The sequence below is a fragment of the Hemibagrus wyckioides genome, linkage group LG10 (assembly GCF_019097595.1).
Source record: "Hemibagrus wyckioides isolate EC202008001 linkage group LG10, SWU_Hwy_1.0, whole genome shotgun sequence".
Lineage (NCBI taxonomy): Eukaryota > Metazoa > Chordata > Actinopteri > Siluriformes > Bagridae > Hemibagrus > Hemibagrus wyckioides.
Genome location: NC_080719.1, coordinates 5,636,810 through 5,708,898, shown reverse-complemented (window position 1 = coordinate 5,708,898; position 72,089 = coordinate 5,636,810). Strand labels below are relative to the sequence as shown.

At 41.4% G+C, this 72,089-nt stretch overlaps 2 protein-coding genes across 9 annotated transcripts in view; both read right to left on the bottom strand.

The window, feature by feature from the left end:
* Positions 1-35,286: 35,286 nt before the first annotated feature.
* Positions 35,287-43,666, bottom strand: scamp2l (secretory carrier membrane protein 2, like). Its single transcript, XM_058400985.1, has 9 exons — positions 43,507-43,666; positions 42,950-43,024; positions 39,699-39,776; positions 38,781-38,895; positions 38,546-38,674; positions 37,251-37,410; positions 36,881-36,982; positions 36,395-36,512; positions 35,287-35,700 (listed from the first exon to the last, which is right to left on the bottom strand). Exons 1-9 carry the CDS (start codon positions 43,561-43,563, stop codon positions 35,560-35,562), a joined length of 975 nt encoding a protein of 324 aa, XP_058256968.1. The 5' UTR covers positions 43,564-43,666; the 3' UTR covers positions 35,287-35,559.
* A 2,376-nt stretch (positions 43,667-46,042) lies between these two features.
* myo9aa (myosin IXAa) overlaps positions 46,043-72,089 on the bottom strand; it is a 109,581-nt gene continuing 83,534 nt past the window's right edge. For 4 of the 8 annotated variants that reach the window (XM_058400290.1, XM_058400292.1, XM_058400293.1 and 1 more), the window contains 31 exons: positions 71,382-71,501; positions 69,204-69,273; positions 65,457-65,585; positions 65,240-65,279; positions 65,036-65,158; positions 64,064-64,144; positions 63,870-63,980; positions 62,327-62,449; positions 61,971-62,120; positions 60,369-60,682; positions 58,562-60,031; positions 58,371-58,470; positions 57,949-58,146; positions 55,176-55,279; positions 54,947-55,077; positions 54,660-54,862; positions 54,456-54,572; positions 53,562-53,750; positions 52,560-52,607; positions 52,351-52,462; positions 52,038-52,099; positions 51,721-51,913; positions 51,483-51,611; positions 50,773-50,878; positions 50,516-50,647; positions 50,258-50,381; positions 50,075-50,128; positions 49,755-49,772; positions 48,235-48,434; positions 48,013-48,155; positions 46,043-46,894 (listed from right to left, as the gene is read on the bottom strand). In XM_058400290.1, coding sequence (XP_058256273.1) covers positions 46,500-46,894; positions 48,013-48,155; positions 48,235-48,434; positions 49,755-49,772; positions 50,075-50,128; positions 50,258-50,381; positions 50,516-50,647; positions 50,773-50,878; positions 51,483-51,611; positions 51,721-51,913; positions 52,038-52,099; positions 52,351-52,462; positions 52,560-52,607; positions 53,562-53,750; positions 54,456-54,572; positions 54,660-54,862; positions 54,947-55,077; positions 55,176-55,279; positions 57,949-58,146; positions 58,371-58,470; positions 58,562-60,031; positions 60,369-60,682; positions 61,971-62,120; positions 62,327-62,449; positions 63,870-63,980; positions 64,064-64,144; positions 65,036-65,158; positions 65,240-65,279; positions 65,457-65,585; positions 69,204-69,273; positions 71,382-71,501 — 5,489 coding nt within the window. In that variant the 3' untranslated portion in view covers positions 46,043-46,499. The remainder of the gene's footprint in view (positions 46,895-48,012; positions 48,156-48,234; positions 48,435-49,754; positions 49,773-50,074; positions 50,129-50,257; positions 50,382-50,515; positions 50,648-50,772; positions 50,879-51,482; positions 51,612-51,720; positions 51,914-52,037; positions 52,100-52,350; positions 52,463-52,559; positions 52,608-53,561; positions 53,751-54,455; positions 54,573-54,659; positions 54,863-54,946; positions 55,078-55,175; positions 55,280-57,948; positions 58,147-58,370; positions 58,471-58,561; positions 60,032-60,368; positions 60,683-61,970; positions 62,121-62,326; positions 62,450-63,869; positions 63,981-64,063; positions 64,145-65,035; positions 65,159-65,239; positions 65,280-65,456; positions 65,586-69,203; positions 69,274-71,381; positions 71,502-72,089) is intronic. The other 4 variants (XM_058400295.1, XM_058400298.1, XM_058400297.1 and 1 more) reach the window with 3 other exon arrangements.

The window sequence follows — 72,089 nt, the reverse complement described above, 5'->3', positions numbered from 1 at the left end:
AACTACAAATTCCTGAGAGATTACTTTCATATGAGCTTCATATTAACCACCGCTGACATGACAAAAGACATTCATCTGAACATGGACACAAAGAAACAGGAGCAAACTCCATTTTTTTGGTCTCTAGGAAAACGAGTTAACAAGCACACTGTCTGTGTCTGATTAAAGATCGAAAACCTTCAGGTTAAGTGCGATTTCCTGACATGGTGAACGCCGATCCGGTTTGTAATTAGATAACGAGCGTCAAAAACGTCTTCGATGCTCCTGTGTCATCACGTCATCATCAAACCCACACTCGCAGAGCTCCCACACACACAGTTCTGAGTGCTGACTGAACAGAGCGAGTGAAAGAATCGGTAATTATCTCCTCAACAATGTTAGCGAGAACAGAGATCAGTCTAGTGAAAAGACGATGATGAGGCTTTACAAAATTAGTGTCAGCTGAGTGTGAACCTCAGTAATTATCAAAAACATGCTGAGATTTGTAAACAATATGGCCGCCACATTCTAATCAGCTCTAGTGAGGTCAGAGTCCAGCTTATTTAAACAGCTGCGTTTGGCACGAAACTCGAAAATCGTACACAGGACACTTCATTTTTGTTAAATGGACTCATTAGATTAAAAAACACTCTTTTTAAACGAATTTGGCACTTGTATGTATCTTTATTATGAGGAGTTATAACTGAATTGTCTAATGTAACAGCATTATTATTATTATAATGATTATTATTATTATTATTATTATATAAATATACCATGTTATTTTAAATGTATATAGCACAGTTTAAAATTAAAACTGTTTTTGTTTGTTTGTTTGGAAGAAAATTAATATTCTATGCCCTGAATCTTTGGAAATGTTGCTGGAAGCTTCTTTTGGCATAAACATGACAATATATATTTTAATAAATTGTTATAATATTATTATAATATTTTGTTCATTATTATTATTATTATTATTATTATTATTATTATTATTATTATTATATAGTTTTGAACACTATCTGTTTCTTTCTTATTTATTTATTTATTTATTTATTTATAACGTGTTTTCTAAGATTGCTCTCTCAAGCTCTCAAGCTTCTGCTTCACTATGGGCTTTTTTTGTTTGTTTTTTATGTGTGGAAACTCAGTCCTCAGCATTCAGCAGTTCTCCTTTATACAGTCTCAAACTTACCATAGAAGATTTCTAGCACTAGTTTCCGTTTTAAAGTCAGTTTAGAGTCATCCGCTGTTTGTGACCTGAACTGCAATAAAAAACAAAAACAAAAAAACACTAATAACTCTTTAATCCTTAACACAGAGAGTTACTAGAGAGCTTAGTGACTTAGATAGTAGAGAAATAACTAGAAAGAAAAAATCCATTATTTGATTCTGGTGACCTCGTGTTGTGTTCAGTGTTTTTTGGTGTTTATTTTACTGTCTTCCTCTGGAATATCGGTCCTGCAGAAACATTTTAGAAAACAAAACGTTCCAGAAATATCTTTTAAGTCACTATAGAAAGTAATATATTATTTCATAGACCACTTTTACAGACAAGATAAAAAATGTTGGCTGTCATATAGAATAGAAACAAGTGTGATGATCCAGCTGTCCAGAAGATCTGTGGAAGATTCTTCAAGATGACATTACCAGTGAATATTTGCGAATAATTGTACGACTACTGCATTTTTAAAAAGGAAAGAAAGAAAAACAATGGCCATATGCCAAATATCTTCACCTATATTTAGGAGAAGTTGTCAGGTCAAAGAGAACACGCTTGACTCCAGCCATTTGACAAAAAAAGACACATAAGCAATAATTTTTCTCCTTTTTTCCCCCCAGAGGTTTACTGTATAAACGTGTAGACAAGGCATGTGAACATCCCTGCACGAGCAGCAGAATCTTATCATGTCAAGATTACTTAATGTACATGGTGACTGCCTCGGGCACAGCGAGTGCTGTGATGAATTGAACTAATGTGTATTTGCAATTGTGTTCATCAACAAATTGTTATTAATTTTATTATTACTTTTAATTTATTAGTATTTATGTAAATTTATTATTATTAAACACAGTATGACTTGTGAAACGTGAAATCCTTTTTTTGTCCTTGTTACAAGAGAGAAGAAAAATAGAAGAAATAACTATTAATAATATAATAGTTAAATAATAATAATTTAAATATAATAAATAAATAATATATTAATATTATATTATATTATTAAATAAAGTATTATTATTATTATTATTATTATTTATCATAAAATTTTATTTATTTATTTATTTATTTATACAAAAATGAAAATGTTTCCTCAGATTGATCTCTGAAGTTCTTCTGCTATATTGTGTGTGTGTGTTTTCTAACTATGTGAGGAGACTCAGACCACAGCATTCAGCACTTCTGATCACAGTCTACAAAGCCGGCAGCGTACATGGCAGCTGCCTCGGGCTGAGTGAGTGCTGTGATAAATTGAACTAATGCGTATTTGCAAATGTCTCCTCCTTCAATCATCAAGCTCGTTCTCCTGTAAACAAAATGTCATGCCTTTTCGTTGACCTCCATCCATCAAGTCTGTGAGTCTCCTTACCCGATGTGCAGCAAATGCACTTTCAGTGACCAATTTATTACTGTGCTGTAGAAGTACAAATACAAACCAAAGCCCATCTGTTGTAAAGCACAGCGGGTCACAGCCCCTTTATCCTCTCTGTGTATTAATGCAGCAGGACCACCGCTGAGCACATATTATTAAAATGGTGGACCAGCAATATGGTAGTGACAAGTTTATCAAACATGACAGTAATGTCTGGCTTTTAAACACTTACTGCATTGTATTACACACTTACCTGCCTGTTTACCTGCTTGGTCACCTTTGAAGATGCACAGTCCTGTTATAAAATGAGTCAGGGCTCTGTTGCGTGTGTTTTGACTTCTGTTGAATAACCTTACACAGACTTTTAGTGGTTGGATGCTTATGAACAAGCCCTCGGGGCATCTCAGAGGTCCCAGAAATAGAATTAAATATAAATAAAATAATAAGAGTGCACCGTAAAATATGTACAGTTGGGATGGTTAGTGTCTGAGGTTAGGCATCGTTCACACTACACACACGGTCTATTGTGGAAAAATACAAACTAAAGCAGACGCTGATGTTTCCTGAGTGTAAAGTATCCATCATTCCACATTCAACTTCCACCATTCATCAAAGTAATGCACACTACAGTACATCTCATTAGATTTACCAGTATAAATACACACACGAGTTAGTGTACAGTATGAAACTATGCAATGAGAGACCTGTCTTTGATTCCCCACAAATGTTGGATAAAACAAGACAAGACAAGACAAAACAAGATATAAGATAAGATAAGATAAGATAAGATAAGATAAGATAAGATAAGATAAGATAAGATAAGATAAGATAAGATAAGATAAGATAAGATAAGATAAGATAAGACGGAAGATAAGATACGATACGATACGATAAGATAGAAGATAAGACACGACACGACACGACAAGACAAGACAAGACAAGACAAGACAAGACAAGACAAGACAAGACAAGACAAGACAAGACAAGACAAGATTTCCTGAAGGTAATTCTCTTGCCATAGAAAAAAACTTAATGACAAAGATTTAAATATAAACGAAATATGCTATATATACAAAAAGGTGCTTAAGAATTTAGATAATATTGCACATGATATGATCATAAGGTTGTGAGTTTAAATCCCAGGATCACCAAGCTGCCACTGCTGGGCTCTTAAAAGCAAGGCCCTTAAAGCTCAGCTGTATAAAGTGAGATAAACGTAAGCCGCTCTGTATAAGGTTGGCTGCTAAATGTAGCATGTTACTATTTTCGGCATTAGCTGTCTGTGGATAATCTTATTCCATACACACACGGGAGAATTTGGCTTCTGGAAAAGTGTGATAGTAACACTACATACCATTATCACACGCTTTTGTCACTGTCAGCGTCAGTAATAACACCTTATTACACATCTATCACTTACACCACTCTCATGTCTTACTGCCATGCTGCATGAACAGAAAAGGAGCTTGATGTCTGTGATGCACTCTGGGTATATCATGTCTATAAAAGCAAGACATTTAGACCATGCTTTCATTTAAAAGGCTCTTTCAATATATTTAATAGACACCAAACTAACTAAAACACCAAAGTACCAGTTCCCATTTAGTGTGCAAAATGCTCTACATAAAGTTAAACACACACACAAAGACTCATCCCACACTAACATTCTCAAACCTGATCAGCATCTCTGTTACAGTTTCAGCTCTAATCATTTCTATTCATTTGCATGGCATCATTTCTATAGTAACTAACTAATTAAGTAATAACTAATTACTACTAACTAACACCGAGAAACGTCTAGCAGAGGTGCTGAATAAATATGTTAAATATGTTTAATAAAAATGTTATTTAACAGAGAATAATTGTTGATATGATAAAGTAAAGGGACACCCTTAATGCGCCTGGAAGGAGTCTCTATTATTAAGGATTAATAATTATTAAATATTATTAAGCAAGATTCATTTTTCTGCATTATTTTAAAGGGGGGGGGTGAAAGGGAGAGAGAGAGAGAGAGAGAGAGAGAGAGAGAGTAAAAGAAAAAGAAGTAGGAGGGAGAGAGAAGAAGAAGAAAAAGAAGGAGAGAGAGAAAGTGTGTGTGTGGGGGGGGTGAAAGAAAAAAAAGAAGAAGGAGAGAGACAGAAGAAAAAAGGAGAGAGAGAGAATGAGTGTGTGTGAGAGAGAGAGCAAAAAGAAGTAGGAGGGAGAGAGAAGAAGAAGAAAAAGAAGGAGAGAGGAAAGTAAAGAAGGAATAAAACACTTCTGCTGCAAAAAGAATCAACTCCATGGAGGTAACAGTAACTCGGCTTTACACAAGGCCTCGTCACACCTAAACCGCTAAACAACCACTAAGCTTCCACATCGCCATTTACTTTTACTTTCTCTCACGTCTCCTCACACACGGCTGAGATAAAACCCAGCTATAAGGCTTCCCTGCCTCTGAGAATACAACATGGTGTCTCCCAGAGGGCTCATCTATTCAATTCACCCCTTTTCTCCCAAGAGTGTAAGCTTTTTAAATTGTTAGAACATTGTATATGCAGTGTGTGTGTGTGTGTGTGTGTGTGGAGAATGAGCAAGTAATGAGTGATTGCATACACTTCTGTGTGGTTTATAGACTTATGTGCTGCTTCTCCTCCTCATTAGATGGCCAGACACCAGAGAGAGAGAGAGAGAGAGAGAGAGAGAGAGAGAGAGAGAGCCTACAAACATGGCTACTGTAGACTATACTTCCAGAACACAAGAGCTGTGTCCCAAATGATGTACCACACACTATACACTCACACTGTGCACTATGTACTCTACAGTCAAGCACAAGTATAGTAAGACGTCTCGTTCACCGGTGTGTCTGTAAGACGTCTCGTTCACCGGGGTGTCTGTAAGACGTCTCGTTCACCGGGGTGTCTGTAAGACGTCTCGTTCACCGGGGTGTCTGTAAGACGTCTCGTTCACCGGGGTGTCTGTAAGACGTCTCGTTCACCGGGGTGTCTGTAAGACGTCTCGTTCACCGGTGTGTCTGTAAGACGTCTCGTTCACCGGTGTGTCTGTAAGACGTCTCGTTCACCGGTGTGTCTGTAAGACGTCTCGTTCACCTGTGTGTCTGTAAGACGTCTCGTTCACCTGTGTGTCTGTAAGACGTCTCGTTCACCGGTGTGTCTGTAAGACGTCTCGTTCACCGGTGTGTCTGTAAGACGTCTCGTTCACCGGTGTGTCTGTAAGACGTCTCGTTCACCGGTGTGTCTGTAAGACGTCTCGTTCACCTGTGTGACTGTAAGACGTCTCGTTCACCGGTGTGTCTCTAAGACGTCTCGTTCACCGGTGTGTCTGTAAGACGTCTCGTTCACCTGTGTGACTGTAAGACGTCTCGTTCACCGGTGTGTCTGTAAGACGTCTCGTTCACCTGTGTGACTGTAAGACGTCTCGTTCACCGGTGTGTCTGTAAGACGTCTCGTTCACCGGTGTGTCTGTAAGACGTCTCGTTCACCGGTGTGTCTGTAAGACGTCTCGTTCACCGGTGTGTCTGTAAGACATCTCGTTCACCTGTGTGACTGTAAGACGTCTCGTTCACCGGTGTGTCTCTAAGACGTCTCGTTCACCTGTGTGACTGTAAGACGTCTCGTTCACCGGTGTGTCTCTAAGACGTCTCGTTCACCGGTGTGTCTGTAAGACGTCTTGGTCACCGGTGTGTTTGTAAGACGTCTCGATATGGTGTAAGACGTCTCATTATGGATTCCTATCACCTTTGACTGGGCTTGTCACCGTAATAAACCTGTAGTATGTGAAATAGTATGCAAAAAAACTGTCAGAAGATTCGGATTTCTTTAAAGTAGACCTGGAGGATCATTCTGTAGACAATCGTTCTAATATAGGACGTATTGTAGTAGCTCATTTCCCTACATCCATTGCTTTAAGTACTATAACTTGAAGACAAAATGAAGGTGGCCAAGAGCTACTCGTGCTATATTATTAATAATATATTTACATAGCTTATTGCCATAAACCAAACCAGTTGAATAAGCCATTTTTGTGTGAAATGGATTCTGTTATTTTGCAGCAAATTGTTACTTACATGTCTCCTGGCACATACCCTGATGTCCTCAGCAAGACTGAAAAATACTCATTTCATAAAAAAGAGAACACCTCTGATACCAAAGATAATATTAATTTTGTAAAAAGAAATCTGAAATTGATTAAATAATAGTATTTTTATGGCGTTCACATGCATGTGCAATGGGAAATATTAAACAGTACTTCACTAAAAAACACTAATAAAAAAATGTCCACAGCTCACTCGTCCTGCATCTTCCTGCAGCAGGATAGATTCATTCACCGCTTTTACTCTGGCGGCATCGTCGCTTTATTCCTAACGTTGTCGCTTCCAATTCGAGTGAATCTGCTGTGTGTTTTCCTTATCCTTTATCCAAACTACTTCAGTTTGTGCTCACAGAGTTAAGTTTATATAACGCTTCCAGGTACGTTCTTGGTGCTAGCTGTTTGTAAAACTGAGTGATGAACAGCTGTATTAATCTTTGTGATGCATGTGCAGGAGCATGAGCCTAAGCCTAACCCTAAACCTAACCCTAGAATTCTGGGCAGGATAACTCCAGTTACTGAGTTAATGTGAATTTTGTACACGTTCTATATATACATTTCATACTCAGAAATGAGCGACATGTTGGAGACCCCTGGTCTAAAGATGAGATGATATTTTTCCATGACAATGTAAAAGTATTCCAATGGAAAATACCTCCTTGGTCTCGACAGATCTCTAAGCTTCGCCGTGCGTGAGAGGAGCGGATGCTGTCAGGAAGGATGAGGTGTGTTGTAGTGCGATTGGCATCTGCGTGGCATATGGGACTCCTCTGGTGAAGACCTTCTCAGTTCCACTGAACAGGTGTAACAGCAATTTACTGGAGGGGACAACTTCAATAATCCGATGAGCACCAACTGGCAGAGCTCCTCGCCATCTCGCCAGGCCCCTGCACACGGTGCCAGATATGTGCCATGTTGGCAGCCAAGGCGCAGTGCTACAGTGCGATGACGTGTGCCAAACATCTCACAAATTCAGTTGTACACCTTCACACACTCACAAAAATAAATAAAATAGAAATACAGTTTCTGTGGCTAAATAACAGTATAGTTATTATTAGAGTCACGGAATATATGTAGTCTGGGTTTCTAATGTTTGAGCGCTAAAAAATGTAGGATAGATTTGGAGTTCAGTCATTATTTGATCGAAAAAATAAATAAATAAAAAATAATGTGGATGTTAATAAATTATGGCCTGGTAATTTGTAATTAAGGAAATGCAAGAATCAATTTATGAATATGAGAAAATTATTTAATAGTAATTATTTGTATTATTCTCGTATAATTATTGAATTGTTTATTTTATTATTTATATAAAATTGCTTTTTTTTTTTAAAGGTATTTGTACCATTACTATTCTATCTAGTTGTGATTTGTGTTCTGATCAACCTTCCGTATTGTTTATGCACTAGAAATTGAAATTGACATGAAATTGGTTTGTCAGAACCTGGGCCATTCAAGCACTTGTATAAATTGGCATTGTCTCTTGTTTTCCAGGTTAGAAATCCGTGCAGATTTGCTAGATGCTTGTATCATAATACTTCTGCTACACAAACACTAAAGAGGTGTGATTGTTTGGGATGTGCCAAGTTCAACACTTCAACATAGGCCATGATGTTCATTTCAGCCATATTGGATTTTCAGGCATTTCATTTTTAGCATTTTCCTCTACAAATTTTGTCCTATCAACATTAAATGTGCATCACAGCTCCATGAGAATCAACTGGAACAAAACTATTTTTTCAGAAAAGTTTTTAAATTTTTATTTAAATTTAGTATCGCTTTGTGTCAAGGGTCCATGTGGATTTTGGTCTACTTCCCTTAGCATCAGGTGGGGCAGAAAGTGCTTGGCCCCCTAATCACTGCTTTCAGATATATTAATTTATCTATACATTTACTCATCAGTCCATCCATCCATTAATCCTTCCATCCATCCATATATTCATCCATTAATCCATCCATCCATCCATTCATCCATCCATCCATCAATTCATCAATCCATCCATCCATTTATCCATCAATCCATCCATCTATTCATCCATCAATCCATTCATCCATCCATCAGTCCATTCATCCATTTATCAATCCATTCATCCATCCATCCATTTATTTATTTCTGTACATATGTATGTATGTATGTATCTATTGTTCCACTTAAATGTATTGCGCTTCATGATTAGCCACCAGTCTCCTGCAGACCAAATGATTTCCCATTCGTTCTCCACAAAACAGAATTTTAGAAACATTAGAAACTGGCGCAGCTGTTTCACAGCTGGTTAAAATTCAGTTGTGTCTGAATAAACCAGCACTCAGATAGCGTTGAATCTCTCTTCTCACAGGTATATGCAGTGATATTTTCGAGGTCTTCTAAATAACAAGACCCTCTGCAAAGGTCTCCGCTCACATTTTCTTTGTCCAATTTTATTCTGCACATGAAGCCTCTGCACGTGTTCCACATACAGGACGAGGAACACTATTAAAGACAGACACGTTCATGTAGCACAGGCTGAGGCGCTGAGTGTGGCTGCAGGAGAGGAGAATCACCATAATGTGTTATTCATCACCTCAGCTAGAGCTCTCACACACACACACACACACACACACACACAAACACACACACAGATGACACATGCAGGAATTTGCTCCTTCTAACATAAATCTTTAAAAAATATTGTTAACCAAACAACAAATTCAGTGCTGTTTATTTTAACAGAGAGGATTTGGCATCATTAGATTTACAAAGGCTTATAAAATAATTAGGAAATCATGTGTGATACCTTAGCTCATACTTTGGGCCTAAAATATTAATAACTCTCCATAATTTTTTCTCTGTCTACAAAATTCACTACGCTCTCTGTTACTAGTTTGCAGAATCTCGTTGCTTTACTCAGTTACTCAGCTTGAAAGGTAAAAGCATCACAGTGTAATATGGAACACACGATCTGATCATTTTTACTCAAACATAGCAAGTTACCTATCTGAAATATTTGAGAGGAATACATATTTTTTTACTGTCCGGTGTCGCCCAAATGAGGATGAGGTTCCCTTCTGAGCCTGGTTCCTCTCAAGGTTTCTTCTTCCTCATATCATCTCAGGGAGTTTTCCTCACCACCGTCACCTCAGGCTTGCTCAATAGGGATAAAACAGGGATACAATTCTAACTTAACTTTTTAACTGTTTCTGTACTGTAAAGCTGCTTTGAGACAATGTCCATTGTTAAGAGTGCTATACAAATAAATTGAATTATTTTGTTGCTCTACTCCAAGTTGATAGCAAAAGTTTGTGCCCCCCTAATTTTTTGTTAATGGAAAATTGGAAAAGTATTTTTACGTGAAATCGTGTTGTTTGTGGGGAAAAATATGCATCAAGTTTATTTTTTTTGTACTCAAAAATGTCAGAATATGGATCAAGCGGAAAAGATTTAGAAAACAAAGAGGAAAAAATATCCTGAAATGATCCACATGCAACAAAAAAATGTGGCAAAGAAGGACGGGTTTGTGTAGATTTGCAAAGGAAAATAAATTAATTATATTTTATTCTTATTTAAAAGAATCTATTCTTATCTATAATATCCTTATTTTATTTTATTCTATTTTTTTATTTTATTTCTCATTATTAAAACACTATATATATATATATATAGTTTTAGTTTAATAATGAGAAATAAATTAGAGTAAAAAATAGAATATATTATTATTTAAATATATATTATATATTATTATTTAAATATATTTAAAATATTAAATATTTTTTTTTAACCTTTTATATCTTGCATTTGACATTTGTCTTCCTTATTGTCACATTATTTTGTAAAATCTTTTTTGACCTCTGTTCTGTATCATCAAGCTGCTGTAACGTGAACTTCCCCAGTGTGGGATCAATAAAGTCTTATCTTTATCTCTTATCTTCACCATTTTGTGTCAGTTCTGTCTAAGATACCAAGAAACAATTTTTTTTGTATATCTTTTTGCATATGCAAACTTTTGCATTCGAAGCCATTGCTTATAAGTATTCAGAATCTTCCCTGCAAACTGAAGTGCTCCATTAAACACCATATTCATCAGAAAGCAGACGTGTCCGTCGAGAACGTGTGCTGCGTTTTCCAGCACGCAGGTCTTCCTCTAGCTTAATGTAAGTGGAAAAGCTCCAAACGCAAAACAAACCTTCCTCAGGCTCATTATATGAGTAATGAGGTGCTACGCTGCAGCCCTGACCCCACTCGCTGCTCTGTTTTCTACAACGTCGCAGTCGCACGCTTTCGCACTCGAGTCTGACATGCAGTGCATTATCTGCCAAACTCTGTGCTCAGTGCTCTGCTTATCCAACTGTCTGCACTCACAGTGTTGTTTCTCAAATCGGCAGTGATGGAGCGGAGAGAGGATTTCTCAGTGAAACATGAATCTTCGATATCTGCCCGGGGACGACACAGTCGCTGGAGAGATGCCGCTTTAGACAAGAAAACAAAGTGTGCGTTTGTAGGACTAATGAGGAATCTTATCAGTGACAGCAGCATCCTGTTTTATGGAGTCTGTTTATACCGAATCTAAACTTATAAACATGCCCAGAAAACACATTTGGACAATGATTCATTCAACCCTTTTTTTTTTTTTCCAAAACACTGGCGTTTCTTTCTTCCAGGAAAGGAAACCGACTTATCAGACATTTTATATCAGTGTAAACAAATGAATTTTACCACAAGTCTGATATACACCGATCATGCATAACATTATGACCACCTGCCTAATATTGTGTTGGTTTCCCTTTTGCTGCCAAAACAGCCCTGACCCGTCCTGCACTGTGTATCCTGACACCTTTCTATCAGAGCCAGCATTAACTTCTCCAGCAATTTGAGCAACAGTAGTGGATCAGATCACACAGGCCAGCCTTCGCTCCCCATGTGCATCAATAAGCCTTGGTCATCCATGACCCTGTTGCCGGTTCACCACTGTTCCTTCCTTCTGAAAAGTTACTGAGTTACTGACCACCGCAGACCGGGAACACCCCACAAGAGCTGCAGTTTTGGAGATGCTCTGATCCAGTGGTCTAGCCATCACAATTTGGCCCTTCGTCAAACTCGCTCAAATCCTTACGCTTGTCCATTTTTCCTGCTTCTAACACATCAACTTTGAGGACTAAAATGTTCACCTGCTGCCAAATATATCCCACCCACTAACAGGTGCCATGATGAGGAGATCATCAGTCTTATTCACTTCACCTGTCAGTGCTCATAATGTTATGCCTGATTGGTGTAAAATTGTCGGCTTTCAGTGAAATGTTTTTTAACCTCTGTTTGGGTAACCTTACACAGAATCTTGGTGCACCAAATGATGGCAGTAGTGGATAAGGCTTTGAATTTCTGATCAAATGGTTGGGGGTTCAAGCCCCAGAATTGCCAAGCTGCCACTACTGGGCCCTTGAATAAGTACTGTATCACCCCACCTTCCTAACAAACTAAAAGAAGCCTTTATGTGTCACCTACACAATGAAAGCTTTGTATTTGAATATCCCAGCACAGGGTCAGCCGTGAGACATGGCCCCTGGAGCAGAGAGGGTTGAAGGCCTTGCTCAAGGACCCAGCCATGGCAGCTTGGCTGGGGCTTAAACCATCAACCTTCTGATCAGTAATCCAAAATTTTAACTGTTTGAGTTCAGTGGTTAAAGTGTTGGACTACTGATCAGAAGGTTGTTAGTTTGAATCCCAGGTCCACCAAGCTCGCACTGCTGGGCCCTTGAGTAAGGCCCTTAACCCTCAACTGCTCAGTAGTATGATAAATGTAAGCCTGTCTGGAAAAGGGCGTCCACAAAATGACAAATATAAATACAGTAATCACTCTCTATATCACGGTCCTGATATATCGTGGATTTCCAGGGGCTGAACCTCACTGGGGGTAACCATCTCCTTGATCCTGGTCTTGCCCTTGCCAGGTTTCTATATAGATGGATGACATTAAACTCACAAGACAGCTACAAATACAGTTGTGTGAATAGAAAGCATGCTAAAGGTCGAAAAATAGCCTTATTTCCTCAACCACAGGAATATTTGTCTTTATACAGCGCCGTTTCGTGCACAAGCCCGGATCTCTCTGATTGATGAAGCAAGCACAATGTTTACGCTGAAGGCCTGTAGTAAAGTTAGTTAAAGGATCTTCCTGATCTAATCTGACGTGAAGAACATGTTATCGTATAGTCTGTTACAGATCTCACCCGAGTCTTTTTCCGGCATGAAGTAATCTTTAAAGAGTGCTGAAATCTCTCAGTGTAAAACTGGCTCCAGGTGGTCATTAGTGAAGCGTTGCTATTTCTAGGCACTGGAGTTGCTTCACGATCTTCTTTCAATCCCCCTTCTTCTGGTTTCCTCTGTCTTTTGGCTGACCTTAATGAAAGCCTCTCATTCTTCCATTCACCTGGATTGAGTTACCCAGAATGACTCATTCCAGCTCTCCATCAGCAGAGAGAGAGAGAGAGCCAAAAGGAAAAGAGCCTGGAGGCTAACGTTTTAACAGCTAAAATAAATCAAAGAGCTAACCACTGATAAATGACTGTATTCTAAACTCATTAGGTCATGCACCAGATACCGTGGAGGGCAGCTGCTCTCGATTGCATCACTGCAATAACATTTCTGCCTTTAATCACAAGAACCTGCCGTAACCTTTTCCTGCTGACTTTGATGAACATCTTAAAACCCGTGGACTCTTTCCGAGAGTCTTTACGTAATGTGATTCAGGTGTAGATATTTTTCATGCGATTGAAAAACGAAGCCTCACACCGGCTTGGCTTTTCTAGTAGTTAATCTGCGCTCTATTCATTCAGCGCCGAGCGAGAGCGATCCGCAGCGACGCAGGAAAGCTGGCGTTTCTCTCTCAGCCACGGGGATTTGGCAGCCTCTCTGAGTGATGGACAGAAAATGATTAATGAGAGAACCGCATGCAATTAGGCCTGGATTCCAGCGAGTGTTTTCCCTCTGCTTTCCGTGGGGCTGTCAGAACGCCACGATCCTGCATCTGCATCCCTCAGAGCTCTCGCTCCTTTTTCCATCGGCAACAGGTGGCTGATTCCGAGAGATGAATGTCCGTAAGAGGGGAGGGAGAAAACGCTCGAGCTGAAAAGGTAAATTAATAACGGAGTTGAAAAGTAACCCCGCAGTGACGAGCCCTGTGTGATGAGTGCTGCGTTCTCTCCTTTCACGACTTCATCATCCTTCATCGCTAATGACTGCTAATTGCTAACCCTGCTGCTAATTCTGCTGTCGTACCGCCTCCTTGGATGTTAGCACTTCTGCTTCGAGAAATTAGATGCGATATTGTTTTTCTCCCATTAGATAATCTGTTTACAAATATGCTTACAATTGCAAATGCTATTCATTAGTCAACTTCGAATTAATTAGAACAACAAAAGAATGGAGCCGAATTTAAAAAAAAGCCTGAGGTTTGAGTTATCCTGGCTTGATCGAGGCCTGAAATATCGCCTCCCGTGGCTTTAAAGCACATTTCCTCAGTGTGAAGTGAATGGCTGAAATCGATAGCTAAGACTAATGACAAGGCAAAATGAGACCTTGATGTCATTACCCGGCAAGCCATTTTCATCTCCTGCTCATTTTATCGTCTCCCCAACACTCGATCCGTTTACATTTTAGCCCAACTTTTCCCATTATAAACGAGTGCCTTGAGGCTTTGCCCTTCCAGCAACTTCACATTTTCGGTTAGTGCTACACTTTCAATCACAAAGTCCTGTGGCCCTTTTAAACCTCTGGAAAATCTCCAAGCAGGTTTAATTTCAGCAGATAGTCTTTCCAATGCTGTACCAGTTTGCAACAACTTGGACCTCTTGTCTGCTTGATGAACGGTGTAGAGCTGTGTGCTTCTTAAAGTATAGCTAGTACAACCGGGGGGGGGCAGGTGGAGATTTTCTAATTTTATTAAAATGGTGGAAATCACAGACCATTATTAGTGAATTTATTAAGCATATAAATAATGTCAAGTGAAATCTACATTTACATTTTTGGCATTTGGTGCTGTTATCCAGAGCAGTGTACAAAAGTGCTTTGAATTCTATCAGTGAATACATTAACACTGGTTCAGGTCACAGACTTATTACCATCACCCTAAAAACCCTGTTAGGAGGAAAAAATTTATAGATACAACAATACATAAAACAAATAGGGAAACAGTTGGTGGTGTTTGTGTTGTTTGTGGTGGTTTGGATGTAGTTCTTGTTGGTTACGATGTTGGTGGTGAAGGTGTTGGTGGTGGTGGTGGTGAAGGTGCTGTTGTTGTTGGTGATGAAGGTGCTGTTGTTGGTGAAGGTGGTGAAGGTGCTGTTGTTAGTGGTGAAGATGTTGGCGGTGGTGAAGGTGCTGTTGTTGGTGAAGGTGTTGGTGGTGGTGAAGGTGCTGTTGGTGAAGGTGTTGGTGGTGGTGAAGGTGCTGTTGTTGGTGGTGGTGAAGGTGCTGTTGGTGAAGGTGTTGGTGGTGGTGAAGGTGCTGTTGTTGGTGGTGGTGAAGGTGCTGTTGGTGAAGGTGTTGGTGGTGGTGAAGGTGCTGTTGTTGGTGGTGGTGAAGGTGCTGTTGGTGAAGGTGTTGGTGGTGGTGAAGGTGCTGTTGGTGGTGGTGAAGGTGCTGTTGGTGAAGGTGCTGTTGTTGGTGGTGGTGAAGGTGCTGTTGTTGGTGAAGATGTTGTTGGCAGTGGTGAAGGTGTTGTTGGTGATGGTGGTGAAGGTGTTGGTGGTGAAGGTGCTGTTGTTGTTGGTGAAGGTGCTGTTGTTGGTGGTGGTGAAGGTGCTGTTGGTGAAGGTGTTGGTGGTGGTGAAGGTGCTGTTGGTGGTGGTGAAGGTGCTGTTGTTGTTGGTGAAGATGTTGGCAGTGGTGAAGGTGTTGTTGGTGATAGTGGTGAAGGTGTTGGTGGTGGTGGTGAAGGTGCTGTTGTTGGTGAAGGTGCTGTTGTTGGTGATGGTGAAGGTGCTGTTGTTGGTGATGGTGGTGAAGGTGGTGTTGTTGGTGATGGTGGTGAAGGTGTTGGTGGTGGTGGTGAAGGTGATGTTGTTGGTGAAGGTGATGTTGTTGTTGGTGAAGGTGATGTTGTTGTTGGTGAAGGTGTTGTTGGTGGTGAAGATGTTGTTGGCGGTGGTGAAGGTGCTGTTGTTGTTGGTGAAGGTGCTGTTGTTGGTGGTGGTGAAGGTGCTGTTGGTGAAGGTGTTGGTGGTGGTGAAGGTGCTGTTGTTGGTGGTGGTGAAGGTGCTGTTGTTGTTGGTGAAGATGTTGGCAGTGGTGAAGGTGTTGTTGGTGATAGTGGTGAAGGTGTTGGTGGTGGTGGTGAAGGTGCTGTTGTTGGTGAAGGTGCTGTTGTTGGTGATGGTGAAGGTGCTGTTGTTGGTGATGGTGGTGAAGGTGTTGTTGGTGATGGTGGTGAAGGTGTTGGTGGTGGTGGTGAAGGTGATGTTGTTGTTGGTGAAGGTGATGTTGTTGTTGGTGAAGGTGTTGTTGTTGGTGGTGAAGGTGCTGTTGGTGGTGGTGGTGAAGGTGCTGTTGTTGTTGGTGAAGATGTTGGCAGTGGTGAAGGTGTTGTTGGTGGTGGTGGTGAAGGTGTTGGTGGTGAAGTTGTTGGTGTTGGTGGTGAAGGTGCTTTTGTTGTTGGTGGTGAAGATGTTGGCGGTGGTGAAGGTGTTGGTGGTGGTGGTGAAGGTGCTGTTGTTGGTGGTGGTGGTGAAGGTGCTGTTGTTGGTGAAGGTGTTGGCAGTGGTGAAGGTGTTGGTGGTGGTGGTGAAGTTGTTGGTGTTGGTGGTGAAGGTGCTTTTGTTGTTGGTGGTGAAGATGTTGGTGGTGGTGGTGAAGATGTTGTTGGCGGTGGTGAAGGTGTTGGTGGTAAAGGTGCTGTTGTTGTTGGTGGTGAAGATGTTGTTGTTGGTGAAGGTATTGTTGTTGGTGGTGGTGAAGGTGTTGTTGTTGGTGGTGAAGGTGTTGTTGTTGGTGGTGAAGGTGTTGTTGTTGGTGGTGAAGGTGTTGGTGATGAAGGTGTTGTTGGTGATGGTGGTGAAGGTGTTGTTGGTGATGGTGGCGAAGGTGTTGTTGGTGATGGTGGCGAAGGTGTTGTTGGTGATGGTGGTGAAGGTGTTGGTGGTGATGGTGGTGAAGGTGTTGGTGGTGAAGATGTTGTTGGTGGTGGTGGTGAAGGTGCTGGTGTTGGTGGTGGTGGTGGTGAAGGTGCTGTTGTTGGCGGTGGTGAAGGTGCTGGTGGTGAAGATGTTGGCGTTGTTGGTGAAGGTGTTGATGGTGGTGAAGTTGTTGGCGTTGTTGGTGAAGGTGTTGATGGTGGTGAAGTTGTTGGTGTTGGTGGTGAAGGTATTGTTGTTGGTGGTGAAGGTGTTGGTGTTGGTGGTGAAGGTGCTGTTGGTGAAGGTGTTGGTGGTGGTGAAGGTGCTGTTGTTGGTGGTGGTGAAGGTGCTGTTGTTGGTGGTGGTGAAGGTGCTGTTGTTGTTGGTGAAGATGTTGGCAGTGGTGAAGGTGTTGTTGGTGATAGTGGTGAAGGTGTTGGTGGTGGTGGTGAAGGTGCTGTTGTTCGTGAAGGTGCTGTTGTTGGTGGTGGTGAAGGTGTTGTTGTTGGTGGTGGTGAAGGTGCTGTTGTTGGTGAAGGTGTTGTTGTTGGTGGTGGTGAAGGTGCTGTTGTTGGTGATGGTGGTGAAGGTGTTGTTGGTGATGGTGGTGAAGGTGTTGGTGGTGGTGGTGAAGGTGATGTTGTTGTTGGTGAAGGTGCTGTTGGTGGTGGTGGCGAAGGTGTTGTTGGTGATGGTGGCGAAGGTGTTGTTGGTGATGGTGGTGAAGGTGTTGGTGGTGATGGTGGTGAAGGTGTTGTTGGTGATGGTGGTGAAGGTGTTGGTGGTGGTGGTGAAGGTGATGTTGTTGTTGGTGAAGGTGCTGTTGGTGGTGGTGGTGAAGGTGCTGTTGTTGTTGGTGAAGATGTTGGCAGTGGTGAAGGTGTTGTTGGTGGTGGTGGTGAAGGTGTTGGTGGTGAAGTTGTTGGTGTTGGTGGTGAAGGTGCTTTTGTTGTTGGTGGTGAAGATGGTGGTGGTGGTGGTGAAGATGTTGTTGGCGGTGGTGAAGGTGTTGGTGGTAAAGGTGCTGTTGTTGGTGGTGGTGAAGATGTTGGTGATGGTGGTGAAGGTATTGTTGTTGTTGGTGGTGAAGGTGTTGGTGGTGAAGGTGTTGTTGGTGATGGTGGTGATGGTGGTGAAGGTGTTGTTGGTGGTGGTGAAGGTGTTGTTGGTGATGGTGGCGAAGGTGTTGTTGGTGATGGTGGTGAAGGTGTTGTTGGTGATGGTGGTGAAGGTGTTGGTGGTGAAGATGTTGTTGGTGGTGGTGGTGAAGGTGCTGGTGGTGGTGGTGGCGGTGGTGAAGGTGCTGGTGGTGAAGATGTTGTTGGCGTTGTTGGTGAAGGTGTTGATGGTGGTGAAGTTGTTGGTGTTGGTGAAGGTATTGTTGTTGGTGGTGAAGGTGTTGGTGGTGAAGGTGTTGGTGGTGAAAATGTTGTTGTTGTTGGTGGTGATGGTGAAGGTGTTGGTGGTGGAGGTGGTGTTGGTGGTTTGGTTGTCGTTGGTGGTGAAGGTGCTGTTGTTGCTGGTGGTGGAGGTGTTGTTGGTAGTGGAGATGGTCGTGGTGGAGGTGTTGTTGGTAGTGGTGATGGTGGTGGTTTGGTTGTCGTTGGTGGTTTTATTTTTAATTGCTTGGAATATTGTGTATAAATGCTAAATGCCTATGAAGCCCTTTATGCTGTTTTAGTAGCTATTAATATTTTATTAATAGTGATTAACAGGTATAGTCATGGAGTTTGAAAGTTCATCTTGTATAAAAACAATTCAACTTTATTCCACAGACAGGAAACCTGAAATTCAGATAATATTACAGCTTTTGGTTGAGCTAAAAATGGATCATTTTAATTATTCATATCTTAATAAAGGACAGGCTCAGAAAAAAAATCACTCACCTCCTACAGCACTCTGCTTAAAGAGGATTAATATGTTTTACATTTAGCCATTTTGTTGTTGTTGTTGTTGTTGTTGTTTGTAGGTCTGTGTGCTTCCAGCAGAGCTCAGAGCAGCAGTAACAGAAGTACTCGATGTCGGTATTTCCAGAAAATTCCCAGCCTTGGCAATCATTGCTGAGAAACACTACAGAGACTCTGTTACTCGTCAGAGTTGATTCAGAGTGGAGGATAAGTAAACACCCCGGGGTGGGGGTGAGGAGGGTAAATAACAGAGGGCCTTTACAAATACAAGTGCATTCACCCGAATCACAAATGCAACAAAATACTGCAGTAAACTATGTGAGTATTTTTGAGTTGGTCTTTGTAGCAGTTATACAGTATTTTTACCATAAAACTGTGATCCTTTAACCCTGGGTTATTATACAGTACCATAAAATTACATTACAAACCAAATACTCCATATAACTCCAAAAAAAAAACCACAAGAAAACGATCGAAACCCTCGACAGGTAAGAAACAGCAAGGTATATATTTGTGCACTCGTTAAAGGAATCAGAGGAAAATCAACCTGACACACAATCAGCATAGTAAAGGATAGTTATTGATCTTTCAGCTGTGATAGTGCTTATGGCACACTGGATTTGTTTGTCTGTTCAGTGCAGTTTAAAGGCCAAACCAGGAATCTACCACAGCACAAGAACAATAAATACACAACCAGTCTCTTCCTGCATTTGGTGTGTGTGTGTGTGTGTATGAGATAAAAAAAAACCAGCTTGCTGTTTGCTTACAAGAATGAAGAATCTAAATGAATATATCATAAATCAAACATGTACAGTATGTGGCAGTAGATAGGGGGAGGGGTGCGTGAGGGGTAAGAGGGATCACGAAAAGACCTGAGATGCCTCTTTAATCGCCTCAATTCAGACAGAAATGCCATTTTTGTGCAATCAAAGCCATAACAGTTTACCTTAAACACCCGGAAAACGAAGTCATCTATAAAAGAAAGAAGGAGACATGTTAAGATACTGATCTTATATTAGATTCTTTCAAAAAGATTCTACCATCATATTTCTATCATCCATACTGGAGATTTTTTTTAAAGAATAAATAATGTTAAGACCTTCAGCAAAGAAAAAAAGTCTTTAGTCATCATTTATATAGTGCATTTAAGGGCAAAGCAGCTTTATAGAGAAATAAAACCTTCCTATATCGCACTTTTTTAATATTTTCTTCTGACAATATGTCACAAATTGGTATGATTTTAAACAATTGGAACCAAATCAGATGTTATGTTTTGACTCTGGAGTTTATTTTTGTCAGACAACTGACTTACAAACATATATTCGCTCTTCACTGGGTGTTTTGAAAGCAGTTTTTGAACATCGTGTAAAATTTGTGTACACCTGCTGGAACAATGTATATATATATATATATATATATATATATATATATATATATATATATATATATATATATATATATATATATATATATATATATATATATATATATATACACACACACACACACACACACACACACACACTGATCAGGCATAACATTATGAGCACTGACAGGTGAAGTGAATAACACTGATCTCCTCATCATGGTTAGTTAGTTATCACCTGTTAGTGGGTGGGATATATTAGGCAGCAGGTGAACATTTTGTCCTCAAAGTTGATGTGTTAGAAGCAGGAAAAATGGACAAGAGTAAGGATTTGAGAGCGTTTAACTAAGGGCCAAATTGTGATGGCTAGACCACTGGATCAGAGCATCTCCAAAACTGCAGCTCTTTTGGGGTGTTCTCGGTCTGCAGTGGTCAGTATCTATGAAAAGTGGTCCAAGGAAGGAACAGTGGTGAACCGGCGACAGGGTCATGGGTGGCCAAGGCTCACTGATGCACGTGGGGAGAGAAGGCTGGGTGCTTGTGCATCGTTCACCTGGGGAACACATGGGAGGAAGGCAAGCCGGCGGGATAATGCGCCGTGCCCCAAAGCAAAAATGGTTCAGAAATGGTTTGATGAGCACAACAACTGAGGTGTTGACTTGGCCTCCAAATTCCCAGATCTCAATCCATTTGAGCATCTGTGGGATGTGTTGGACAAATAAGTCCAATCCATGTAGGCCTCACCTTGCAACTTAGAGGACTTAAAGGATCTGCTGCTAACATCTTGGTGCCAGATACCACAGCACACCTTCAGGGATCTAGTGGAGTCCATGCCTCAGGGCTGTTTTGGCAGCAAAATATTAGGCAGGTGGTCATAATGTTATGGCTATTTGGTGTATATAGTATATACAAATTCTGGACAAAATAAGGTAAAAAGATAGTATAACGATTTTGTTTCTTTTTGGGATCTGGCTTCATAAACCACCTCAATCCCAAACCCCACGTATTCAGCTCTACACGCAGCAGTAAATAATTCAGCGGATCGCGTCTGAAATCATTTGTTACACAAGCAACAACATTTCACACTCAGTCGTGTCGTTTTCACGCGGCGCGCCTGATATCCGTGAATGCGTCAAGCACTCTGAAATGACTCCAGATGACCGTGAAGGATTCACATTCTTCAGCCCATAAATCATTCATCACAGCCTTCGCTGAGTGAGACGTCGACTCCGTGCTTCCTCTGTGTCGTTTTTGTGTCTTTTGTTCACTCTCTGTCTCCCGAGCCAGGCATCTTAATCTAGCTAACAGCTCGGGAAGCCTGTTTGCTTTGCTATCGATGAGTTTATTTATCTCCTTCTGTCTTTATTGCATATGACAGACAGTCAAGAACGGCAGGCTTCAAGCGTGATTAAAGCTTTAAGGGTCATGACCCAGAGAAATGTCTGTTTCTTGGTTGCACGTGTGGGTCTTCAGAAATCAATATGAGGAATTGTAGCACTTTTCATAACACAGCAAAGAGGATGGCTTGTAGCTGTGTGGTTAGTATTAATCTGGAATATAATAAAATATTAATTAAAAGGTTTTTCAGTGCTACATAAGTGCTCAGGCTTATAACTAGCCTCGTTACAATGCAAGGGTTTAGCTTGAAGCACTGTAAATTTCATTATGAAGATATTTCATTACACTTGCACTCAACCTCAACCTTAATAATAACGCAGTTCTGTAGGGCTGTAAGACTTTACTGTGGTTTTATTGTGCGAGAGTGTAATGTGTTTATTTGTTTCAGCTGGTCGGGGAAACCTTTCAAATGGTTTATTTTGGCATTTTGTACTGCATACACGGTAGGTCTGATAGCTACAGACTTTCCTGAACTGAAACATGTTTCACTTTTGCTTGTATCCCAACCCCAAGTTTAAATTTCAGTTAAAGTATAAAAGAGAGAAAATTGCATTTACAGATTCCATTCTTCCGGCTGCACAGGGGTACTGCGAACATTTCGGCAGCCTCGGATATTTCCATTAGGCTCGTGTTCGCCGACTGGCCAGCAATTCAGGTCCTGCATGACATCTGGGCCGGGACACGAGCTGAGAAAATCTCTATGGATCCAACTCCAAACACAGCTAGGGAAATATCTGTTTCAGAAACTTCCCTTGAGTAAAAGGTACCGCTCTATTAGAACCGGTACCATACTGCACCTGAGCAGCTTTCTGGTTGCTCTTGGGGGCATGTTCGGGATTGAGGCTTTGATTCCCACATCTGCTCTGTTTGCTGGAGTTTGCATCAGAATCAGAGTCAGGTTTAGTTCCCAAGTATGTTTTGCACAAACTAGGAATTTGGTACCGGCTGCAAAAGTAAACTCATAAATAACAATTCTACGCATTCAGATTACAGATTAAATAAAGACCACAATATACAGACTATGTGATTAAGGCTCTGGGTTGTTGATCTGAAGACCGGGGTTCAAGCCTTCAAGCACTGCCAAGCCCTTAACCCCCCGCTCCATGGGCAATGCATCATGGCTGACCCTGCGCTCTGACCCCAACCTCCAAGGATAGGATATGCAAAGAAAGAATTTCACTATGCAGTGATGTACAGTATATGTGGCAAATAACGGCTACTTAACAGTACAAGATGTGGGAGTAGTGCAAGCAGCACTAGTGTATGTGACATATAGGGATGAAGTGATGAGTTACTGCTCTTTCTGTACCGTATTTGTAGATGTGAAGTGGAGTGTAACAAGTTTGTTAAGAGCATGAGGGTGCAGAAAGGAACTGTTCCTGTGCCTGGTAGTTTTGGTATACTGCAGTAAGGTTGTGTAGCACCTGCCAGAAGGGATGGTTGTGTCCAGGGTGTGAGAGGTCTGTAATGATTTTTCCTGCCCGTTAACCTGCAGGTTATCCTTTGCTTAGTAAGACCCTGGTTTCTTCTCCAGTCCAAAGATATGCATCGTAGGCTGATTGTGTGAATGCTTGTGAGAGCTTATGTGATTGTGCCCTGTGATGGCTTGGAACCCCATGTAAGGTGTCCCCTAGGATAGAATACAAGTTCCAGTGACACTGTGTAGGATAAACAGTACAGAAAATGGAGAGATGGATGGACGGATGGATGAATAGGTGGATGGATGGATGGAAGGATGGATTGACAGACAAGATGAATGGATGTATGGATGGATGGATAGATAAATGGATGGATGGATGGGTGGATGGACGGACGGACGGACGAATGGAGAGACGAACAGATAGATGGATGGTTGGATAGATGGACGGATGCTTGGATGGATGAATGGACCGACAGATGGAGAGATGAATGGATAGACGGATGGATAGATGGATGGTTGGATAGATGGACGGATGCTTGGATGGATGAATAGACCGACAGATGGATGGATGCAACAAATAATCTACAACAAATAAGCAGAACTGACCATGACATCAGACCTAACGCTGGCTATTGTAATTAATTTGAATTGGATTTATATTTGTTTATTTCCTAAATAAAGACTAAACCCTCACAACTGGCCTCTTCAACAATATCCAAGTCCCACTGCGGTCTTTTATCCACCTCCTTGGTCCTTACTCTTGTCACTTTCATATGTTACATTAACTCGCATAACTCGGTCTTCAACTCTGCACCTTCTTACTTCAAACTGTGAGCGTTTACACTGATCCACTTTCACACATCCGGATCTATATACAGTTAATGTTTCTATTTTACTAATTTTCATTTATTTTTTAAAAATGTTTAAACTCATAGTTGTCTTAGCTAATAGTTGATCTATACGCTTCTTTCTTCATTATTATGCAGCAGTACAACCTGACAAATTCCTTGTACGTGTAAACCCATGGTTCTTGGCAATAAATGTGATTCGGATTCTGTCTTTAGCCGGTAATAATATTTAAAGCTTTGAGCATTAAATGTGTCAGAAATTCTCAATGTTAAATCAGAATAGAGTCTCCATCTGTGTTAATAATGCTATAAAAGCTGTAAATCAGTGGGAGAGATTAATAAACTGAACTACTGGCTCGCTCTATGTGTTAAAGCAAGCCCGGGGTTGTGTGTGTGTGTGTGTGTGTGTGATGTATTGGACACGATGTGTAACAGGTGTGAGGGCTTGAGAGGGAAGCGAGGAGTCCAGCTGTCCCTGCAGTTTCAGGTCACGTCCTCCCCCATCTGCCATCTCCTGCTCCCTCTGTGTCTCAACACCTGAAGTGTGTGTCAGCCAGGCGGTGTCCCCAGCCACGGGTCATAAGCTGAATCCCTCCTCCACCCTCCCTCCATCCTGCCTCTGTCCCTGTGCCACCTGCCCAGAGCGTCCTACTTCTGCTCGCTCGCAGGTGGAGGAAGGAGACGTGCAGCTCAGGAAATAATCCCTGGGGGACGCTACGTAATATTTATTTACTCTAAATAGTGTACTGTTTTCCTGTAGAGATCTATAAAGGTTCATGGAAAAAGGACCAGATGAAAGCTTTATGAAATGAGAATACAACAGTTCATTTTGAGGTGATATTAATATTAACACACAAATCCAAGCCATGGAATACAATTTTTTTAAATTGACCCCAGTAAAAGCCTCAGAAGTTCAGATTTGCATATTTTAAATTGCAGATTGTTGTGGCACATTGTCTATTTCATTCCAGAAATCTTACAGTAAAAAAAGACTGCAGTAATTTACTGATGCATCGTCTTGGGGAGTTTTTCCTCACCGCCATCTGCTTTGGCTCGTTCATTAGGAAAAAACTGATATTTTTTTATTTTAGTTTTATTTGAATTTAACCATTTTTGTAAAAGCTGCTGAGCAAATGATGAGCAATATATAAATAAAGTCGAATTGAATTCCATCCATCCATTTTCTATACCCGCTTTACTCCTAAATTAGGGTCACAGGGATCTGCTGGAGCCTACCCCAGCACACATTAGCCGAAAGGTAGAGGTACACCCTGGACAGGTCACCAGTCCATCACAGGGTCACACGTATAGACAGACAACCACACACACTCACACTCACTCCTATTACCAATCAACCTAATGTACGTGTTTTTGGACTGTGGGAGGAAACCGGAGTACCCGGAGTAAACCCACGCAGGCACGGGGAGAACATGCAAACTCCACACAGAAATGCCCATGCCTGTCGACCTTCTTGCTGTGAGGCAACAGTGCTAACGACTAAGCCACCATGCTGCATTGAATTGAATTGTTTTCCTTAAATACAACAGAAAATAGCAGCATATTCTAAAAGAATTGGATCAAGATTTTAAAGTAAGTAGTTGTTAAAAGGATGTCCTAAGTTGGGAGAATGTCAAATGTTATTTTTTAACCTATAAAAATGTAGAAATGGACCCAGTGCTGTTGATTGGCTTTGCCTACCCAGTGAGGCATGAGCTCCCTTTCCAGAACCTTCCACCTGCCTGCTCCCTCACTCGCTGGAATGAACTTCCAACCTCAATCCAGGCAGCAGAATCCGTCTTCAAAATTATCTTTCAAAAGACGGCCAAAGACCCGCCTCCTTCCTGAACGCTTAACTAAAAATAATTAAAAGTCTGCACTTGCTCTTGCACCTCGACTCTGTGCACTTTGCTCCTTTAGCACTCAATTAAAACTCGAGTAAGGAAGCACCACTCGTCTCCATACATCACTTTGCTTTAAATGTATTTCATCATCTGTAAGTCGCTCTGGATGAAAGTGTCTGCCAGATTAAAGCAGTCCTAGAGGAACGCTGTAGAGATGGTCGGAATGACAATAAAAGCTTCTTGACTTGAATAAATAAATAATTAGATGTCAATTACTGGTCAGAAGGCGATGTTTTATTTTTTATAACGTCTGTACTGATGATTTGGTCTGTAAGACAAATCACAGGTTTTTATTAATGCATATGGTATCATTTATATGGCAAAAACTTTGACTTAGAGTAAGAAGTCTTACATTGCAGTAGAGAAAAATACTTTTCTTTGCATGTCCCAGCTTTGGATATTGAGGTCAGAGTGCAGGGGCAGCTATGATACAGCCCCTTGGAGCTGAGAGGGTTAAGGACCTTGCTTAAGGACCCAACAGTGGCAGCTTGGCAGTGCAGGGGCTTGAACTCTGACCTTCCGATCAACAACCCAGAGCCTTAACCGTACGAGTCAAAACCGCCCTTTCGGCGTATAATTGTTAATATAGTTAAAGGACACTGGAAAGTGTTGAGGATAAAAGGATTGCTGCTTTCGCTCATTACAAAGCTGTGTTTTTCTGGTCTAATTAACTACAAGAGAGAGAAAATGAAAGGCTGAGGAAGGAACGAGTGAGTGCTTACAGGAACTAGTGCTAGGTTTACAGACATTCCACATTAAATGTAACTTTTATTTTTAGAAATAATGAATAAAAATTGTTGATAAATTGCTGTGGCCTAATTGGATGAGGTCATAAAGTCACGTTTATTGTAATTCACGGCTGCGATTTTTTAATTTTTTTCTGTCAAAATGTATACGAGGGAAAGCTTCGTTTCATTACTAGAGGTTTGCAGGTACTGCGCATTTTTTGCTCTTCCAGCAATAAACCGAGGCTGCAGTTGGTGGATCAATGCTTGTTGTCGTCTATTTGATTAGATCCAGCAGTGCGAAGACTCGCAGCGAGATCTGAAAACACCACGGATGCTCAGTAAATTAAAGGACGCTGTTTGTACTTCAAGTTTCTTCTAAAGCGTGTGGGTTTATTCCTAATCCATCCGCTAAATATTGCGGAAATAAAACTCTGCATCACTGTGTAAACAACAACGAAGGAAAACATTCCTAATAATACCGGGATTTTTATAACAAGAGAATACGCTTCATTAATAATCTTTTGTTCCCCCGAATTACATTCGTTATTGTCAGCTCGAGAAGCAGCCGGGGCAAACTGATAAATATTTCATCCGTTTTATCGTTCTTCCCTCGCCATCTCCCACTGCCACGAGCTTAATTCAAATTACACCAGTCTGAAAGAAATCGATCCGGAGAAGAAACATCATTTTGGAGTTCGCCATCAAGCTCCTCCTAGCAATGTAATTACGCTCTACGGGGCATTTGTTACTTGCTTGTAGATAGGCTCTCTTAAACACGGTAATTGCATTGCCTGGGTTTTGTGGCCAGGCATTTAAAACAGCGCAACGAGTGAACGGGGAGCTATTAGAGATGGGGCTGCAGTGTGATGGATAGCTTCTCGCAGTGACCCTCACCACAGCTGTGTCTGTAAAGCCAGCACGCATTACACACTCACCTGCTGTATAATAGATTCCAAGTCGCTCAAACTTTAACCATTAAGGAGTCGTAATACGTAAAAGTTCAGATTTTCTGCATGGGAAAAAAAATTACTGTAGTGAGAATCAAAGTCATTAGATTTATGTAGCGCTTTTAACAATGGATATTGTCTCTAAGCAGCTTCAGAGAGGTATAGAAAGAGAAAAAATGATAAAGTTTAACGTTAAGTCACTATTTATCCCTACCTGAGACAACAGTTGTAAGGAAAAACTCCCTGAGATAATATGAGGAAGGAACCTTGAGAGGAACCAGGCTCGGAAGGGAACCTCATCCTCATTTGGGCGACACCGGACAGTAAAGGTTGATAATGTCCTTTCTACAACAGTTTATAGTCATGAAGGATCGTGCAAGCAAGAGATCTTGAGGAACTAATAGGTCAGCATAGTTTCTGAGGTCATTATTGACTTCCTGCCGAAAGCTGACTGAGGCAACGGCGCGATAGTCTCCGAGTGGTTCTATCCACAGCAGTTCCCTGGGTCAGAGGCTGTTCACGCAGATCTATCCCCAGCAGCAGTGAGCAGCATCAAGTGACAAGACTCCAATCAGGGGTAGAGCGATTGGATTGATCAGGCAGGTCCAGAACACTGGGAGCTCAGGAGTGGGATTTACAGCTTGACAGAGATAGAGACGTTCATTTTCAGATCCTGATCTGGGTCATGGTGGATCAGGCATCTAATCCCAGGGCCACTGGGTGTGAGACAGGACTAGAGAGGCAGTAGCTCAGGTTAGTCAACCTGAGCCTAGAGTATATTGTTTATTTTATGCCCATGTTTTCCTACCTTCTGAGTCTAGCTCCCCTGTCATTTTTTGTCCTCATGTGTTGTCAGTAATCTCTTGTATGTGGATCATTAAAGTTATAATCTTGCCTTCTACCTCCTGTCCTGCCACCATCATTTGTGTCCAATCAACTTACTACATAAACCGCTCCTGCACTTTCCCTAGGACCTGGGAACAATCTGGAGAACATGGAGGACACTGACATGAAGATAACTAGAGAAGCTCAGAATCTAATTAGAGACTCTGGAGCTGTGAGATGCCACCAAACCATCCTGGAAAAAAAAAAAAAATCATACTGGAGTTGGAGAATGTGGAGAAGGTTCTATACACTCTTAGATAATAGGTTCTTCACAGGGTTCTTAACTTTCAACACAGATTCTACTTTGAAACCCTCTCTCATTAGGTGCCACTAAAATGGTTCCTCAAACAGACAACCAGAGACCCCTTAATGACTCCAGATTACATCTCCTTTCTAGAGTGCTTAAACCTCAAATACAAATTTCAAACCCTAGACCTTATTTTCCTCTCTAGCTCTTTACCTCTACCCGTTTTACCACTTCAATTTATTCACTTTTCCACAATCGTTCATCAATACTACAATCCCAAATAAAACTGAGAATTGTTTTGGAAATTAATGTTGGAGAAGCGATTGATAAAAACAACAAGGAACAATTCTGTGTGAATTAGATTCTATCATATCAGATATATGTCATATAGTCTGGTGTCTATAAGTAAGAAATAAAACACTTTATGATGTGATGGTAGAGGAAAATAATTCCAGTTACTGTACTGTAACCACTCTGAAGTTATAACAGCACATACTGTGGCACATGGCTTTCCATGTCTGGTTTCTCTCCAGGTTTCTTCCTCATGTCCACCGTCATCTTTGGCTTGCTCATGAGGGATAAAACATGTTTTTTACATTTTTATTCAGAATTTATATTCGTGTAAAGCTGTGTAATGTCCATTGTTTGAGCCGCTATATGTATAAAACTGAATTGAATGGAATTGATCGTCATTAGGACTCGTTAGGATTTTCTGAGACCATAAAGTCATTTGGGATAAAGTTTACATGTTAACAAGGATAGTGCGACGGTGTGAAATATTGTTAACCCTGTTACGTTCCAAGCCTGTCTTCTATTGCTGTCTTCTTTATCCTCTCACTGTGTATGATTTTGCCCATTTCTGGATTACTGCCTTTCTGTTTTTCTGTCTGATTTTGTGCCTTTGCCTTCTCTGATTGCTATTCCTGCTTTTTGGACTTTCTGCATTGTGATTGTTGCTTGCCGTTTTGGACTGTTTGCTCTGTTTGTGAATAAACTGCATATGGATTCTATACCATCGGCTTCCACGAATTCATTAGCATCGAATAATAAATGCAGGTACTAGTGTTAAGTGATGGGAATATATAAAAGATAAATGTATAAAGATATTAAATACCTTTTATAGACTCAAGAGTTTCAGCTAGTTTGTACAGGTGTGATCTAAATGTAGCTATTAATATTAGCTATTAATATAATAAGAGGTGCTAATTTGTTTCGGCCAGATCCGGAGGATTAGTTTGCTCAGCTCATCAGGGATAAACTGAGTTTATATATTCTAAAAGGCTGCTTTGTGACAATGTCCGTTGTTAAAAGAGCGACAGAAATAAAGCTGAACCCAGAACAAGACAAGAGGCATGCCAGCTCAGTGGTTAAGATGCTCTTTGGAAGGTTGTGAGCTCAAATCCCAGCACTGCCCCTGCTAAGGCCGGTCCTTGAGCTCAATTTTATAACTGAACGTCTGTCTGAATAAGGAGTTTCATAAACACAGGAATGAAACTCTACTTACAACAACAATAATTCACTTGTGCAACAAGATGCATAAACAGCCTCTGGCACTTTCAGTTATTCTCTCCTCCTCACAGAGACCGAGGGACCCGCTTTTGTCTCTGGCTATATGCATAATTAAAAAACAAGAGAGTCCTCCTTCCAGATCGCTTCAGATTCAGATCACGGATTGCGTCGAAAACCTGCCGCCTGCGATCCCTCGTGCAGACTAATGCTAAGCCGTGCGTTCGGCCCGCGTTTGCCGGAACGCGGCTTATTCTTATTCAGAGCTCTGTAGTGCTCACGGGATCCAAGGGCAGCTCGGTGCCACACACTTCATCAAGGCTAGAAAGCTCTTTCTAAACACCTAGAGTGTCTTTGGTGTGCCTGGCATAGTGCTGCATTAAATCAGGAGTACAATAATCATTCTGTGAATACTTAATGCACCGGGGCACCACGGAAATCCCAAGCATGGTAATCTGTACGATATTAAAGTTGAGCCTTGCATGATAAGCAGCTGATTCGATTGGTTTCAGCCTCAGATGGGAAGCGGAGGGAAAGGTGGAAGATACGGTGTGACACAGGACATGCAGCACGTTCAGACATTCGATACTCACCGATACGCTGCTGTGAGACATAAAAAGGACAGAGAGTCTGGAGAGAAGGACGTCCTTCCTTATCGGATTGTTTCTCTAGTATTCATACTTCTGTGTGTATGAGCCATACATTACTCTCAGTCTGATGGGTTTATGAGATACGGTGTGTTCCGTTTGTCCAGGTGAATAGAAATGCTGTTTAGAGGGTTTAGAGAAATTTCTAACTCTTAAAGCGAAAATTCATAAAGGAGGTCTTTCGTATGCCGAGGTTCCACTTGTAGACCTTGAAGTTCAACATCTATTTAGATTCATTTTTGTGTTTTGATCAGCACAATACTATTTCGTTAAACATTTTACACCGATAGTCGAAGAGCCCAGAGTCGAGTCGTGTTGGTGAACTGATTCAGTTGTTCTGACTCACTGAAAAGTTCAGATCTTCACAGAAGGCTGCAAAGTAAGAACAAGAAACTTCAGCATGATGGAAGCCTTTTAAACAGAAATCTTCCTGAGCTTCTCTTTGGGTTTGATCAGCTTTAAGATTGCTAAATGCAGGAGGACAGACTGATAATGAAAAGGTTAATTAGTTTTTTTTTTGTGGAAGACTTCATCACATTGAACAGTTTCATGGTTTCCTTCAGCTCTTACCATAGACTACATGCTTTTGAATTTTTTGGGGCATTTTTTAAAAGCTATCTGAGAGATTTTTAGCCAAAAAAAACAGGCCAGAGTCAGAGCTAGCGGTCGCCATGAAGCCGCAGTAGCCTATTTATTTTAGATGCAATCATTTCATTAAAGACACTCAAACCCTTTTAACACAAACGTGATGTGGGGGATTTTTTTTATGCTAAAATAAATGTTGCTCTTAAAGGGGAACATTTCCCAGACTGTTAGCTTTTTCCCTGCCAAAGTGTCTTTAAGTGACCCAGACACGGTTTAGAAAAACGGCATATACGTTAACCCTTTTTCCCAAAGGACAAGAAAATGGACTTTCCTCCTGTTTTTGTTATGTCCATGTTCAGATGAATGTCTCAGTCATGTCTCACTCCACAGCAGTGGTTAATATGAAGCTCATATGAAAGTAGACTTTAAGAATTTGCAGTGTTTCATAGTCATTTCTGTTTTTCCCTAGGGGAAACGGATATTTTATTTCCACACAGATGTTTCTATCTTCATAGTAACTCCCCATTTCTGCTCTCGGAGACGCTCCAAGTGCTTGTTCATAATCATCTAAAATTTAAAAGGTGTTTATCTTCAACCACTAAAAAGTTATCCAACTGAGGGAAAAACACACGTCTCACGCTGAAATCCTGACTCATGTATCAGACTCACAGCCAGAAAATCATTCATTTCTTTACAAAGAATATCTAAGATATCTGTTCCATCAGCAGTCGGAGCAGCAACGTGCTTGGTAATAAGGATTAAGTAAAGAATGAAGCAGGACAGGCCATGCTGTTACAGGAAACTAATCAACAATCAGGTGGCAGCATACAGACCGATGTGAAGTGTAGTTATTTGTGAACATTTTCCTAAAACAGCAGGTCCTACAGTGTTTTATTCATTCATTTACCACAGAAAACAACGTCTCGGCTTTTAGAGTAACGCGCTCCGTCTCTTATTTACATTAAAGCCAGCAAAACACTCACGGCTGCTGTTATAGAAGATTAATCATCACCTCCTGAATAATCAGAATCAAGAAGCCGGGGTTTATTAATACGTTCAATTATTAAATGAGTAAAGCCATTATTAAATAATGACAGGAAATTTATCAAGCTTCCCCAGCTCTCCACTCTGAGCGTCTGTTTTTAAGAGGAAATTAATTCTCTTCCTATTATAAAGAAATCCAGGTTTGACATCTCCGGGTATTTGATGTTATATTTTTGTAAAGCAGAGCAGGCTGATCGTAAGTCTGTATTTCTTGCTCTCGTTTTGTAAATAAACAAGCGAATAAATCATAAGAGGCTCGAACAGGTAGGAAACAGATGACACGAAGTTACTAATGGCTACATCTTTCATGGAGGAGGAGCTGTCAGCTTTGTGTGTTTCTCCCAGGTGAGATCACATCTTGCACAGAGAGAGAGAGAGAGAGAGAGAGAATACAGATCAGGGATAGGGGATAGATATCAGAGGTGTGGAGGAGAGCGAACATGAAGCTTTGAAAATATATAAAACCTTAATCAGCTTGGTGATGATTACAGAAATGATGAATGCTGGCATGATTAATCGTATTTGTCACAAATGTGTAGCAGATGTTGAGGAGTCACATGAACATCTACACGAAACATGAGGTTAGCGTGGACGACAGTACCAGGATTTGGAATGCAGTTGATACGAACAGTTCATCAACATGTTGCTTGACATTCTACATACATATATATAGTACACACTTAAAGAAAGGAAATGACCTTTACTCACACTCTCTGGTGTCACCCAGGTTCCTTTTGGAGTCTGGTTCCTCTCAAGGTTTCTTCCTCATATTGTCTCAAGTTTTTCCCTCACCACCGTCGCCTCAGGCTCGATCATAAGGGATAAATTTTCACATTTATAGCTGTAAACTTTATATCCTGAATGTACATACTCCTGTAAACTGTAATCTTTAATGTTCTACACAAATAACATCAAACTGAATTGAATAAACAGATTCTAAAAATCTATATGTTTTGTGACGAATTTTTGAAAGGAGTCTCCAGAAGTGATAACTGGATCACCTTCATGTCGCTTTTGTCCTCTTCATCTTCATCTGTCCTGTTTCAGAGAGCCTCCTGTAGTCAGCTGACAGGAGAGGAACTCAGTGTTGTAGCTCATCCTCCTGACGGTTTGATGCATCCTGAGATGATTTTCTTCTCACCACAGGTATAAAGAGAGGTTATTTGAGTCACTGTAGCCTTCCTGTTAACTCGAGGTTTTCACCTGATGTTTATCTTTTCCACGCCATTCTGTGTAAACTGTTGTGTGTGAAAATCCCAGATCAGCAGTTTCTGAGAACCCGAGCTCAGCCTGATTGCACCAACATCCACACGTCCTAGCTGAATTGACCAAAACAACTGAAACCATGACACTGCAGACACCTATGAAGGCTCTCCATCTCATCTCTTTAATCTATCTTAAAATCTAAATCAGTCTGAATAAATGGACGATACGGACGCTTGGGTTTTGAAGCTGTCATTGTTCCGGAGGTCTGCGAGTCGTATTTTAAGAGCAACGCTGCCCACTGCTGGTCAAATACAGCATTTCACTCTGACATTAAAACAATATGATTTCAAGAAATGCGTCATAAAATATAAACCGTTTTTATTTTACACCCAATTAATGTGATGATAAAATATATTTCACTACACATCCACTTAATGTGAAAAAAAAAACAAACGAGGATTTTTCAAATAGCTTAAATAATATCTGTACATAAAATATCCCATTCCAGTAAAATAAAGCACTACATGATAATAATTTGAGAACACTGAAAAAACGTTTGTGATTGGAAACAACACGATGACAGCAAAAGGGGAAAATGTAGCTAAAAAAACAAATCTAAATCAATAAATACGCCGCATTTGTTCAGCAAACTGCGAACTGTAACATTTCACTGACGAGAGGAAAAGAAGCTGGTTTGAATTGCATAGAAATAGAAGTAGCTTTACTTGTGCATCCTCCCCTGTTTCATCACTAATTCCCTTCACCATACATTCACAATGTTTCACCAATGTAGCAGCCGCATATTAAAATAAAGACGAAGAAGAATGCACTGTAACAGTGTGCACGGTTTGTTCGTTTTTGCCATTATGTTTCCAAAACTATTTTGATCAGCTTAAATAATCATTAAAAAAATTGCCCTATTCGGATAGGATTAGTGTCCCCGGATGACATTTTTATACAAAACAAATAATCAGCGACCTAGATGACGTAAAAGAGAAGGATCACCAGACGGTAAAATCGGCCTGGTTGGAAGAGGAAGGTGTGTTCTCGCTGTCAATCACACACACTATTCATCTGAGAGCTGGTGTATGTAGAAGAAGGCAAACAGCCAAGCTATCTTCTGAGTGCGTCACGCTGCAATGTGTGTGAATAGATGGCTTCATGTGTCTTCCTGCTTTCAGCTGTTGTGTGACAGAGGACATTTACATTTCTGGCGTTTGGCAGACGCCCTTATCCAGAGTGACGCACAATTTTATCTCATTTTATCCAACTGAGCTGTGAGCTTGCTCAGGGGCCCAGCGTTGGCGGCTAGATGACCCTGGTATTCAAACTCACAACCTTCTGATCAGTAACCCAACACCTTAACCACTAAGCTGACCAAATAGTGGACATCGGACCATGTGTTTTTTCAGGATCAGATCTACAGAACTGCATATACATTGAGGATGTATTTCTGACTAAAGAGTCTGATCAGTGCCGTGAATCTAAATGTCCTGTGATAAAGTGGACAAGTGTGAGCTCTTTTTTTTTTTACACTATTGGTACAGGAGCTGGACAATATGATGACATTATATCATAAATATGCACAATATTTCTAAGATATGGTTGACCATTCATTTATTTCTAATGATTATAATGTAAACAGAAGCTGCTTATTTGATGCATCTTCTACTTAATCTTTAAAACTGTAAAAGGTTTAGATTTGAGGTCAGTCTTAAATTTATTTTTTTCAAGTAAAGGAAATTATTAATTATTTTCCAATCTAAGAATTAAGAATAAATGTATTTTTGGAGACATTGTAAAAATGATACACTAGCGTCTAAGTCGTCGTTTGTTAGCAGAACTGTATATACCATGCATGTAGTGGATCGTAAAAATATTTTTGTGATATGATTTTTTTTAATATATCCAGCACTAATTGGTACCGTTGGTGGTGGAAAAAAATCTTTAAATCATTTAAAAGCTCTAACCAAGAAAATCAGGAAGTGTTCATGTGCATTAATTAAAAAAAATACATACACGTATAAGATCTGATGCAGGCTTTTCTCACGACTGACCTCTACAGTATCCCTACAGAACGATCCTTCAGTAACCGAACATTGCGTTCCTTCAGGAACCGAAGCAGACGAGGATCTTAAACACAGAGGAGAGGTGAGGGATGGACAGTTCAGAAGGCAGAGTGTTACTGAAAGGATCCTCGAGCGGCCGAGGAGGCGGCGGTGGCCGCGGCGGTCTGGAAGGTTCTGTTGGTCACGACGCCCTGAGAGAACTCCTGCTGTGCCTTCTGGAAACTCGCACCTGTTCTCCTGTACTTAGCATGGACCTGTGTGAGGAAATCCGACAGAAAATACAGCTGAGATCTTTCAGTGTGTTTGGATTTTTAGCACACGCCGATCAGGCATAACATTATGAACACTGACAGGTGAAGTGAATAAGACTGATGATCTCCTCATCATGGGACCTGTTAGTGGGATATATTAGGCAGCAAGTGAACATTTTGTCCTCAAAGCTGATGTGTTAGAAGCAGGAAAAATGGACAAGTGTAAGGATTTGAGTGAGTTTGATGAAGGGCCAAATTGTGATGGCTAGACCACTGGATCAGAGCATCTCCAAAACTGCAGCTCTTGTGGGGTGTTCCCGGTCTGCAGTGGTCAGTATCTATCAAAAGTATCCTTTAAGTCCTGTAAGTTGCGAGGTGCGGCCCTTAGAGGCCCCAACCTCGCAACTTACAGGACCTAAAAGGACCTGCTGTTAACATCTTGGTGCCAGAAACCACAGCACACCTTCAGGGATCTAGTGGAGTCCATACCTAAATGGGTCAGGGCTGTTCAGGCAGCAAAAGAGGGACCAACACAATATTAGGCAGGTGGTCATAATCTTATGCCTGATCGGTGTACATACAAAGACATTCTAGAAAATTCTGTGCAGATGTCTAAGCGCTGAGCTAACACTTACTCCAACTCTCCACACCTGAGGCTAATCTATGAGTGTGATCTACAGACCGCAGCATGACTCACCATCTTCAGTAAGATGACCGCGAGCGCCGCGTTGACCGTGAAGAAAGTGGCCACCACCATCATGAACACAGCGACTGCAAGTTGGACTCTGATCATGGAGATGGCGGTGATCCAACCGCTAGGATTCAGGAAGCATTTCAAATGATAGAATAAAGAATTATTGATTATTGATTATAAGTACTGATTTTCTGCAAGGCAAATCACAGCTTTATCAACGTGTGCATGTTAATGCAGGCTACAGACTCCATGAGACACGATTTCACAATGTCTCAGTGTTCATACGCTGAAGTTTAAACAGATTATTTAGCAATTAGTCAGTAACAAGTTACAGTTCTATTACTCTCTCTCTCTCTCTCTCTCTCTCTCTCACACTCCCGTTCTCTCTCTCTCTCTCTCTCTCACACTCCCGTTCTCTCTCTCACACACACACACACACACACACACACACAGGGCTCAGAGTAGTACTCTTATAGTATAGTCCCTCACCTGTTTCCCCATTTGGGGATGCCGACACTCTGGATGATGTAAACCGCCACTTGGAAGGCGAAGATGAAGAAGAAGAAGAAGAAACTGAAGGAGCTGTCGGATCTGTGAGGAACACGAGATTACACTCCTTCATTTCTGCTGCACTGGATCCACTGTTAGTTACTCCATTTACAACAGAAATACTAAATAAAGCTAAAACATTCATTCAGCACTGAACAGAATGGAAACCAAACCACAACCTTTACATGAAACCAGTGCTGGACGACGACGACAGATATAATGATGATGACTGATGATTATTAGTCGATAATTACAGTTTTATAATGAATAATGTTTATCTGTTCAGTGAGGTTTAATGCTGTAGACCAACCTGAAGGCTTTATAAACCGGCCGGTACCAGCACACGAAAGAGGCGGGGCTGAAGAGAACAAACCAGAGGATGGAGAGACCGAAGTCCACGCCGTTATCCAGACTCACGATGAAATAGCCCATACATGCCAACAGGTTCAAGAAGAGCGTCACACAGTGATCTACAGAGTGCCGAGATTCAGGAGAGAAATTTAATCAATACGACGGCAACTCCACAAATATAGCAGCTTTTAATAGAATAGGCAAAAAAATCACATTAAACACACAAATATTTAACATTTCAACTTAAACTTGCCTATATATATACACACACACACACACACACACACACGCACCTCTCAGGAGGTCAGAAGGACAGTCAAGAGGACGGTCAGGGAACGGGGCAAAAGGACAGTCAGGAGGACAGTCAGGGTGACGGGGCAAAAGGACAGCGAGGAGGACAGTCAGGGGAACATGGCAAAAGGACAGTTTGGAGGACAGTCAGGGGGACTGGGCAAAAGGACAGTCAGGAGGAAGGTCAGGGGGATGGTCAGAGAATGGGGCAAAAGGACAGTGAGGAGGACAGTCAGGGTGACAGGGCAAAAGGACAGTCAGGAGGACGAGGATCAGGGTGACAGAGGTGATGGAGCAAAAGGACAGTCAGGGGGACGGGGCAAAAGGACAGTCAGGAGGACAGTCAGGGTAACATGGCAAAAGGACAGTCAGGAGGAAGGTCAGAGAATGGGGCAAAAGGACAGTGAGGAGGACAGTTGGGGGACGGGGCAAAAGGACAGTCAGGGGGACAGGGCAAAGAGACAGTCAGGGGGACGGGGCAAAAGGACAGTCAGGAGGACAATCAGGGGGAGGATCAGGGTGACGGAGCAAAAGGACAGTCAGGAGGACAGTTAAGAGGACGGTCAGAGGATGGGGCAAGAGGACAATCAGGGGATGGGGCAAGAGGACAGTTGTGGAAGATCACAGACTCAGAAGCGCACGGTTTAGTTTCAGCTCTGTGTGTAAATTAATATGTCAATAATTATTTTGTAAGTCCATAAAGAGTGCCAATAACTCTAAAGCAGTCTCTAACTCATCACTAACTCATCTGAGGATATGTCTCTTAGATGATGTATTTTCTGTAACGTCATAACCGTGCAGGAAATGTTTAATAAAAGACTTTAAAAAAATAATAATAATAATAATAAAAAATGGATGAAACAGTAACACAGTGTTTGAGAGACAGACCACAGCAATGACTTCTTTATGACTATATGAGTGATGCAGTATGAGGAGCTGTGAGATATGAGGAGATCTACGTACACATCCAGAGGTAGTACATCATCTTGCAGATCCTCTGGTATTCCAGCGGGATTTCCTCTTCAAAATCCTGATAGAAACACGGCTTTACTGGGAAAAACCTCGGCAGCGGAGGCCAGTTGTTTTCTTTACCTGCAATCAAACAGGTCAAACATGACAATATCAAAATGACTGCTATAATTAAAGTGTATGTGTGTGTGTGTGTGTGTGTGTGTGTGTGTGTGTGTAGGTGTCTCACCCCTGCCAGTGTCTCGGTTCTGCAGTTCCTGCTCCTTGCGCTCGAGCTCGGCTGCTTTCCTCTCCAACTCCTCCTGCTGTTTGAGGAGCTCGGCTTGCGCAGCCGCCGCTGTGGCCTGCGCAACACGCAACCGTATCCAAGCGGGTTAGAAATTCTCAATGCCGATTGGTCAGACTGTGTTTAATAAACTTCCTTTCTCTTCTGACAGGTTTATATTAATGTGTTATAGTATAGAGTAATAACCTACACAAAAACAGTGCATACTCCTCACATGGTCAAGCTTATGTTTATTTAACACTTCGATGAGTCTCTGTTATTAGTGCTTTGTAACAGTCTGAGGGAAATCTCAGTGGTAGCTCAGTGGATAAGGTGTTGGACTACTGATCAGAAGGTTGTGAGCTTGAATCCGAAGACCACCAAGATGCCACTGCTGGGCCCTGGAGCAAAGCCCCTAACCCTCAACTACTCAGTTGCAGAAATGAAATAAATGTAAGTCGCTCTAGATAAGGAACTCTTCCAAATGCCGTAAATGTATCTTAAAAAGTTTTCCAACATGGGAAAATGAGGCTGATGAGAAAACATAACATAGTGTAGCAGTGATAACAGGAACACTGAATGTAACTAAAAATGGATAAAACATATAACAATATTTTAATATAAGTGTTAGCAATTTGCCTAGTGCCAGAGGAATACAACACTTTAGAACATTAAATAGTCACTTTCCTGTCACTTCATTGTAGATATTTGTCCTTTAACAGTACTTTCCCGAGTGTTTTGTTCCTTAGATGACATAAGTCTTTCAGAACCAAGACTCTGTGGTGGAAATGCCTCGAGCATGAATTTATCAACAGGACAAACTGATCCCTAATCCAGTTAAAGCTGGGTTTAAGAGGAAAAGAGAAAGAGCAGCGGACGAACCTGAGGACTGGGCTCCAGTGTGGGCTGCAGAACAGCGGCCTGAGATCCAGCTGAGTAAGGGATGGTAGTTGCATTATCCTTGAGGGGGGAGAGAGAGAGAGAGAGAGAGAGAGAGAGAGAGAGAAAGAAAGAAAGAAAGAAAGAAAGAAAGAAAGAAAGAAAGACTTTAAGGCTATATTCTTATACAAACACAGTAAAGCAAAATGAATGTAAGTCTCAGTAAGAGAGACAGACACTGGGCTTTGGTTTAAATGAAGACTGATCAGGATTGAATTTTATTATTCAGTAAATCAGGACCTTATATTTACTGATACATTAAAGAACATTAATAAAAAAAAGCAGCCAAAAACTGACAATTCTATCATTGATCATTTTCTGTCTTAATAATGTGCTGTTGTTTTGGTGGGCTAGTGAGTAGCACTCATACTTCACTCATTCATCCATCCATTTTCTACACCTGCTTTATTCCTAATTAGGGTCACGGGGATCTGCTGGAGCCTATACCAGCACACACTGGGTGAAAGGCAGGGATACACCCTGGACAGGTCACCAGTCCATCACAGGGCCACACATATAGACAGACAACCACACACACTCACACTCTCCTATGGGCAATTTAGAATTACCAATCAACCTAATGTACATGTTTTTGGACTGTGGGAGGAAACTGGAGTACCCAGAGTAAACCCACACAGGCATGGGGATTAACATGCAAACTCTACACGGAAAGGCCCCTGTCTGTTCAAACCCGGGATTCAAACCCAGGACCTTCTTGCTGTGAGGCATCATAATAACTTAAATGAAACTTTAAGTTCAATTCTTTCAGGAGTTTTAATCTGTGAGTGCAGGAAAAAAAACAGGAAGCTGAAAATTTAGTGCAGGTTTTGCATCATAAGATGTAACAGCCAATCAGCTCCCAGTATGTAAATTATAAGACAGTAAACGAATGGACAGTCCACTCCTGACTTCCTACAGACTGTAAAGTGCGCTGCAGATATCCAGCAGTTTACATTCAACACAGGTTTTTAACAGGGAAAAAGATTTTACTCCAATTGATATTTTTTAATATGAATAACAATAATAATTGTTCACGTTTGGCCTGAGTAGCTGCTTTAACATGTTTCAGAAACCTGTCCAGTGTCTGATGATGTGAAACCGGGCCTGGTTTCCACTCCTCCTCCTCTTCCTCCTCCTCCTCCTTTATAAAAGTCAGGGCGTACATTTCAGAGCCTAAGGCTTTTTTGTCAACGTCATTTCTTTTATCTACTCTAACACACCTTTAGACAACTGTTTCTCCAAGACGCAACCCACACCAACTGAACCGTGTCTCTGAAACTACTTTACCTCACCTACTTTACCTCACCTTTTAACTACCTTCATGTACAAAACTCTCTTTTCCAGTAAACATTTTTATCCAGTATTTTATTTCAAAGTAAGGCTGTAGAATAAGGAGAATGTACTAGGAATGTGTATCCTAAATACACTTTTACACGATTTTTATATGATATCCATATCAAAGATTTTTAGAAGCCATGGTGACTCCCTGCAAGCGTTTGGTGTAAAGTGTTGCAGAATTTCACATTATTGTGTTCACAAGCATGATCTGTGTTAATATCAGGGCTTCAAAAACAGACTGGTATTAGATCAGATCCTGTGTCAAAGCTTTTAACCATTCTATAAATAAATACATTTAGTGAGATTTAAGGTTAAATAAATAAGGCAATTTCCTGTTATCACCACTGAGAGTGTATCAGTGTTGGATGAGGCATCAATATCTGCATCAGCTGACTCAGTCACCGATATCTTACTGACAATGAGCAAGGTTAAAAACCTAGCCGAGTAGGTCAGAGGTTTTTAAGATTTTGATTTATTCAATAAAATAAAATAAAATAAAATAAAATAAAATAAAGAAAATAAAAGAAAATAAAATGAAAGAAAGAAAGATGTCCTTATTTGACACATATACATTACTGCACAGTGAAATTGTGTGTGTGGGGGGGGGGGTTTAAGGGCCTTGCACAAGGGCCCAATGGTGGCAGCTTGGCAGTGTTGGGGCTTGAACCCTGATCTTCCTTTACCACCAGAGCCTTTACCACTTGAGCTACCACCACTCCCAAACTGATTTATTCTTTCATTTAATAAATAAATTAATTAATGAATAATTAGATAGATAGATAGATAGATAGATAGATAGATAGATAGATAGATAGATAGATAGATAGATAGATAGGTAGATAGGTAGATAGGTAGATAGGTAGATACTTGTTTATCCCCGCAATAATATTTTAAATGAGTATTTCCTCAATTAATAATTTTGTTAAGTAATAAATTCTCCACCTATAGAACACATTTTTAAAACATTCCAGTTGACCTGATTTATAAACATTATAACTTTAATAATGTTGGGTTGTGGTTTTCACCCACTGTAACCAAATCATTACCTGGCTAGGCATAAGAAGTTAATTTTTATGTTTTTAAGTCATTAAATCAGACTGGGGGATAAAAAAAAAAACCCATCAATTTAGTGCACCTGATCACTATAATCCTGTACAGACTCTACAAAATTCCATACTGAGATATTCCTTGAGATTTATTTAAAAAAACCCGTCTCTGTGTAATATGGTTAAAGTTTGAATTGAACCATCCATCCATCCATTTTCTATATCCGCTTTATTCCTAATTAGGGTCACAGGGATCTGCTGGAGCCTATCCCAGCACACATTGGGCGAAAGGCAGGGCCGCATATATGGACAGATGACCACTCACACTCACTCCTACGGGCAATTTAGAGTTCTACATATACATGTTAATGTACATGATTTTGGACTGTAGGAGGAAACCGGAGTACACAGAGTAAACCCACGCAGGCACAGGGAGAACATGCCACACAGAAAGGCCCGTGCCTGTTCGAACCCGGGATTCGGACCCAGGACCTTCTTGCTGTGAGGCAACAGTGCTAAGTCACCGTGCTGCCCTGAATTCAACCAAATCACCCAAATTATTTTTGAACTATTTGTATTGGATGATAATGTTGATCTTGGCTCATCTAACCTTAACCCCTAACCCTAACCCGACAGAAGTGAGCGGTCAGGATGCTCAACACAAGCATTTACTGGTTGGTTAAAGATCTATTTGTGTACTGGACAATACACAAATATAATATTGCCAATTTGATGGACAATATATATGAACTTAGAGATGTTCCAGGGGCTTTTTGAGGTGTGTGTGTGTGTGTGTTCAGTGGCTCTCACCTGTTTTTTGTTTGAGAAAGGGTTGAACTCCTCTATGCCCTCTCTCCCCTCAGTCACCCGGGTCACTGCGGGATCCTGTCCGGCACAAAAAACCAAGCACTGTCCATTAACATGCAATGTTCAGACATAGGGAGTGTGTCCTGTGGAAGCTTTGGCTCGTCTGTCTATGTGGCACAAAAACACCTGAGCTGCATCCTACATATTTTATTGTGCTGTAGCGCCGTGACTGGAATGGAAAATGAAGTACAAGCACTCCTAAATTCACACACTGACGGTTTCTACAATAGAAAATCAAATTCTATTGTGTGATATGATTTATTGCTTACATTAAAAAAATAAATAATTAAAAACAAAATAAACAAACAATCCCCCACCGCTTAGATACACCCCCAGCACGCCATTGGGTTACAGGCGGAATACTCGAATGTGATTGGTCGACTGGCTTGTCAATCACGACAGGCCGCTAAAAACCAACCAAACAGGTTTCCCCCTATATAGGTTTCCTATTCATAAATAAACAGTTCTTATCAAATTACAGCCATTTTAAAAAACTTTACCTGGAAAGGATTCACCTCCACGGGATCGGCAAAAGGATTGCTGTCGAAACCCGACATTGTTATTTTTCTGTTTTAACTCCTCTTCAGGTACGAACAGGTGCGCGCGATCCACTGTCACATAGCCGCCTCCAAGAAATTCCCTTGGCAACGTAGTGCGCATGCGCGCTGCAGCCTGTAGTGACGCAATCCCACGGCGACGTGAGTGTCTCCGGGTCCGGTCTCTCAGGTTAGACAAGGGAGGGACACAAAACCCTCCCTAACTTCAATTTACTCTCCAACACCTGCGCCTTTATATTACCTTTCACTATTAGTCGATTTCCCCCCCTTTATTTATACAAATAACCTGGAAGATTTACAAAAAAAAAAAAAGGTACAACCTGTTTTAACAAAACAGCTTCCGGTCACTTGAGAAATACTCTTGACCTTTGGAGATCCTGGGGATGGAGCTTTGTAAATATGTATGTGTGTGTGTATATATATATACATATATATATATATATATATATATATATATATATATATATATATATATATATATATATATATACATATATATATATATATGCACCATGATCTTAACTGCTACCACTAATAAAAAGTTGTAAAATAATGGTTTAAAGGACTGAATATCAGGCATAATATTATGACCACCTGCCTAATATTGTGTTGGTCCCAACCCTGCACTGTGTATCCTGACACCTTTCTATCTAGCATTAACTTCTTCAGCAATTTGAGCAACAGTAGCTTGTCTGTTGGATCGGATCACACGGTCCGGCCTTCTCTCCCCACGTACATCAGTGAGCCTTGGCTGTCCATGACCCTGTCGCCGGTCCATCACTGTTCCTTCCTTGGCCCACTTTTGATAGATACTGACCACTGCAGACCGGGAACACCCCACAAGAGCTGCAGTTTTGGAGATGCTCTGATCCAGTGGTCTAGCCATCACAATCTGGCCCTTCGTCAAACTCGCTCAAATCCTTACGCTTGTCCATTTTTCCTGCTTCTAACACATCAACTTTGAGGACAAAATGTTCACCTGCTGCCTAATATATCCCACCCACTAACAGGTGCCATGATGAGGAGATCATCAGTGTTCTTCACTTCACCTGTCAGTGTTCATAATGTTATGCCTGATCGGTATAAATCCATAGTGGGCATTAAAAAAAATGCACTTTTCCAATAACTTTCATTTTACAGCTTTCATTTTAATGAGCTGGGGGGAAAAAGTCTCTTACAATCACTGACATCATTTTCTGGTGTGGTAAGAAACAGTTCTTTAAATGCACTTTATACAGACTTGCACGCACGCACGCACTCGCACATACTCACACACACACACACACACACACACACACACACACACACACACACACACACACACGTGCATAACAGAACCAGAACCCACTGCCGAGGCAGGACCATGCACTGCACTCAGGACGACCCACAGGCGAGAGATCAGAAGTTTAAACACTAGATAAGATAATACGCTTTAATACAATGGGACGTGTTTCACCTGTGTGTTAATGAGGAAAACACAGACTTCAGCATGTGGGCCTTTTGCCTGAATAATACCAAAACGCTGGAAATGAACAGGGAGGTAAGAGAAGAAAAAATAGCACAGTGAGGAGAGAGACGTTTCTCTGCCAGTGAGGTTTAGCAGAAAACACCTCAGATTGCATGGACTGACTCCCATTGTGTGTCAATGTTCATAATATGGGACTTACAGACTATAATCAGAATTTTACAGCTGGCATTTAATAAAGACAGCAGATACTTCCAGGACAATGCTGCAAACATAATCAATATCTAATGGTCTAGAACGGTGTGTACCACATACCGGTAGAGCCTAAATTTTTCTTCATATAGGAGACTAAACAGTGTGGGTTAAGAAGAAAGAACAGCGAGTGAGAGTACTGGCCAGCTTTGGCAAACACTGCACAGGCAACTTCAATAATATGATCAGTGATTTGAGCAAACAGTCACATGCTTTGTTTGTCTGACATGTACTGAATGCTTTAGTCAACAATTAGATGATGTGTATGTAAAAAGGAAAACAGTAGAACAATAGAACCGATGGATGGCTGTTAGGAGGTTACTGATACAGTAGGTTGTGATTTTTTACAGTCTTCATTCAGCTGGGATCCTCTGGCATTAAAACACCAGCTGGCTTGGTCCCTTCGTCGCCGAGATTCCCGTCCAATAGAAAACAAAAAGCAGCGAAAAAACATCAAAAAAAAAAAGTCAAAGTGGTTTTCACATAATTATACACACACATCCACACACCATCACACACTCGCAGCCACTGTCTCACCTCACTTTCCAAAGTGTTCATAACAGGCAAAAAGATAAATATAAGAATTTAACAACCCAGAAATTCACTGGTGTTCCAGCTTTGTACATTTTATGTCACATAATATATTTATAGAGAGATTTATATATATATATATATATATATATATATATATATATATATATATATATATATATATATATATATATATATATATATATATATACACACACACTTTATATTATATATATATATATATATAATATAATCATGTAATTAAAATTTATTAAATAAGCCAGGAAGTGAAATACATACACATATTTATAGAGCACGCTGCTTAACATGGTTATAAAGTGTAAACTTCAAAAGCAGCCAATGGTTTATCTTGGGTTCATGGAGTCTGCACTATGAATGGCCTTGTCTCCTGGCTGAGGAAAGCCGCCTGCAGCCGAGCAATCAAAAAATTTCCCCCCTTAATCACATTATTTTTCTCCTTCTGCCTGTGTTCCTCTCTAATCCTTGACTCAGTAACAGAAAACATCAGTCTTGGACCTGACCCTTTTATTATGTCAGTGGGGTTTTCTCCAACACACTTCTTTTGCCCCTTTATGTCCAGGGCACTTATAGGGACTGTCCTGCTGGCGCAGAGAACGAAGCCTTGGGAGCTGTGGAATAAGCTAATGAGGGAAGACGAGCAGCTACTTCACACCATGAACTCATTGGTGCCGTATAACACTAGCTGCTGTGCTTGAAGGTCCGGGTCTCTGTTCTGCCCCTGGTCATCTGGGGGTCTCTGAGCAGAGTACTTGGCATTGCGCAGCTTCTGCTTGCTTTTCTCAGGGTTGAAAGTGCTATGGCTGCTGAACTGGGGCCTCTCAATGCCATCATGCTCAGGAGAGTCCTGGCTGGACGATGCCAATTTGGTTCGGAGCCGGAGGCGGCGGGATGAAGCAGAAGGCTGCGGGCAGGATGAGGAGATGGAGGAAACGGTGGAGCTGGAGTCTACAGAGTCGAGAGAATCAGGTTGTCTCTGTAGGGTCCTTCTGGTTTTTCCCTGGGATTTCTTGGGTCGGGTGGCAGCTAGCGTGGGGCCTTTTTCTGAAGGAGCATAATGTGGTCAGGGATATATTAACACAAGTAAAAATCAGTAAGTAATAATAATAATAATAATAATAATAATAATAATAATAATAATAAATCACAATCACACTAGGGTGGTACGGAAAAGTAGTCAAGACCTAATTTCTATATATTATACACTGATCAGGCATAACATTATGACCATCTGCCTAATATTGTGTTGGTCTCCCTTTTGCAGTCAAAACAGCCCTGACTCGTCCTGCACTGTGTATTCTGACACCCTTCTATCAGAACCAGCATTAACTTCTTCAGCAATTTGAACAACAGTAGCTTGTCTGTTGGATCGGACCACACGGGCCAGCCTTTGCTCCTCAAGTGCATCAGTAAACCTTGGCTGTCCATGACTGTCACCGGTTCACCACTGTTCCTTTCTTGGACCACTTTTGATAGATACTGACCACTGCAGACCAGGAACACCCCACAAGAGCTGCAGATGCTCTGATCCAGTGGTCTAGCCATCACAATTTGTCCCTTCGTCAAACTCGCTCAAATCCTTATGCTTGTCCTTTTTTCCTGCTTCTCACACATCAACTTTGAGTTGATGAGTCTCAGTGCTCATAATGTTATGCCTGATCTGTATACATGCTCACTACAAAGCATACAAGGTAAAGATATTGTAGCCCTATAATATTTCATTTAATATACAAATACTCTTTTTAGACACAAAAATATATACATAATTATAAATGACATTTATTTAGAGCTAGTTTCAAGTTTCATAGGAAGCATGTTTTCAGAAAAGTACACAAGGTTGCATTCATACATTTTTACCACAGTGAACCCACATGTTTAAGAAGAATAATCAGCGAGCAAAGAAGAAACCAACTTTTAGTTATATATAAGGAGCTTAATGATATGCTCTCAATCATAGATATAAAATCATAGATAAATAAACTACATCTATACTAGCTTGAACCCAGAGGTCACCATGTTACTATGATTACAGTGTGCATGCTGCAGGAGTAGTTGTTATTTAATTTCCCATCTGGCCACTAGAGTCAGCATCTGTTCTTTACCAAAATAATTAAAAGCTTGTGTTTGTTTTTTTTTTTTACTAAATAACTCCTGAGACATACCTGAGAAATCAGAGACGGCACCTTCAGAGTCTATGTTCAGGTTCTCGGAGCTGTCAGCCGTTCCGATAGACGCCTCAGACTCCAAAGTCTCATCGTCTGACGCTCGAGGCTCCAGAGACAGCATCTCGTACGTCAGCTCCTCTCTACAGAGAGAGAAACATGTCAGATTTTCAAATATATCCCACTTAAACGTTTATCGTTTCCTCTTGACTGCACACTCACTTCTCTTTCTGCAGATTCTCGATCTGTTCAGTCAGCACTCTTTCTTCTTGCTCCATGGCGACATGCTGCTCCGTCACCTCGGTGTCTCTGATGGTGTCCTCATCTTCGCTCTCCTCCATAATCTCGGGGGCGAAGGGAGAGCGAGGGCTCACCGGAGGAGACGGTGAGGGATATCCGAGCTTACGTGATCGCCCCTTACCCTGACGAGTACAAAACACAGTCTTGTTAGGTGTCTTGGATGTATTCGGTCACCTGAGTTATTTTACATGTCCAGCAGCACTAAGTGTCGGCCAGCGAAATTATAGTTTCAGATATATTGTTTCTGTACTTCACTATCTATGAAGAATAGAAGTGCATTATTAATGAATCACAGAGGTTACTGTAATACAATTAAACCCTTTATTTATGCAGCTCTATATGTAGTTCCAGTAAAGCCTGGCTAGCCCTAATAGTGAAAATGGACAAAATTACATTTGGTTTCATTCTGACTCCAGTAAAGAAGCACCACGGACATTCGACAACTGCTCAGGCTCATGTCCAGTTCAATGCCCAACAACTACACTATATTGGCAAAGTTTTTCAGGGGTTGGGCTCGGCCCCTTAGTTCCAGTGAAAGGAACTCTTAATGCTTCAGCATACTAAGACATTTTTGATAGTTTCATGCTCCCAACTTTGTGGGAACAGTTTGGGGCTGACCCCTTCCTGTTCCAACATGACTGCACACCAGTGCACAAAGCAAGGTCCATAAAGACATGGATGAGTGAGTTTGGTGTGGAGGAACTTGACTGGCCTGCACAGAGTCCTGACCTCAACCTGATAGAACACCTTTGGGATGAATTAGAGTGGAGACTGCGAGCCAGGCCAAAACCTAGCACTTCTGGGAAGGCTTTCCACAAGGTTTAGGAGTGTGTTTATGGGAATTTTTGACCATTCCACTAGAAATGCATTTGTGAGGTCAGGCACTGATGTTGGACAAGAAGGCCTGGATTTATGGACCTCGCTTTGTGCACTGGTGTGCAGTCATGTTGGAACAGGAAGGGGTCATCCCCAAACTGTTCTCACAAAATTGGGAGCATGAAACTGTCCAAAATGTCTTGGTATGAAGCTGAAGCGTTAAGAGTTCCTTTCACTGGAACTAACAGCCCGAGCCCAACCCCTGAATTCCAAAACTTGTGTCCCAAAACTTTTGGCAATATAATGTAGCCAGCTATTCTCATAGCTCGCAACATTTTAGATATCGTTAAGCAGACTGCCTGCCTTTAAAGACCATATTTTTTTAAAACTGTCTCCTTACCCATCATGATCTATGCAGAAAGGCTAGACAAGAGAAAGTGTAAAAAAAATAAATAATAATCACTGCTTCTGGTGAACTGTTTCTACTTGGGTTTTTTTTTGTAGCTATGAAAGTATGATATAAGCAGAAAATGAGGAAAGTCATTTTCATAGTCCATCACAAAGTCCACACTGAAAGCACTATGGAAAACAAACACCAACACAAACATACACATATTATAGGTTACCTTTCTTGCTGCATTGGCCTGCATGTTGTCAGTTTAAAAAAGAAAGAGACAGCAGTGTAAAAAAAAAGAGCTAATAAAATAAATACGGTATTCAACAGGACACAGAACAGAAAGATAAAACACGACTAAGGACGAATGCCCACCCACACTGCCGCAATGTGACCGAGTGAAACGTGCCAGTGGAAGTGATCTGACTGAGTGAGGACACAGATAGACTGGAGTGGTGTGATGATGGTGACAGAGACCACACAGTGCTGGGACTTGACCAATGAGGAGTGCTACAGAATGGCTGGAGTGAGGCATACAGAGTGAGTACGTACCGCCGCTGCACTGCGGGTTATGCTCATAAACCTAACTGCGATTACTACGGGCTTCTGGATTAGAGAGCAGAGGGGATATGAGAGAACGGGGTTAGAGGGATACGATAGAGCAAATTCAGGGTAAAGGTGTAGAGGTGTGTTGGGTCTCAGTGGTGCCATCTGCCGTGTTTCTCTTTTACTCACCATAGACCTGCGAATGATGGTCAAGCGACTCTTTGCTTTACTCTCAGCAAACTCCAGAGTGTTGATGTCCTTTAGTCGAGCTTTGTACTTGTTCATCTGCTCGCAAATGATCAGTTCTACACATCTGTAAAACACACATATACAATGACATTTGGAGTACGGACAACACAGGCTGGAAAGTATATGCAGTTGGAAAAAAAATGACCAGTGAAACAGCAAAGTGCTAATAAAATTCACTCGAATGCATGCTGAACATACGCTGTGGTTTTGCTGATGTCCTGAACACTCTGCAGGGGGTCGATCGTGTCCGGGCACCGCAAGATACAGGGAGCAAAGACAATGGCCAGTGCATTGGCAGACATCCGGTTGGTCTCTTCTTGCAGAGCAATCCTGTAAAAAAAATACCCATGAACTGATGTGAAGGTACATATGCAGGACGTACGATGGATATCTATCAGCTGCTTTGAGGAGGATACGAATTTACACAAGTACAGGATGATTAAGGAGTCTCTCACCTGACCAAGTGGAAGATCAGCCTTTCGAGAGTGTTCAGGTGAGTTCTGCTGAGCTGATCGATCACAGAGTACACTCCTCGTACCACCTCCTTTTTGTCTTGAAGGCCTGATCAAGTATACAAACATTTATTTTTGTTCTGCTTACTAGAACTGTGAGCGAGAGGGATTTTGCATCCTGTTTGTGTAATTATTTACCAGTTTTTGCCACTCAGTAATAAATTAAGAACATCCCACAGTATCAATCAATCAATACTTTATTTATATAGCACTTAACAACTACAAATTGACCAAAGTGCTTTACAAAACAAATAAAGAAGTCAAACAATACGAAATGTGAACTCTACACAAGCTGTTAGAGTAAAAAATAAACCTGTAAAATTAAGAAATTACGATAATTAAGAAACAGACAATAAAAAAGAAAGCATAAAACATCATATTAAGAATATAGTGCAAGAGCATCAAGAATATATCAACTACATCAACAGTATCAACTTTTAACCAGTTCCAGGGCATTCAAGTCCTAATGTAAGACCTGGAATTATTTTAATCCAGACCCTTGTGCTGTAGAATTAATTTGATTTTAATAATATATATTTTAATAATTGTCTTGGATGGAATAACTCTTTGTTTAGTTTCATGTTAAAAAGGATTAATTACAACTCTTCTAAAAGAAAAGATTTGCCTACAGCTAAGCCAGTGTAATCACTTACCCATGGCTCTTAGAAATTCCTCATACAGTTCAAAGGTCAGAAGGGGATTGGGCAAATCACGCAGCCACTGCTTGAAAACACTGGCGATGACATGGATGTTATAGTCATCCAAGTTTGTACTGCTCACATCTGTACAACAATAATAACAAAATAAAGAGAGACAAAAACAGATCACGTTATTCATTAGAAATGATGGTGATTAGTGATGGCTCAGCTCTCTCGAGTAAGGACACCCTACCTGTGTCCAGACCCTGTTTTAGTTCCTTGATTTTATTGGCGGAGCCAGATTTCCTGTAGATGCCTTCTGTGTAGAGGCCATGCATCTCGATATAGTTAATGAGCTTCTCTACCACCAGAGGTACTGAGCGGTCATCGTGGGTCAAACGGGACACATCCACACCAAACTGCCTTGATGAAAGCTCTGGATCATACTACTCAAAAACACACACACACAAAACAATTATAACTTTCTATAGACCCTGTACAACTTGATATTGGATATGGACAGTCAGAGTAGCAAGTGAAAATTCCAAGTTGCATGTAATAAATCCTTACCTTCTTGCTACACTTGCTGATTGTCTTCAGACAGCACTTTCTGTGGCAAGCATACCGGCATACTACACACGAAACAGACATCTTAATAATTCTCATATTTCATCTAATCTCATGTCTCATGCACATCATACAGAAAGGTCACACAGTGTAAGAACATGGACCATCACATCCTGCCTGACATAACCAGACTATTCAAGAAACGGAACATAAAGGGCTTACGGAAGACACAAGCTTGGCGATAAATTAGTTTAGAGTAAACTAGGGTCGTGGCAAATGTTAGTGAGGTGTCTCGAGGCAGAGGGCACAAACTCACGCTTGCAGACGCATGCTCTGTCCATCATCCATATGAGGGAGGAGCAGAACTCGCAGTATGTGGGGATGCTGTACTGAGTGGACTTAAAGATATGGCCATTGTGTTCCTCTACCTGTTTAAAAAAAACCATTAAGCAAAAAAATTAAAACAAAACAAAAATGAATAGTTTATTGCAAGGCCAATAATAAACAGGCTGTGAGCATACTCACAATGTCAGTGTCCTTTTTCCTCCTCTTCTTTCGATCTGGCTTGATGACCTGGGATATGGAATCAAAATCTTGTAATTAGAACATTTCATTGCAACAACTAATCAGCATCATATCACACCACAAGTGATGAAGATCTGCGAATCAGTTACCTTCAAGTGTTTTTGTTGACATGCTACAGCATTTTCTTAACATATACGCATACGCTATATTGCCAGATGTTTGTGGATACCTAACCACCAATCCTTGGTGAACATCCTATTCTATATTTAATATTGTTACTATAAGAGCCTCTACACTTCTGGGAAGGATATCCACAATATTTTGGAGAGTGGTTGCAGGGATATGAGCATTCAGCCACAAGAATATTAATGAAGTCAGGTTGAGTGAGAAGGTAGGGGTTAAAGTCAGAGCTCTGTGCAGGACACTTGAGATTTTTCATGACAACTTTGGCAACCATGTCTTCATGGAGCTCGCTTTGTCACAATGGAACTTTTTTTCCTATACAGTTGTGCGCATTCGACTTTGTGGCAACATTTTTGGGAGGAAGTGTATGGAGGTGTGATGGTCAAGTGTCCAAACCTTTGGCCACATAATGTATATTTTGATACATGTTGCATGTCAGGTCTCTACCCTGCATTTGCTTTACATGGAAGGCGCTTGGACTTGATCCCTGATTACAGAGACTGAAAACTAAAGCGTCAATTCGAGACAACGTGATTTAGTTAGCAACACACCCAGTGGAGCCTTTGTTTGTTTTAGCCTTCAGAGATTGAAATGCAGCTGTGCATCAGCTGTATGAAGGAAAAAAAAGTATGGCTGGGTAAAGTATGTAATACAGTGACCTTACACTAGTCTGTGTATCTGATAGTGGCTAATAACTGCAGTTAGGTGCCTGTTAATTGAGCCTAATAAGTGTTAGCTGATTGAAATTCTATCTTTCAATAAATATTTGTACTATTATCTATCAAAGAATAATGGACTTGTGACAGAAATGAGCAGTACCCTGTTCATGGTGCTGTCCAGTGGCTTGTACTCGGTCATGAACTCATCTAAGAACACTTTGAATGTGTTCACCCATACTCGGACGGGTGACACGCTCCAGTCTCTTTGCTCCTGACGCATGGTCTTCTCCAGGATCTGCTCGAACAATGCATGCAGGTCTTTATAGCGTATACTCTTCCCATCATCCATCTGCACAAAAAAATAGTAATAAAACAAACAAACAAACAAAAGAGATCAGGCACAGAAGCCAATAATACAAAAAGTGCAGAATTGTGTATCCCAAGGGGACAAAAAGGAATACATGATGTGTTGAAAATTTCTGGTGTTCCTTCATGACAAATAAAAAACAACAAATGAACAATTAGTGTTAGTTATAAACAATATCAAAATGATATATTGGCAAATATTTGTTTTACATTCCAAAACTTTGCTATGGGATGAATTATAGCGGAGACTGCGAGCCAGGCTTTCTTGTCCAACATCGGTGCCTGACCTCACAAATGCACTTATGGTCAAAAATTCCCATAAACATTGTGGAAAGCCTTCCCAGAAGCTGTTATAGCTGCAAAGGGTGGGGCAATGTATATTACATTCATGTGCATGTAAACTGACCAATCAAACCTACCATTTTAAAATGTCTGTGTAATTTAAATGTTAGTTATTATAGAAAGAGTGTATGGACAATATCAATATAAAGTGTTATGGACATTATGTAACCATTTCTTAAACTGATCTATCCTGACTGGATTAATGGTACCACGTTCTTTACACTGAAATTCCACAGCTACATCACTGTGTAATTGAATAAAAACAGAAAAAGTGGCACAAATGTGAAAGACCTTACTCAAACATGATATCACTGTTTAACAGAGGCGTGTTATATTAATTACTCACAGCCAAAGCGGTGGAATAGGAGTTGAAAATGTTCACACGGAATTCCTTTAGCGCCTTTTTAAACACAACATCCACCAGCGTGTCTTTCTTACTGTCCTCCGTGTCTAGATCGGCAATCTGTGAAAAATTAGGTGCTCAGCACGACATTGGCACTTTTTATGTTTATTTTTTAAAGAGTCTGTATAGTGTTAACCGTCTCGGTACCTTCTTCATGAGGAACTCGTTCATACTCCTGTAGTCATTGGTACATGTGAGGATCTGCAGTTCGTCGTTCTGCCACTGGGCGGGCTCGAGAGCTGAGCTGCTGATTTTCACGCTGCGCCGCCGCTTCATTTTGGGCGAGGGCTCCTTGTTCTCCTTGAACTCTGGTAGGGAGTCAGGGCTATGAGGAGGGGATAAGCACTCCCCTGGACAAAAAAAAAAGTCTTTAAGACTTCCTGTATACAAGAAAACATTTTTTTTTTGTAACATTTAAGTTAACATCATCTCACCTTCAGCCATGAGGAGTGCAGTATCAGGATAATCCCCATCTAGAGACTCACCAGCATGCATCAATCTGTCTCTGGATGATTTCTTCTCTCCCTGCTTGGTCTTTCCCCAGAACCTCATCTTCCCCCGAACCCTGATATTATTTGGGAAAGTTTGGGTTTGTTACTTGCAAACGAAAAAAAAAAAAAAAAAACCGTTTGGGGAAAAAATAAGAGAAGATTAGATTCCAACCTTCCATCTCCTTGTGAAATCTTTCTCAGGGAGTCAGTCTTGCCGAGATCCCCAGAAGACATGGCTTTATGCATGGTCCGCTTTTCATCGTTGAATAAGGATGGCTGAGAAATGACAAAGCAGTTCAGTTTAAACAGATAAACTCTTCTGTTGTTTGCGTCTTTGGGTCACGTTAATATGGAAATGTTATTTCATCATCAGATACGTTTAGCTCTTCACATACATGGAGAAAATGAATCCTATTTCATCAAACAATTCTATACCATGAAATTTACAGATTCTCACTAGCTTATTAATATACAGATCAGTATAACAACCACTGTGATCTACTGCATCTGTAGTGCATGTATGATTAAGACAGGAATGTCAATGTGTCTAAGGACAGCTTATTTCAGTTTATATATTTATTATTTATACATGACCAAATAATGCAAAATCTAAGACTGACAGACATAAGAGAAAGTCTTATTAATGTTGTTCTTGCATACTTTTAGCTTAGAATGAATTAAAAAGCAATTCTGGATACTGAAAATTGAGGAATGTCCGTGTTAATTCAATTGATTAGATTTAGAACTTTATATATACACAATATTGCCAAAAGTTTTGGGACACCCGTCCAAATCATTGAATTCAGGTGTTGCATTTCAGGGGTTGGGCTCGGCCCCTTAGTTCCAGTAAAGCCTAGTTCACACTACAGGATTTTAAGCCCGATTTAATCACGATTTGCAAATTAACGAGCTCGCCGACAGATCAGGCTGTGATCGTGGGAAAATCAGCGGGTGATCAGCGCTCGGCAATCTTTGTGTGTGAACTACTCAACGACGCATCAAAGAGGCTCGCTGACGCGTCGCTGACACCTCGCAGACAAAATCCAGATATCTGGCATGTTAAATATCTGGGACGGTCGGCCGACTCAACATCACGTGGTGTCAATTGTAGCTACGACCTCCAGCCAATGAGAGCGCAAGTCAACAGAGTTGAGAGTTGTTGTCAGATCATGTGGTATGCGACCCCCTCTTGTGGATCATTTACGAAGCGTCGCGTAGTGTGAACACCACAAGGACAAAAAGACATACAGTGAAGTCATGTAGTCTGAACAGCAAAGCGATCTGCCCACGGTCTTGTAGTGTGAACTAGCCTTAAAAGGAACTCTTAATGCTTCAGCTTCATACCAAGACATTTTGGACATTTTCATGCTCCCAACTTTGTGGGAACAGTTTGGGGATGACCCCTTCCTGTTCTAACATGACTGCACACCAGTGCACAAAGCAAGCTCCATAAAGACATGGATGAGTGAGTTTGGTGTGGAGGAACTTGACTGGCCTGCACAGAGTCCTGACCTCATCCTGATAGAACACCTTTGGGATGAATTAGAGAGGAGATTGCAAGCCAGACCTTCTCATCTAACATCAGTGCCTGACCCCACAAATGCGCTTCTAGAGGAATGGTCAAAAATTCCCAGAAGAGCTGAAGCCGTTATAGCTGCAAAGGGCGGGTCAACTCCATATTACATTCATGAGCATGTAAATTGACCAATGTGTGACCAATGAAATGGTCAAAATGTCTTGGTATGCTGAAGCATTAAGAGTTCCTTTCACTGGAACTAAGGGGCCCAACCCCTGAATTCAATGATTTTGGGTGTCCCAAATCTTTTGGCAATATAGTGTTCAAATAATTTTGACTAAAAAAAAAAAAAAAAAAAAAACATCTATAAGAGCAGATTTCAGTGACACCTAAAATCATCCACCTTGGAGAGAAATGTAGACATTATGTACGGATTTAAAACACACTGCTCTTTTTCTTTCCTGATCAGAATTAAAGAACATTTTAAGTGATGAACTAAAAAACAAACTAAATACACCTTTTTTAACAAACCATCCCACACAAAGTAATAAACTACTGTCCTTAGACTTTGCATTGTGGAGTAAACAAGTTCTTTTCTGTCAAAATTCTTTAATAATTCTTTCTAATAATAATCCACACACACTACAGAAGAAAACATTTATGGCATTTGGTATATGCTTTTATCCATAGCATCTTAAATTACTGGCATACCCATCATACATAAATACAATGAGAGGAACATTTGCAACAAAAAGTGCAAGAGCAATCGAAGACCAGATAAGAGATGGTGAGAGGCTGTGAACAAATCTACAAGGGAAAAGGAAGGGCAGAGGAGACACCAGAGACGTCCTGCTCCTGGCGCTTAGAGGAAACTACCGGTGAAGACAGAGAAAGAGCCGGTGCCTAAAGAGCATGCAGTGATCATTATTCTGGGTGCTGAGACAGTGAGACAATCTCTGGACAACGCAGACTGTAGGCCACCCAGAGCTACAGTGACTGTTACTGCCTAATCTAGTGCAATGATCAGAATAGCAAGCGTATTGTGGGTTAAAACGTGGAACGTGTTTTTACAGTCAGAAGCAGAAACACACTTGGTTTCATCAACATCTGTGTGGCTGAGGCTGCGTTTTAATGTCTGTGAGACAATTTATGGAAATCTAACAAACGATGTGAGAAATCGTTCGGCTTGACTGCCGTATTAACGCGGAGAATGTTAAAATAAAGATTCTGCCATCACAGATGAGGATGATTTGCAAGATATGTTTCCCCAGATTACAGTATACACTGTGAAGTCCACAGTGCTGCAGCTCTTTAAGTGGTGAGTACAGAGGTCTATGAGATTCTGTAGGTTAGCTGTAGAGAGAAACCACGCTGTCGGGTCAGGCGCCGTAAGAGAGCCTGTTTTGGGAAGCGTGGACCGTTTAATTACCATTTCAGAGTCACTGTGACATGCGTCTAGTGTCCCCCCCTCAGAGTCCTGCTTGGGGAGGGGTGGGCCAAAAGACAGAGGGGTCTCATCGTACTCTTCCTCCTCTGACTCCCCCTCCCCTGGAGGATTTGAACCACGGGTCAGGAAGTCTGAGCGTGTCCGCGCCATGCGGGCTTTTTTATGGCCTGGTCTGGCAACCTGATCAACCAAAATAATAACAACACAAGTAAAAAACGCTCCTGTGACAACGCCACTGTGCGAGCAGGTGCTCCTGTGGTCCAAGATGGTCTCTCCTTACATTACGTACACAAATGCACATGTGAGTAATAATAAAAACAAATTCCTGAGGATTTGAAAGGCTATACCAAGCTGGTGGTGTCAAATGTAACACTAATTTGCTTACGATTCATTTTTTTCCTCACCTCACGAACTTTCAAAGGCTTCAAGGATTTGCTTTCGGAAATTCTGGCCTCCTTCTGAGCTCCCGCCGACTTCCCTGTACCGCTTAATTCCTTTTCAAACCTGCAACACAGTCAGTCATTAAGTTTCCACTAAATTAGTTTCTACACATTCTGAATGACAGCATGTTATTTATGGAGAGTCCAGCGCTTACTTCGAGACGGAAACCTTGTCTTTGGGGGAGAAAAAAAATTCTCCATGTCTCTCAGTCATGTTAACGTTAACACTTGAGGTAGGTGGTTTCTTAAGGGCTTCTTTGGCCGCACCTTCTTGAGATTCTAAGGTGAGTTTTGGAGACCATCCATCTGACACATTCTGTTTGTCCTTTGGTCTTTCTCTTGTATGGGATTGCGAACCCGGTTTCTCTTGAGTTTTAAGTGAGGAGATGAGATCGGGCTCTGGCTGTGCTTTAGGAGGACTCCTCTCTGTGGTCTTTCCGGATCTTTCTTGCCTACCTTGCTCAATCCTCTGCAAGGCCTCACCCCGCTGCTTTTCAAACATGTCTCTCTCAAACTGGGCGAAGTGCTTGCGTTGTTTCTCCAGGATCTCCTTCTGCTGCCGGATCTGCTCCATCATCTCCCTCTCGTCCCGCTGCTGCTGATGCTTCTGCCGCTCCTGTTTGGCCTCGTTGAGCTTCTCCAGCCTCTCCAGCATGGACCGGGTGGTGTTTTCACCCTGTGCCGGACTTGATGGCTCACTGGTCTGAGCAGAACTGTCTCTTACTTCTGGTGGCTTCAAATCTGCTACTTCAAGCATGGGTTCCTTCTGCATGCTAATCACAACAACTACTGGTCTGCGGGAAGACTCCCTACTGGCCTTTACTTGCATTTCTGGACTCTGATGTTGTGAGGTGGACGAGTCTATACTAGACTTTGCAAATATAGAGCTGTTCTCTAGTGGAGGAGTGTAGAAAGTAGGAAGGGAGTTCTCCAGTTTAGGCAAAGCAGGAAGATTGTCTTGTTTAGCTTTGGGACTGTTAGACAGAGCACCAGTTGCAAGAGGTTCGAGAGGAAATGGAAGCTTGGGGCTGCTGGGGAGCACTTCATGCTGGGGTGGAGTTGAAAATGAAGAGTTACTATCACCTGCTTCATCACATGGCACTTTTTCTTTGGCATAGTCATCCATACTAACCAGCTCAAAGCTTCCTTTAGAGCTTTGGCTATCTGGAGTGCCTTGGGGCGAGAGAGCACCATCATTGGCAAGCTCCATAGACCAACGTCTGTCCTCAGAAGGAGACGTTCCTCCTGTGGAACGCACCTTAAGTAGCTCCAGGCTAAACTTGGCCTGCTCTAACTCTCGCATGCGCCGACTCTCTCTCTTGGCCCGTGTTTTTAGGTTGGAGTCGTCAAACGGGCGCGGTCTCTCTCTGATCACCACTTGAGCTTGCGGCTGTGCTTCTGCCTCTTCTCCTCGTATCCGTTTGTCCTTCAGATGCAGCTCCTCCTGAGGTGCCTCGACCTCACGGGGTCGCTGGAAGCTCCTCTCCCGCTCCTCATAAGAACGGTCCTCCCACATGCTCACATCCAGACCCATGATCTTTAGTTTTTCTTCCTCTGACGATGGGCTTGTTTGTCCATTCAGCAGCTGTGTCTCCTTCAACTTCTGCTCTCTCAGTTCTCGGAACCTACATATTTGAAAGATAGACTGCTGAAAGCTACTCATGAAGTTACACTGATTGAATTCTTACTCGCATGAAAAAAACAAAACAAAAAAACATGGATGGAATAAATATTTACCCGACTGAAACAGGACCAAAACAACTTGACACTTCTCCCAACAAACTGCTCCTGCTTAAGTGCTGGAGTGTTTGTGTAAATCAGGAGATTTGTGCTTGGCTGACTACCAGTAAGAACTAGGCATGAAAAAGCTTAGGCCATGGATTGGACTGATCCAGGATATTTTAGGGTCCAGTATAACGTGCCTAAACAAAGCCGCTCTCTGTAGTGAGAGAAGTTGCTTACCTCTGCCTTGCCAAAAAGCCTCGACATGCTGCTTGGAAAAGAATGACGATGTGACGACGGTGGATGTACTGCTCTCTGGCCTTGTAGCTTCTCCAGGCAGCCTGGATCATGACGGCAGCTTGACCGCGTCTATACAAGCACAGTCTCCAGTTCCTTTGGATTACCACTACTGCTTCCTTCCATAGCAAGAATCTGCGGCGCTCTTGGAAACCTCTCCAAGCTGACTGAATGCAGATTGCCGCTCCCTGTCTGACATTATTGTCATACTTCAGCTGCTCGTCTCTTTGCTTGGCCTGGCAGCTCCTCCACCAGTCCTGTACATAAAGAGAAATAGTGTGTGAGGTCTGGCGAATGAAACTCTGCAGTCAGCCTTAGGGTGCTTTGAAACAGACAGTGCTGAGCCCATTCGAAGTGAACCCTAGTGAAGCTTGTTTAAGAAAGTGAGAACACAAACGAAAATAACCGCTCCGGGAAATTCTGAGCGAGGTTCCAGTCCGGTTCCAACTGACCTCTAGATTAATTCAATTACAGCGAGAAGGCATTTTAACTCTGAATCAGCCCGACTACAGGATATGAATCAAATATGCCATGTGTTTTGGGTTTCACCAGCATTTTTCTGTAGATGGGAGCTGTGGTGTGCAAACTGAGCCAAAGGGCTGAGCTGCAAACTCTAGAAAAGCAACGTCTCCTGGATGTTTGGAAATAAAATAGTGGATGCAAAATAATATTTCAGGCTAATTCTTTACTTATGTAGTACTTTATGATGCACTGACTCCATGCTCTCCATAACTGGGTGATTTTTCATGTGCACCTGACAAAGATCTGGTCAGAAATATTGCAGATATTTTCAGCCCTACAAACCCCTTAGCCATGTTTATGTTGTTGCTTTTGGTGCACAGAATTTTGTGCAGTGTGAAACTAAACTAAACCAAGTAGCCAACAAAAAAATGAATTCATTTATACTGCGAGTCAGGATCTGCAAACAGACTAATAGATATAAAACCATTTCATCCGAGTTGCACAAACATCTAATTACGTTTTATTACTATTTATAGAAAGGAATTATAGATGGATATCATGTTTGTGTTGAAATAAATCTTCTTCCAGCAGTCCGTTAGGGACTATAATTTAGAAAAGAAATTGAATTAAATGCATTAATGTCTAAATGAAATATGAGTGAAATGTTTCAAATGATTTGATTGCTCAAAGGATTGCCATTATAATAACACATCACTCTGAAATGGTTTTCATTGCCAGTACATTATTTACATTTCCATAGATCCTTTCGCCAACTTTAGGTTGCGGCACTGAACATATTTATTTTTGATCCTTCGAGCAAAGCTGCACCACATGTTCTCCTAAATGAGCTAAATGAGCAGGAACTGAGCTACTGAAAAGCTAAACAGCACAGAACTACCAAAAATATTGTTTCAGTATTACACAGACACAAGGAGCCAACAGATCAGTCAACCCAATTCTTGAATAAACACAAGAGCGATTTTAGAGTATAGAAAATGGATCATCATGCCTACAGCACTGGAGAAATCTTTGTTGTATATGAGGTAGAAGATATATTTTTCTTTTTAGAGATATGAGCAGTACCTGTATGAGGCAGGCGGCATGTTTCATCCTGAGAAAACTCTTCCTCTCCCGCACGGCTCGAAAGCGGCGCTGTAGATTGACTGTCCTCCGCAGCACCTCCTGATGGAGCCGATCCTGCAGCCTCTGGCGTGCTGCCTCACGCATGAACACCTGACACACACACACACACACACACACAATGTTAGTGACAGTGCATACAACACATCCTCTAGGAATGTGACTAATAAAAGTGAGTTGTGTGTGTCATGCTTCAGTTAGGGATTGTTGTCAGTTGGAGGCCTGGTTCACTTCAATTAAATTCCACTACAGTAATGGATTCATTGCATTCATTGGATGTTTAAAAGGTGGAGTCGTACCATTGTGCGGCCCACTTGAAAGCCTTCAGGAACGAGGTCCACCTGGAAGAGGTAGTTCCTGATGTCCTGCTGTTTGGCCTGTAGGTCCTCGGGTAGCATCACGCGAAAGTGCCGTACAAACTCCTGATGGGACATGGGAGAAAATTAGCCTGTTTAAAAGACATTATAAGTATGACTTCCAGCTGTTCCCCTGCAGCGAATATTAGACACATTGAAAGCAGTTAAGATGATTAGAAAAACATTCATCTTATTGCTGAAGGAACACAAGCCTCCTTCTCTGAAGGCTACAGGGGGTGGGCAGCATGGGAAACAGATGCTCTGTGTATGTAATTATTCTAAGCCACATTCATAACGAACAATAGAGAGGCTGTGGAGGAGGTCAGACTGCCAAGGTGAGCACACTGTCCAGACATTCAGCAATAAAGGCTACACATCACTCCTGTGCCAGGGGATTTACTGCAGATGAAAACAGTTTAAATCAGTTATTAAGGACTCACGTGGGCACACGGCTGCGGGGCTTTCTCGAAGCAAAATACTTTATCCAAAAAGCAGACTATTAGTCAAAACCTTAATTCGGAATCAAAACAAATTTATAGCATGTGATGGGACAATTAATTTAAATATACACCTCACTGGCCACTTTAATAGGAACACATACACCCCTGCTCCAGGTAATTAAATCATTTAATCATACAGATACAGGTCAAGAGCATCAGTTAATGTTCACACCTGAATCAGAATGAGAACAAAAATGTGACCTGAAGTCTTCAGTAACTCAATAACCACTCTACAAATGCTGTGGATATTGAAAATGTTGACACCTGAAGCAGATGAGCTACAGAAGAAGTCCACATTGAGCTCCATGACTGTTAGCCAAGTACAGGAACGTGTTTTATATTTTAGTAGAGTCATATATTAGTTCCAGTGCATTCAGTTGTAGGCATCTCAGCTACAACTGCCCTGGTGTTAGCAGAGGCAAGAACAAAATGTATAAAGCCTGCAGCTGCCACCAGGGGGGACTACAGACAATGGGTTTGGCAATTTGGGGCAGACGTGGAATTTAATCTTCTGATCACAAGCTCATAATCCTAACCACTTTGTGCCACGATGGCTGTCCGTGTAATAAAGAATCTATGATGCACTTTGTTTGCACAACATTTCTCAACATAAGCACTAAAAAATGAACTTACTTACCTACTTTATCTATGACTAATTTATTGTTAGTTCTATTGTCTTGAAATTACCCCTTTAAAAAAAACACAACCACTATAACGAATTACATTTTTGCCCTTCTGGTACATGATGTAAAACAATGCCAGCATTAATACATACTCATGCTCACTGACCACACCTAGGCACAGAAGACGACAAACTGGAAAGAGTGAATTCATGAGTTCAGCCTTGGATACCACGGTTATGACCGAACACAGGAAATGATCTAAACCTTATACACCCTTCAACAAAGGACGAAAAGTCCATTCCAACTTCCAGAGGTGGATCGGAGAATGTTTCAGGAGCTCTGAGCGTGTTCATGTGTGAATACCTGAAAGGTATATTTGATGCTGTAGCCTGATTGTTTGATGTGAACAGTCTCCAGCATGCCTGTGTAGCGAAGCTGCCTCAGCACCAGGGTGTCGTTAAATCTCAAAGGCAGCTTAAAGGAAGAGAAATAAGGAAAATAAACATCTACTTGTTTTCATGACATCTAGTGGTACTAATGGTACCGGGTGAATATACCTTCTCTGCATTTGATCGGATGCACTTCACAAAGTAGGGCTCAGACTGGCCAAGAGTCTCCATCAGCTTATTAAGAGATGCCTTGAGAAAGAGGGAGAGGGAGGGGAGAAGAGAAAGAGAGAGACATGGAACATAAAACAAATCATTTACGACTCTGACATCATTCACGTTAAACCCTGTGACAGGCTTCATTTAAAGTGTGAGAGTATCTCATGTGTAACATATTCCGGGCCCGTTTTTGATCTAGACTCTGTTGACGGTTTTATAACATGCGCATATGCTTTATTGTAAAGTAACGCACGAGAGCGGTGTAAAGCGAGCTATCGGTGTGGGCTGGTGTGATTTTCTTCCTGCGAGTTGAGACGGAGTTCATCTTGGAGGACAAAATAACTGGGACAACATCATTTACAGCCGGGCCCCACCCTCATCCCCCTGCGTGGCGTGTGTGTGTGTGTGTGTGTCAGTGTCTGTACTAAAGGGAGGAAGGAAGGAAAAGAATCTATTTTGGTGGTCTGGAATTCACTTTCTCTTCTTCCAAATAGAGAGTAATCAGACCCACAACAGGATGTGGGAAGTGAGGTCATCCACACTTTTGTGCAGGCCTGTTGCCAGAGTCTGCGTGACTACACACAGAAACGGGTGTTTACGGCTCTCCGGTGCGTGCCCGCTGAGAACCATCAGAGCAAGAGATCAGAATCCCATGTATTCTTAAACACTACACAGATATGTATGTGACTGATTTACACGCTAAACTGTGGAGTAGCCATAAGATAACGCAGATGAAACCAAAAAAGACCGTCAGAATGTTACTGAATGGAAAAAAACAGACATGATGTAATTATTTTTGCTGAAGCTCATAAATATGGGCGGGGTAGGACAACTGTGGTCAGCCAAGCACTGTGCTGAGAATAACAAGGTGGGTGGAGAGTGAGAGAGAGAGAGAGACAGAGCGCAGGAGAACCTGAAACTAACCTGAAACTGGGCACTGATACTCGGAGGTTTCTTCTTCTTGTGGAGGTGCAGGAGGGACTTGGTGATGCGATCATGTAGGGTCAGGTTGCTCAGGTACTTTAGGGACTTCACGTCCAGCAGGTGCTGTAGTGCACAGAACCAACATGAACAAGATATTCTCACAGCTTTAATTCAAGGAGAAGTCAGTACTCCAGTAATATTCACCTTCGGGAGACTGGGTTTCATTTTGTAGTTTTTGTTCCTCCTGCATACAGGGTAAAAGAAAAAGAAAAAAAAAGTTAAGAGTGACTGTAGACCACTGCTGAGGTACTTAAAGTACTATACAGAAATCAAATCGAGTTTTGTTCATAAATTTTGGCTCAAATTTGTTACCACACGACATTTCCTTTCTGGAGAAAGGCTTTCTCAAAAAGGTTCTTACATCAGAATGCCATGGGCTCTCTCTAGGAGCTTGCTGCTGGCGGAGTTGATGAAGATCCCGTCTTCGTCTGTGATCGAGCTGCCAGAAGACAGTCGACTTTGTCTCCCGGAGCGTCCGTTCCGGCTGTCCCTGATGGGCAAAACGCACACGAGTGAACCCCTCAGGAGCTGAAGCACACGCATTCTCAGAAGACTATATCACTCAGTATCAAAACTGCATGCATATGGGCTCCATGTGTATGACTTAAGCCCATAAGTATCATTAATGAAACACGTAGTTCTGTTGCTGAAAATCTTGACTACAGCTGTTCAGTGTTCTTTTGGCATTTGTGCAGCTTGAGCTATCCAGGGCAACATGATCCAATTAAGATTTACTTTATTGATCCCATAATTCATTCACTCATCTTCAGGAAGCACTGCTCAGAGTCACTCTGGATCTAAAGCCTTGCAGGGAACACCGGGCAGGAAGTCTGCAACCACATGCTTTCGGGAGGAGTGAGGAAACCGGATGACCCAGAGGAGACCCCACATGGTCACACAGGGAGAACAAGCGAATCACCAAACAGACATGACATGAACTCTGGAGCTGTGAAGAGACATGATCCCACCACCAAAACTGTCTTTGCCTAACACTGACGAGATCAGGAAGCGCTCAGTCTGTGGCAGAGGAGTAACTGTGGGTCCAACAACATTGTGATTCTGTTCTAAAAGACTCCACGTCACAGTATGTCTTGAGCTTGTTTGTGCCTTTTATGGAACAGAGGAAGCATGAGATGGAAATCCCTCGACCCGCAATACAGTTCTGTACTTCAATCTGAACTTATTTACAGACAAGTAGAGACACCTCAATGTGTTAAATGGTCCATCCTTTTTCTTCTCGATAGTAGAGACCACACTTAAGAATGTATGGCTATAAAAATGGCTAATATTTTTCTCTTTGAAAGCCTAATGTTCTTCTGAATGACTTTTTCCACAGCTTTACATAAAGGTCATTAAAGGACACCTCTTTTATCTGGACTGATTGCTCGCACTCTACTAAAAGTCAAATCCCTGCGAGAGCTCTGGCCCTGCAAGGTAAAGCCGCTCCTGCTTCCCCGGCTGAACAAACAGAAGCACTTGTAGCTTTTAAGCGGTCGGGACGGTTAACCCTAATCCCAGTAAAAACCATTTAACACAAACCACTTAGGCACGGGCTAAACAGAAAGAAGGAGGGGGAGGAAAAAAAGACAATCCGCTGCAAGTCTTTGTAGTGTCCAGGGAAAGAACAGCTACAGCACATCCATCTCGAGGGGCAGCAGGAGGGCTGTGGCTGCCGAGAGGTTTATTTTGCAGCTGTGTGTGAATTAAACCTGCTCCAGTGGATCTACCACACACAGAGACGGCAAAGGCCCGGGAAAGATAGTTCAGTTTCATGCACAGTAAAAGCAAGTCGCGGGGAACAAGCACAAAATTCCATCGGAGGTGGGACTGTTTTGGGGTTAGTGATTATTTTTGCAAAACAAAATTTAGGTTGTTGGCGCATTTCTAACATTTTTAGAGTAATGTATCGGACACATTTGGCTCAGGAGAAAGCGGATATTAAAGATCTGAGCGCTAAATCAGAGTAGGATTATGCATTTATGTCATTTCATAATGAACAAATAGGATGATTTATCGCTAAAAGCAGACAGGAACAATTTGTTACCAGTGAAATTCAAACTTAGACTTCGCTTTGGCTTGAAAGGCTATAAAAGGGTTTTCTTAATATTCAGCAAAGCTGTAGTCAACTTGTGGAGAAGTCTTTGTGCTTTCTGTAGAGTTACATCCAAAATGCATAAGAAAAAAATGCCAGAGTCCAGAGGTCCAGGCCCAGATGCATTATGACAACAATACTAGCCAGTCCAGTACCTCATGTTGATTTAAACCTCTGGTGCGCACAGACATGCTGCACACAGGGACTGTAAATAATACTGCTTCCATAAAATGATATGAACCAAACCTTCTTGAATAAATAAATTAGCTTGCAGTCTAGATCTATAAATATTCGAAAGACAGGCCACTCCTGTTAATGGCTACAAGAAAAATCTCCACAAACTAACAGAGCTTCTTCAGTTTAAAGCTCATGCATGATGATACCACAAAAAGAATGGTGTATGCTCCTGCTTTTGATCGCTCCAGTTTTCGTTCTAGCGGCCTGTCGAACCCATCATTCAATCCTGCGCTTAAAACTAAGACAAACATCTTTATATTGTGTGCAAAAAAAGTTAAACCATCTTAATAGTTTCAGGCTCCGTGAACCTGGACTGCTTCGCTGCTGTTTATCAGAAGCAGATGCTGCATGGGGCCCGTGCGAGAGCGAATCCTGCTGTAAAGTCAGAGTCGGTGTGTGAGGCTGGTAGGAATTCAGACGCTCTGCTGCGGACAGTAGGTGGTGGTGGGGGGGGGGGGGGGTGATTCAGTGGAGAGCGTGTATCCTCTCGGCTCTGTCCTCTGAGCGAATGCGGAGCTGTGCTTTAACACCACAGGAAGCAGCTGCATGGAGTTTAGTGCTCACTTTGTAACCTAGCCAGCGTGTGCGCTTGCAAATCACATTCAGGGAAAACAAAGGAGCTGTTGTGAACCACTGGCTGAGGACACGGGGGCTAATCCCAAAACCATGGAGTCGTTTAGGATGTATGAAGCAGAGGAGGCATCTCCAGGGTCGCTGCATACTTATCTGTCCTCCTCAAAGGCCAGAAGAGATCTTATCCACACTTCTTCTGAGTCATTTCCGAGCTTTCACTTTTTTTAAATCATTATTTTATTATTTTCATTTAATATTATTGGATTGTATTTCCGTTTTCCAGATTGTTCCAAATTTAATCAGAAATTTCTTTTTTTTTTGCATCCTTGGGCCGTTCATTTATATGGAAAAGTATAATATACATATATACACACACTAGCAGGACAGGCATCAGGGTTACTTATTATTACTTTATTATTTACTTATTATTATATTTTTACAGACCATGTCATCTACGGAGGCAAGGAAGAATGTTTTCATTCTCAGATACGAAAAAGGTGAAAATAGTTCTAGGAAAATCTAAATGAAAGAAAACATAAGGTTCTGTAAAGAAAAGCTTTTGCTTTGCGGGTGGTTGTTTTTTTTTTTTTAATCCTACGAAGCTGGACGTATGGGACACCCTGCATTCATATAAACTGAATAACATATTGGGAGAGTGTCCAGTTTTATTTTAACTCTCTCCAACCCTCTCTCTAACTCTCTTCTACCTTATGAACACAATTATGCTAGTTTTTGTGATATCCTTATTTTAACTTTTAATATATATGCTTGATGATTCATTTGCTCCAGTTGACTGAGTGGAAAGTTATATAATAAATAATTACATTTAAGGTTAATTTTATATCTTCATTTGTTAGCCTATTCTGTAGGAGTGCGCTCATACAGAATTGCTTCTCTGTTATCTTTTAAATTAGGATGAATATATAGTAATGAAATCTATCAGTTGTTAAACCACCATTTACATTTCTGGCATTTGGCAGACTCCCTTATCCAGGGAGACGTACAATTGATTTCATTTTATACAACTGAGCAATTGAGGGTTAAGGGCCTTGCTCAGGGACCCAGCAGTGGCAGCTGGACCTGGGATTCGAACTCACAACCTTCTGATCAGTAGTCCAACACCTTAACCACTAAGCTACCACATCCCCAACCACCCTTCTGCTTGCTCAGTAGGTCAAGTAAAAATATTTCAGTTTAAGTTCTTACCGGTTAGATCTCTCGTTGTTGCTGCCCTGCAGGTCTGAGAGCGGCGTACGAGGAGTCCTCCTGCTCACACCTGAGACAGAAACACACACCACAACTCTTACACACGCTGAGAGATTCCCTCCCTGAACCGACGCACAAACACAAAGCAGATAAGGCGTGAGTATGAGCTTTATGTCCGCGATTATGAATGAGTGGATTGGAAATGAATGGCTTTGTGCTGATGGGACAATTTTACAAAACATGCTTGGAAGACGAGCAGAAGAGAGATGGACGATGGAACAGATCTGTGTCTGCTGTAGCTTGGTATTTAATACACGGAATCGGGTATGCTGGGAATTACAGAGGGTAAATATTATAAAAAAATATACAATAAACAAATCTACTGATAAATATTTTGTATAAAAAACTTTTCCTTTGGAAAGATTTCATACCAATTGCTACCAGTCATATCTGAAAGGACTACAACACTTAGAGATGGGTGTTATAGGAAAAAAATCAACAAGGGGATGGTGTAATGCAATGATATAATGATATAAAGCGGGGTTATAGTTGATTACTTTCCTATAGCAGCTTGTCCTGAAGTGTTTTATTCCTCTTATGGCTCAGCACTTGAACATTTACTGTCAAATACTAAGGAACTTTTAATGTGTTCCACAGATGTGATCAGTTATGCAATCTCTCTTTCTCTAGAGGGTAATAACAGAAAAATGTTACTGAGAAATTAAAAGCTGAAAATCCCTTTCCCATGTCGGAAAACTTAAAGCATTACTTAGCTGACTCTTTGTAAAATATAAAATAAATGTCTCTGTCAAAAAAAAAAAAATAAATAAATAAATAAATAAATAAATAAATAAATAACCATGTCAAATGGTTGATACCCCCCATTTTTGCCATTAAATTGGTTCTGTCCAATTCCCTCCACGAGCTGGCTCTCTATATCACACGACAGTTACCAACTGGGAAGGGTGAAGGCCAACAGGTCTTTTCACTGAGACATGTGAAGCCACTCAACTGCAGCTTATGCTCCATCTCAAAGCAGCGTAAAGCACTCTGAGGAAAACGCTATCCACCAGATTACTATGATTGGCCCATATTATTGTGATTGACATGGGGGGAAAAAAAAAGTCAATCCCACCCAGAGAACACGGTCACTTTTACTCTCTTGGACTTGATCTGAGGACGATAGGTGGAACCTGGGAGCGAGCCAAAAAGTTACAGAAAACATTTTGTAAAAAGATTTATTATTAGTCTTATGTTATGTGGCGTCATGTTCTTAATGAGTCCCTGAATGAGCTATTATAGAAATGATAAGTTAGTAGAATTAGCACATTGTGATCTGTAGCACTACTGTCAGAGCTGCTGTAATAGAAAAATTAAATGACACCCACTGACCAATCAGATTCGAGGATGTAACAGCGGCGCTATGATACAAAATCTACCTTATGTCTGGTGAATGTATATTAGAACACATAAACAAAAAAAAAAGTCATAAACCTTATACCAGTTATATAATATTATATAATGGTTTAAAATAAAAAATAATAATGTGCTGGTAACATGCATTGAAGATGGTGACTGAAATGGTGCCAAGTATGAGAGCAGGCCGAGCCCATCGGGCATGAAGCAGGAGATGGGCTCGTACTTCGCCTTGGAGCTGTAGAGGTTAGCCATGTGCCATTGGAGAGGTTTGCCGGCCATGCTGAACCAACACTTGCACCCGCGCACACACACCCACACCCACATACCCACCCACACACACAGATGGCTGTTAGTGACAGAGAGAGAGAGAGACACATGCTGGCATGGATGCGTCATCTGACATCATGCAAGAATGCGCACAGACACAAAGACAGGTGCAGGACCAAAGGGCTTAGACAAGAAGGGACACAGCTGGATAAGAAACTTAACGGAGAGGCATTCGCTGTTTCACTCGCATCAGAAAATAACCCCTCTGAATGAATGACTCTATGTAAATGCTGTTGATTTATCGACTCTGATAATGTAGATAGTATGTCAAGGAGGAAGCGGTGTGATGAAACGTCTTATCTCAGTGCTTTTAAAACGACCCTCACCATTTGACATCTGTCAGTTTGGCTAAGTTTTAGCTAGTGCCCCTTAAACGCCTTGGCCCCCGGGTGCATGGAGTGAGGAGATGGAATAGTGGAAAGACAGCCTTACTGTACTTCTCCTCCTTGCACCTCTGCAGGATCTCTAAGCTTCTCTGATGCACAGGGTGATGCAGAAAGCTAAAACTATCCACACTTTTCAAAACTGCACATGGAGCGACAGCATCATGCCCTTGGGAAGCACAAAAAAAAAAAAAAACAGAGAGAGAGAGGAGAGATGGAGAGATACAGAAGAGACAGATTAAACAGGGATGTGCAATTTACTAGAGAATAATCTGCAAAGGTTCAAATAGAAAGAAAGAGAGAGAGAGAGAGAGAGAGAGAGAGAGAGAGGCACAGAAACTGCATATACCTAAGCATTCAGGCATTTTTCCTTACTGGTGCACTCACCGTCCCTTTCTCCTAAGCATCCTCGTAACCTAGCCGCTATTTCAGTGAGAATGTCGTCACCTTTAATTATCTCTCTTTCCTCTGCCCCCTCTCTTCTCCAGGAAGATGAAGTATTGTCTTTGAAAGCAGTTTCCTTAAATTAAATACTGGACCATTTATCTCTGGAGAAACACACAGCTCATTCATAAAGCAGTGATGGTGGAGGAGTTCTGTGTGTATATATATATTCTAAGGTGAAAAGGTTGGGTAATTGGGGCGTCTAAGAGGGTGAGAAACATTACGCATTTAAGCGAAACCCTGCAGACTTCTGCAGTCAATCAGGCGGCCTCCCTTACTTCTAGCGCTCGGCTAAGTATGAAAGATTTTCTGG

Bases quoted from the DNA above. Each gene is read 5' to 3' on its own strand.
- scamp2l (XM_058400985.1), bottom strand. From the start codon at position 43,563: ATGTCGGGTTTCGACAGCAATCCTTTTGCCGATCCCGTGGAGGTGAAT. The intron at 39,777-42,949 runs GTGAGAGCCACT...TCCCCCCTCAAG, and splicing joins CTTTCTCAAACAAAAAACAG to GATAATGCAACTACCATCCC. The intron at 36,513-36,880 runs GTGAGGGACTAT...CCTGAATCCTAG, and splicing joins ATCCCCAAATGGGGAAACAG to CGGTTGGATCACCGCCATCT.